Here is a 69,983-nt window from a genome sequence, read left to right as displayed (position 1 = left end):
GCCCAGTCTGGTCCTCCTGACTTGGTGCAACCTAAACTGGTTCGACTCAAAACGTGGTTCGACTCAACTTGATACAAACTGACCCAACTTGGGTTCAGCCCTTTGGCACGCAGGCCATGTACGTGAGGTATAGCGCTGCAACATGGTGTTGGTGTGCCTGGTGTTACTCGACGTGGGGATCCTCCTCCTTGACGTTTGCGCCTGACTGCCTCTCCTCCCTCGCGCCCTCTTGCTTGTACTCCACGTCATGCTCCTCTTGCTGCAACTCCTCGCTCCCTCGTGCTATGCCTTCTTCTCCCATGCACCTGAGTATGCAAACACACAAAGACTTAGGCAGTAGAAAGCTCTCATTAAAATAAATAGCATATTCAACTAAGAGAGAATTCACCTGTTGTGCTATTATCTTTGCACGAGCTCTTGTGATAGGTCCAATTCTGATTTCATCATTGGACGTCTTCTTTGCAGCCACTTGGTGATCATCATCATAGGTTGGAGATGGGTCAAGTGTAGGGATGTCCTCATCATCCTACGTTCGGAATGGGGTCCTGTTGATCGGGAGGGGTCTGGCATACCGCAAAACGGAGAAAACGGACCTCCTACGGTCGAAACGGGGGTCCTGTTGATCGGGAGGGGTGTGGCATACCGCAAAACGGAGGAAACGGACTTGTGTTGGAGCGCTACGGTCAAAACGGGGGTCCTGTTCATCAGGATGGGTGTGGCGTACCGCAAAACGGGACTCCACGGGATACTGTTCATCTCCACCGTCGACCTCCTCCAGCCTCCACGGGCTCCTGTTCATCCAGCCTCCACCGCGCGCTACTCCACCGGCTACTGTTCAACCACCCCTCTACCGTCTACTGTTCATCCAGCCCTCCACACCACGGGGTCCTGTTCAACCACCCCTCCACCATCTACTATTCATCCAGCCCTCCACACCACGGAGTCCTGTTCAACCACCCCTCCACGAGCACCCCTCCATCGTCTACTGTTCATCCAGCCATCCACACCACGGGGTCCTGTTCAACCACCCCTCCACGGGCACCCCTCCACCGTCTACTGTTCATCCAGCCCTCCACCACACCACGGGGTCCTGTTCATCCACCCCTCTATGGGCACCCCTCCACCGTCTACTGTTCATCCAGCCCTCCACCACACCACGGGGTCCTGTTCATCCAGAGGCAACGCCACCACTCACTGTTAATCCAGCCCCCCCCCCCCCCCCCCCCCCCCCGCAACACTCACTATTCATCCCAGAGGCAGCATCGGTCGGCTTCAGTTAGCAGCAGTAGCGAAGGAATCGCTCGATCGGGTTCAGTTAACAGCCATCGATCGATCGCTCAGGTTCAGTAACGCGTAGCCTGCAGTGCAATCGCTTGGGTTCAGTTAGAGCCCAACGCCTCGCTCGGGTTCAGTTAGAGCCAATGCCTCGCACACACGCGCGTACGTGTACGAGAGAAACGCGCATCGCTCGGCCCCCGACCTCCCACCGTAACTGGGAACTCCCCGAAATTTTCCTCGCCCTTGCTTCTACCACGGTTTTTTCCATCATGGACGGCCCAAAGAATGTCATGCAGCTGCGTCACCGGCCCGCCCAGGACGAAAAGCCCATTTTCTGTCATGATTTTTTGTCATAGAGCTAGGAGCCCACCACATCTATGATGATACCGGGTTTTGTCACAATTATCGTCATAGAAGTGTCATATGTATGACAGAAAAAAAATTCGTTCGGCCCAAAATGTCACGGATGTGTCTTTTTTTTTGTAGTGAACGCAAGGAAATAAAACAAGAGGAATACGCGATGGTAGATACTTGTCGGTGATCTCCAAACCTTCAGTCAACCTTCGCGAACCACAATCACTCTTGGTTGTTGAAGATCTACCTCAGTGAAGACAACAACTCTTCAACACTTGAGTCGAAACCTATCCGTCTAGAGAGTGCATAGCTCTCAAGAGTAATAGGTACAAGAACTCTAACTCAGAACTACTGTGATGCTAAACCACTATCTAAGTTTGGGCTCTTGATTTTTCTCTCGATGGATCTTAAACTCAAATCACTCAGAGAGGGTTTGCTCAAATCAATCTTCTCATAAATCTCAAGCAGAGCAGCCAACGAATAACGTTGGAGCGGGGTGGCTATTTATAGTCGCAGCCTTCCTTGATGGGAAATGACCATTTTGGACACGTGATCTAGCCAATGTCCAATGCTAAAATTACTTGAGGGAGAAGTAATGCTAACTCCTGAGTCTAAGACAAATCTCTTGCAGTGAAGAAGATCGATGTCTCTTGTTGGCAAGTATTTTCTCGGAACACAAAGAATTTCTGTCACAACTTTCATAGGATTTGGCTATGCATCACAACGGATCTAAGCTTCGAGAACCTATACCCCTCTTAATACTACGGAGGTCCTATGACTCAAATAAATGAAATAAGAACAACGAAATGAATACTACATCTTCACTTTGTCATCGACTTCCATTCGCTGCAGTCAATTCCTTCGGACGACGATACCGAAACATATGCTTCGCTTCAGTAGTAAACTTCCATGGGGTTAATTCCTTCACATTAATCTTCTCGTCTATGTGACTTCAGCAAATACAACTCGTTCTTCTCTGCAACGCAGATATACTTTGGCAAAATTCCTTGAACTTGACACCGGAGACAGCATTCTCTTCGGATCTGTATGGACTATTTCTCTCTGTATGCACTAGCAAACAAATCAGTCCATACCTGTTTCTGTCAACAAGTTTCAAAACATAGGTAAGCAGATATTGCACCAACAGTTCAACTGATAAGATCTTTGTTGAATATTTGACAATCAATATAGGCATCTAGGTCCCGCTATTGGTTATTGACCAGAGAGGAGTCTCAGTCATGTCTGCATGTTTCGAACCCGTAGGGTCGCACGCTTAATGTTTGGTAGCGCTAGGGTGCGGTATTGAGATATTAATAGCAGAAATTCCAAAGGTTGTTCAGAGTCCTGGATGGGATCCGGGATATCACGAGGAGCTCCTAAATAGTATGGAGGTAAATATTTATATATGTGAAGTCATGTTTTGGCTACCAGAAAATTTGGGGGCACGCCGGCAAGTGTATCGGAGGCACCAAAGTGTTTCGGTGGTCCACCAGCCCCGGGGACCCACGTGGGCTATAGGTGGGCGCCCTGGCGTATTTGGGCCAGGCGCACCAGCCCCCACTAGGCCCATGTGCCAAAGGATGGGAAACCCTAGGGGTGGGAAGCACCCCCCTTGCCTTGGGGGGCAAACCACCCCCCTAGGGTCGCCGCCCCTCCTTGGGGGAGGGGCTAGGGCCGCCGCCCCCTTCCCCTTGCCCCCATATATAATTGGGGTTGGAGGGCAGTCGCATGCCTCCACCCTTGCCCTCTGCCGCTCCCAACTCCTCCCACCTTTCCTCCGACACACACTTTGGCGAAGCCCTGCCGGAATTCCGTTGCTGCTGCCACCACCACCACACTGTCATGCTGGTTCTGATATCATCTACCTCCTATCCCTCGCTTGCTAGATCAAGAAGGAGAGGACGTCATCGAGCTGAACGTGTGCTAATCTTGGAGGTGTCGTCTGTTCGGCACTAGATCGGACTGGATCGCGATTAGATCGTGAAGAGTACGACTACATCAACCGCGTTCGATGCTAACGCTTTTGGTCTACAAGGGTATGTAGACACACTCCTTTCTCATTGCTTTGCATCTCCTAGATTATTTCTTGGGTGTTCGTAGGATTTTTTTATTTTCATGCTTTGTTCCCATTAGTGGCATCATGACCTAGGTCTATGCGTAGATGTATATGCACGAGTAGAACCCAAAGAAGTTGTGGGTGTTGATGTTCAAATAGCTTACTTCCTTTATCTTAGTTGAATTCGGCGGTATTGTGAGATGAAGTGGCTCGGACTAACCTTACTTGTCCTCGCACGAGAGACCGGTTCCACTAACTGACATGCAACTTGTATTGCATAAAAGTGGCTTCGCGGGTGTCTGTCTCTCCTACTTTAATTGAATCTGATTTGACAAAGGTTGTTTGTGTAGAAGGCTAAAAGGAAACTTGTATATCACCATTGTGGTTTTGTGTAGATAAGAATGGTTCTTAGTTTGCCCTAGCAGCAACATAAAATTGCAACAACAAAGTAGATGGCGTCTAACTTGTTTTTGCAGGGCATGTTGTGATGTGGTATGGCCAAAAGATGATGTGATATATGTTGATGTATGAGATGATCATGTTTTGTAATAGGTTCACAACTACATGTTGATGAGTACTGCAACGGGCAGGAGCCATAGGGTTGTCTTTAATTTATTGTATGACCTACATGTCTTAAACGCCATATAATTGCTCTACTTTATCGCTATGATTTAGCAATAGTCATAGAAGTAATAGTTGACAGAGACAACCACATGACGACACGATGATGGGGATCATGATGATGGATCCATAGATCATGGTGCCATGCCGGTGAAGATGGAGATGACGGTGCTTTGGAGATGGAGATCAAAAGCACAAGATGATAATGGCCATATCATGTCACATACTAATTGCATGTGATGTTTATCTTTTTATGCATCTTATTTTGCTTAGGACGACGGTAGCATTATAAGATTATCCTTTCACTTAATTTCAAGATAAAAAGTGTTCTCCATAAGTATGCACCATTGCGAAAGTTCTTCGTTTCGAGGCACCTCGTGATGATCGGGTGTGGTAGACTCTATGTACCTCGTGATGATCGGCTGTGACAGACTCTATGTTCGCATACAGCGGGTGTAAGCCAGTTTTACACATGCAGAATATTGGGTTAAACTTGACGAGCCTAGCATGTATATACATGGCCTCGGAACACGGAGGGCCAAAAGGTCGAACATGAGTCATATAGTAGATATGATCAACATGGAGATGTTCACCATTGATGACTACACAATCTCACGTGAACATGGTTTGGTTGATTTGGATCATGTAACACTTAGACAACTTGAGGGATGTTGATTTAAGTGCGAGTTCACTAGTAATTTGATTATCTGAACCCGTTATTATGAACATAGTATAAAGTGTTTGCAAATTTATGTTGTAGATCAATGGCTCACACTATAGCTCCCCTGAATTTTAATGTGCTCCTAGAGAAAGCTAAGTTGAAAGTTGATGGAAGCAACTATGCGGATTGGGTCCATAATTTGAGGATTATCCTCACTGTTGCACAAAAAGTTTATGCCCTTGATGCACCGCAATGTGAATCACCCACTCCCGCAAACCTAGATGTTGTGAATGTCTGGCACACAAGTAATGATGACTACTCGATAATTTAGTGAGCCATGCTTTACGGCTTAGAACCGGGGCTCCAATGACTTTTTGAGAACCATGGAGCATATGAGATGTTCCAGGAGCTGAAATTGGTATTTCAGGCTCATGCTCGGGTTGAGAGGTATGACACCTACGACAAGTTCTTTAGTTGTAGGATGGAGGAGAACATCCCCGTTAGTGAGCATGTACTCAGAATGTCTGAGTACTACAACCACTTGAATCAGTTGGGAGTTAATCTTCCTGATGAAGTAGCGATAGAAAGAGTTCTTCAGTCACTGCCACCAAGCTACAAGGGCCCTGTGATGAACTATAACATGCAAGGGATGGAGAAGATGATCCCTGAGCTCTTCGCAATGCTTAAGGCCGCAGAGGTAGAAATCAAGAAAGAGCATCTAGTGTTGATAGTCAATAAGACCACTAGTTTCAAGAAAGGCAAGGGAAAGAAAGAGAACTTCAAGAAGAATGACAAGCAAGTTGCCGCTCCCGTGAAGAAACCCAAGGCTAGACCCAAACCTGAGACTGAGTGCTTCTATTGCAAGGGGAATGGTCAAGATGGAAATTTTACCCATGGGTAGGATACCCGCGGGTACCATACTCGCATGGGCAGGGTATGGGCACACTTTTATACCCATGGGTAGTACCCATACCCTACTGGTTAAGTCATGGGTAGGGTACGGGTATGGCCTTGTACCCACGGGTATACCCATATCCTGCCCACTTGTGAACTAATGTTAAGTTGTCATTAATTGATCATTAATTTGTCATGTGACTCGTCTACTCCTATTGACTTATGAGTATGTTGATTTTTAAATTTTGATAGTGGTCATCTACCTGTTGTTGAGCTGAGATAATTGATTTTTTTGTCAAATGTGCTATCAATGAGTGTAAATTGTGAACAACTTGTGTACTATTTGTTCTACTCGTTGGGTACCCAATGGGTATGGGTACCCGTCGGGTATGGGTATGGGTAAAGTTTCATACCCGTGGGTACGGGTACGGGTAGAATTTTGTACCCATCGACTATACGGGTATGGGTATGGTATTGCTCTACCCTACCCATACCCTGCCCATTGCCATCCTAGATGGTCACTAGAAGCGGAACTGCCCCAAGTACTTGGCACATAAGAAGGCTGGCAACGTCAAGAAAGGTATATTTGATATACATGTCATTAATGTGTACCATACTAGTGCTCGTAGTAGCGCCTGGGTATTTGATACTGGTTCGGTTGCTAATACTTGTAACTTGAAGCAGGAGTTGCGAAACAAATGGAGACTAGCTAAGGACTAGGTGACGATGCTCGTTGGAAATGACTCCAAGGTTGATGTGATCACCATCAGCATGCTCCCTCTACATTTACCTTCGGGATTAGTTATGAACTTGAATAATTGTTATTTAGTGCCTGCATAAGCATGAACATTATATCTGGATCTTGTTTATTGCGAGACAGTTATTCCTTTAAGTCACAGAATAATGGTTGTTCTATTTATATGAATAATATATTTTATGGTCATGCACCCCTTGTATGGTTTATTCTTATAGAATCTCGATCGTAGTGATACACGTGTTCATAATATTGATTCCAAAAGATTCAAAGTTAATTATGATAGTACCACATACTTGTGGCACTACTGCTTAGGTCATATTGGTGTAAAACGCATGAAGAAACTCCATGCTGATGGACTTTTGGAATCACTTGATTATGAATCATTTGAAACATGTGAACCATGCCTCGTGGGCAAGATGGCTGAAACCCCGTTTTCTAGAACAATGGAGCGGACAAGTGACTTATTCGAAATAATACATTCTGTTGTATGCGGTCCGATGAATGTTGAAGCACGCAGTGGATATTGTTATTTTCTTACCTTCATGGATGATTTCAGTAGATACGTTTATATTTACTTAATGAAACACAAGTCTGAAACATTTGAAAAGTTCAAGGAATTTCATAATGAAGTGAAGAATCCTCGTAACAAGCAAATAAAGTTTCTACATCATCCGATCGTGGAGGTGAATATTTGAGTTACGAGTTTGGCACATTTAAGACAATGTGGAATTGTTTCACAACTCACGCCACCAGGAACACCACAGCATAATGGTGTGTCCAAACATCAGAATCGTACTTTACTGGATATGGTGCACTCTACTATGTCTCTTACCGACTTGCCACTATTGTTTTGGGGTTATGCATTAGAGACAACCGCATTCACTTTAAATAGGGAACTGTCTAAATTCGTTGAGACGACACCGTATGAGTTATGGTTTAGCAAGAAACCTAAGTTGTCAAGGTCCCATGGACCAACTTGCTCATCTCAGAGGTTATCTCATAACTTCCATCTGTATCAATCCTTTTTACCACTGTGATCATCACATGATCACATCAAGATCAATCAACTTCTCCATGTGCAACATCGGGGTTCTTTAGTGTGTAGATTAATTATTTATGTTAACCCATAGTGTGACCTGCTATGAACCGTGTCCATAACCGAGGACGCGGCTATCCAAATAGAATGTACACTATGCAGAGGTTACCACATTGTACCCACACAATGAAACTCATGGCATCATAATTTAGTACATATTCCCATTCGGGTGGACCAACGATGTTCCAACAAAACCAATCTACTGCATGACACTCTTCCGGCCACTCTGACGCACACCCTTCTTGGGTGATTCCATGGGTGTCCCCGTGTCACCGTGTGACACCCTGCCACTGTCGTGGCCAAACTAAACTTTGACACCCTGCCACCGTCGTGGCCAAACTGAACTTTGATGTCCCAAACGGGGACCTTGGTACCATAAAACTCGGGCTCACGAGATTATTGCCGCCTGCCGAGCCAGGGTAGCACGTGCACGTAACCTTCCCTCGTTGGAGGCACTAGCAAGAGGCATCACAATAAACCAAATTAGGGCCCCCATATAGGCAAATGTGGCTGCAGTAGTGAGCACGATTCGATGGCACTATGACTCGATCAATAGTTTTGTTCAAGTTCGATTAATGTCAGGTTTGACTTGAATGAGAATGATTAGAGTCATAGAAATATATAACATGATGAAATGCATATGAGCATAATATCAACATTAGCATGGATAGTGGATACAGTGGCTTCTACAAGTAAATCTTAACCTTGACATACAATAAATTACTCTACTGCATGAATATGAACATGACATGGTGATGAGCATGGAGCAACAAACAATATCATGATGTTAATAATTAATTAGTGGAGCAACTATTTAACCAACTATTCAAGTAAACCATTGCCATTGCGATGACCACTCGGGTCCCCTTTTGATCTTGTACACCCACTTCAGTCCAATCGGCTGGTGTCCACTTGGCAAGTCAACTAGTTCCCAAGTTCTGTTCTCCTCAACCGATGTCAGCTCTTCTTTTATTGCCTTCTACCAACATGACTCTCTTATCGCCTCAATGTGGTTTGTGGGCTCCTCCAACCCGAACAGGCACAAACCAGCCTCGACCTCCTTGATCTCCACGGTTTCTTCGTAGATCTCTTCGAGTAGGCGCTTCCCTTGTGGTCCCTGCAATGGCTCCCTGTATGGTGTGTCAGGTGCTGCAGAACTTGGACCAGGTGTTGCCAGAGAGTCCTCTAGGTCACATGGGACGACCTCCCCATCATTTGTGCGTCGGGTTATGCCGCCTTGCCGAGTTGCTGCCATGGCAGCGGAATTTGATACCCTGACAGTCAATTTTTTTGCCATGGTAGGTGTTTTGCTGGGTGTGTTCTCTGACATGGCAGTGTTTCTTCCTGTCCATTTTTCTACTATGGCAGCGGAATCCCGGTCCTTGGGAGCGCTTTTAGTTGTGCTTTTTGTTTCCACCCGACCTTGCTGCTTTGGATAGAACACTATAAAGGGACCTCGATGATCATCTCCTACTAATCCCGTGGAGTTCCAATCCCAAGGTCTATTTTCTTCAAACACAACAACGCGAGACACCACCAGTTTTTTGTTCTCTGGATCATAGAAGCGGTACACCTTTGATCCTGACTCGTAGCCGATGAAATCCATCTGAGTACTCCTATCCATCTGAGTACTCCTATCAAAGAGCTTTGAAATACCTGTCCCAACTTTCTTCACATGTGCCACACAACCAACCGAGGGCTTCCTCCTATGCCAAGCTTGATATGGGGTCATCCCTTTTATGCTCTTGGTTGGTGATCTGTTGAGCAGGTATACGGCTGTCGTAACTGTCTCACCCTAAAAATGAGCAGGGACTCCAGCGCTCTTCAGCAGGCTCCTCGCCATGCCCACTACAGTTTGTGCCCTCTACCATGCCATCAGCAGCCAATGACCGAAGCGAGCGAAAATTCACATGGTCGTAGCGCATGTGCCACAGTCAGGCATCCTCCTTCGCATGTAACAGCGGGCTAATTGGCTCTGTTTCGTGGATGTTCAAAATGTACATCCTGTTGTGAGTGCGCTGCACCCTGGCCAACACATTCCTTTGGCGATCCCAGATTGTCATCACGCCATTCTCGCTGGCGTACTTACACCCATTTTCATCTAGCTGACCAAGGCTGATTATATTGTCCTTGAGTCAAGGGATGAAGTACACATCAGACGGAATTCTGTGTTCTTTAAAATGACACTGCATCAGTACTGATCCACGGCCACAAATCTCCACAGCTGAGCCGTCACTGAAATGAACCTTTCCCTTCACTGATTCATCTAGTTCTACAAAATTCTCATGGTTGCCTGTCATATGATTGCTTGCCCGTGTATGTAGATACCAAGATATGTCTCGGCTACTTGACAGTTTTGGCACAACTTTCTCTTCATTCAGAAACACTTGCTCAGTTGAGCCTATTTCTTGTGGCGCCAACTCACTTGCTTCCATCATCAGAAGGCCAGGCTCATCATCTCCATCTTGCTGTGCTAAATTTGCATTTTTTTTCCTTCGTGGCTCTGGATAATCTGATCTGAAGTGTCCCATCTCATTACAATTGAAGCACTTTACCTGGGTGATGTCAAATTTTCGATGCTTCTTCTACTTGCCGCGGTCGTTGTTCTCGCCGCGTCCAGCTTGTACGCGGTCGGCACGGTCACCGCGCCCTCGGCCACGGCCCCGGCCGCCACCGCGCCCTTGGCCTCCACCGTTGTTGTTGCTGTTGGCACCTGGAGAGCCTTTCTTGCCTTTCATTTGTTGTTCCAGAGCTTGGGTCATTAGCATTAGCTGGTCCTCCTTGCCGCCTGACTGACGACGACGCCCACGCTGGCTCTCCTCGAACGACGACAAGGGTCCAACAGCCTCGGCCACGGACATCGTCGTCAGGTTGCCCCATTGCTCGATCGTGTTAACGATATCACCGAACCGTGCAGGAACGGTGTTGAACAGGGCCTCGACCACTGTCTAATCGGAGATCTTCTCTCGAGGGAGCGAATTTCGCCTACGAGCATCATCATCTTCTCTGCAAACACTGACACAGACTCGTTGTCTGCCATCTCCATTCGATCGAGCAACCTCTTGAGCTGCTTGATCCGTGCCTTCATGACATGGCCCTCGGCCACGGCCCCGGCCGCCACCGCGCCCTTGGCCTCCACCGTTGTTGTTGCTGTTGGCACCTGGAGAGCCTTTCTTGCCTTTCATTTGTTGTTCCAGAGCTTGGGTCATTAGCATTAGCTGGTCCTCCTTGCCGCCTGACTGACGACGACGCCCACGCTGGCTCTCCTCGAACGACGACAAGGGTCCAACAGCCTCGGCCACGGACATCGTCGTCAGGTTGCCCCATTGCTCGATCGTGTTAACGATATCACCGAACCGTGCAGGAACGGTGTTGAACAGGGCCTCGACCACTGTCTAATCGGAGATCTTCTCTCGAGGGAGCGAATTTCGCCTACGAGCATCATCATCTTCTCTGCAAACACTGACACAGACTCGTTGTCTGCCATCTCCATTCGATCGAGCAACCTCTTGAGCTGCTTGATCCGTGCCTTCATGACATGATCCTTCCCAACACGCATCCGGCGGATCGCCTCCCAGGCTTCGTGTATAGTCGCGCAATCTGCGATCGCCATCATCACAGAATCGGGCACAGACTAGGAGAGCGCGGCGAATGCGCTGTCATCCTTGTCCTGATCAAACTTTGCGCTTCCCTCGAGGGCCGACCACACACCAAGTGGCCGGAGCAGCACCCTCATCTTCACGGCCCACGGGCCGTAGTTGGAGTCGCTCAACATCGGGTACTGAATCGGGACGCCGCTGGCCCTTGCCGGCATGCGCGGCACGACCAGCCCTGCTGCGTCCGTACCTCCATCCTCGATCCTCTTAGGCGGCGGCATGTACATTTCGCCACTGCCGCCGATCTGATCTTTCTTCGGCGACGTATCTCCCATCGCCGATCACCGCCGTCATAGCCCCTCCTTTCTCCGCCGCCGTGCACCGCCTCCAAGACCTGACTCTGATACCAAATGTTAGATCAAACACAGGAACACACACGTGAGGCGGACACGGACAGTAGAGTTTCAGCGAGCGAACGCGAACACAGAGACAAGAGATTTTGCGACGCATGAAGTGTGCTCTTTTCTGTTTCTTCCTTTTATTCCTTCAGATCCTAACAAGCCGGCCTTGATCCGTTTTACCCGCACCATCCCACGGACGACATCGCGGCCAACGACTACACGATTGACAGGAAAAGTAAACGCTATCCCTACTCAGCCGCAGCACGAACACAGCGTGCCTCTGGCATTATTTTTCAGAAAGTTCAGAAATGAAACACCAGCGTGACGGGTTCAGGTTCAGTAAGATTAACACAACAGAGAAGACGGTGGACGAGGACAAAATCCACACCAAAGCTGTCGCCCCCGCCACTCCAGCCATGCACGGCACCTACACCCGCAGATCTCCCACCGCCGCTGACAACGACGTCGAATGAGAGCAGAGATCACGAGACCTTTATTCTACAACACGCCGCCGTCGCTCCCACCACCACGCCGACATCACGGAGGACCAAACCACACCCTATATACAGCCCGAGCGCACAAAACCGGGGTCCCCCCGTTCTCCCGCCGCTGGAGCGGCCGGCGGAGGAGAAGAGAACCCGCGGCGGCGCCGGGGAGGGCATTGCCGCCGGACAGGTCACCGTTGTTACAAAACACTGGATGGACGGCGAACCCCACGGACACGCACCCTGCACCTCCCGCCGTTTCCCCGCACACGGCATCGTCCGTTCCAGCCGGTCGCCATGGCCGCCATCGTGCGCGTGGCCCCGAGGAGCTGGGCAGCGAGGAGGACGGAACAAAGAGAACGAGGAGGACGAAACGGAGCGGGAGGATGGGCGGCGCTCTCCGGTGGCCGGCGGGAGGTAGGTGCGCAGCGCCGGGCCGCCACGACTGTGAGCACGCATGAGCTCGAGACGGCTCAGGGCGTCGCGAGGGAGGCCGGGAAGGAGCGGGAGGAGGTGTGCAGGTACGTTGGGGCGGCTCCCTCCGGTGGCTCGCCGGAAGCCGGCGGGATGCGGGTGCGCTGGCCGGTGCGCCACGGCCGTGAGCATGCATGAGCTCGAGGCGGCTCAGGGCGTCGCGAGGGGGGACGGGAAGGAACGGGAGGAGGTGCGGATGTACGGCGGAGCAGCGCTCTCTGGTGGCGTCCCTGGAGGCCGGCGGGAGGCGGGTGCGCGGCGCCGTCGAGCGCGCATGCGACTCCTGCTGGTTGCGCGATCCGGTCAGGAGAGAGGAGCGGCGTGGAATAGATGGTTGACGGTCAACAAACGGAGTTGACCGTTTTATGCCATGTCAGATCTTACAGGTGGGCCTTTTCTGTCAAAAAAAGGGTTTAAATCTCTGCAAATCTGTCATAGCAGTTTATTAAGAAAAAAGTAATGATCTAAACACGCTTATATTTCTTTACGGGGGGAGTAGATGTTCGTGGCGAACAAGGAATGTGATAGCAAATCCGGAACTGAACATAAAATGTGGTGCTTTTTGTAATTCACACCACTTTTGTTGGTTTGACAAGTGACTTTGTATATTTGTTTAGTTAAGAGTGTGTTAACACTTGATGCTATTTTCAGGAGTTAAACCAAGTCATTCTAAGGATGCTTCATCCGGAGAAGTCGATGATTCAATGATGAGGCTAAACAACGATGTGATTAAATCCTCGACCATATAATGGAAGAGATATACGGCTATACTTGCAAAAGCCTACATGGATTTTCTCATTTTTTGTTGCCATGCAACATTTTTGTCTATTAGTTTATATTCATCGCAAACGTTTCAAAATTCACAGTGTTGCACAAATGAAGAGTGTAATGTGTTTTGAGCTAGATGCATCACTAATGTGGCGGCAAACGTAGATTCAGCATTGGAAGGAAGAGTGGATTAGTTGTACACAAGTCAACGACCTTTAATAAAGAAATGTCGCCTAACGTGCGTGCGGATTTATGTTTGACACAATTGATGTTGTGTTACTAAAATATTTATGCCTCGTTGCAACGAACAGACTCTTTTGCTAGTATCATCAACATAATAATCAACATAGAAGAACAAGATGGTGAAGAATGAATAAGGAAGATCACATTTAGAAGCAAGAAATCCAAGTGTCCATAAAATGTTTAAACAAAAGAAACCATGTGTGTGGTGCTTGTTTAAGACCATAAAGATACTTGTCATACGGCAAACAAAATCTGGATGAGGAATCAGTAAAACCAGAAGGTTGCGCACAATAGATTGCCAGGACAAGAGTCCCGCAGAGAAACGCAAATTGATAAATGAGCCAAGAGAGCGACGTAGCAAGACTAGTGGCCGGCTTGGCAACCGGACCGGAGATCTCTTACCACAATCAACATCATCACGTTGTGTGAAGCCGCGAACAACCCATGAGCCTTGTAGCGAGCCAAAGGGCCATCATTATGAATTTTATTTTTATGCCTGGAAATGGCGAAAAATCCATTTACCCGTGACCACATCCCTGCTGACGGACAAGTCTCTACTCAGTAGCCTCAGTTACTTGAATATGCGCCTAATCGCCAAGATCTATTAAGAGTTGAGCCACGCGCTGTCAGCAGGTATTTGGCATGGATCAGCGTCAGCCTCATCACTTAAGTTACCAACCTGACGGCTACTGTCATTGCTGTCCTCGGTTTAGAAGTCTATATTTTGTAGAGGAAACATTAGTAGGCGTCCATTATTTAGTTTTAGCATCCTTGTACTGCTTAATCCAGTCCTGTTGTAGCACGGTCCGTTCAACACCCAAACAAAAAAGGCGGGCTACAAAACTACAGCGTACATTACCAGCTCGTACTCCACTCAATATATATACTGCATTCAATACGACCACTTCTGTTGCGTTGCACAACCCTGAAAAGTTGATTCATACGTAGAGAACGATCCTCTGTCGTCGTTTGACTTTACTGTGATCCTGTCACCTCCGGAAGGCAGGGTATAATGAAAATTTAGACAGTTAGGGATCATTTCTGTCCTGAGCCTGCCCTATATATCTGAAAAGAAATATTCAAAATTTAAGAACATAACTTGTTCAGTGGCTTCGCTTCCTTGTTTGCGGACCTGCTTCCGGCCTACAACAGCTTCAACATAGATTAAACCTCTACAGGTAAGTCACAGCAGGTACTGCAAAATTTAAGAACATAATACTAGTTGCCTGCAGAAATGTTGTAACATCACCACCGAAACCACAAGACGTTGATATCAGTTAACATCCAGGTGGTGCAAAATGCATTGTGGGTGGGTTAGAACTGTAACAAAATTAGGTTCGATGAACCTTTGCAGAAATGTTGTAACATAACGCTCAGGATTTCCCTCATTCTTGGGGTTATCAAGACACCATTAGTCTCGTCCATGCTATTGCAATGATCATTGCAAGGTTCTTGCTACCTTTTTGGCTTCGGCTTTGGCTTCTTCTTGCACTTCCCTTTTTGAGATGCCACCTGAGGTTCAACGGTACTCTCATCAGAATCGTATTCTGCCTTCTTCCTGTTACCAGGACTGTTGGTCCTTCTGTTGCCAGGAGAATTCAACCTCTTCCTGTTGCCAGGAGAATTTAACTTCTTTTGCTTCCCCTTTTCGGATGGCACATGAGCTTTATCAGGACTCAGAGCAGAATCATATTCCTCGAAGTTCCCACCATGCTTGTGCCTTCTATTGCCACGAGAATTCCACTTCTTGTTTTGCTTCCCCTTTTCAGATGGCGCATGAGCTTCATCAGGACTCAGAGCAGAATCATGTACCTCCTTGCTGTTACCACGACGCCTGTGCCTTCTATTGCCAGGAGAATTTGACTTGTTTTGCTTCCAGTTTTCAGATGGCACATGAGCTTCAATAGGACTCAAAGCAGAACCATCTTCCCCCTTCTTGCTGTTACCTCTGCGCCTGTGCCTCCTGTTGCCAGGAGAATTCGAGGATGGCCGGGATGCTCCATGTTGCTTCAGCTCTTGATCGCCTTCTTCAGGTGGCAACTGCACTGCAACAGGACAAGAATTCTCTTCTTCCTTGTTCTTCCTTTGTTTGCTGACAGAATCATCACAGAACGATGCACTTCCAACATTCTTAGGCTGCTGTGTCACCAGGGCTTCAACATATGGACTATCAGCATCATTATCCTTACCCTCAATCTTCCCTTGACGCCCATTTCTTTTGCCAGAAGAACCTCCAGTCTTCTCCTGCTTCCCTTCTCCATAAGACACCACAGCTCCAACATCCTCTACCTGGGTACAAACAGATGGACTCCCAGAAGCACCTTCTTCCCCCCTGTTCTTACTGTGATCCCACATTCGTTCATCAGCAGCACCTCCTGTCTTCTCCTCCTTCCCTTCTCCAGAAAGCCCCTCAGCTCCAGCATATGGGCAAATATCAGCATCTTCTTCCTGAGAGTCAGCAGATGAACCAACTTCATTGGCATCGTACTCCGCTGCATCACATAGTCCGAGCCGCTTTCTCTCCTTCTTCTTCTTTTTCTCTTTCTTCTTTAGCATTCTGTATTCTTCAGATCTCTGAACTTGAGGCATCCGCTTCGCTGCAGCCCTGGCAGCAGCCCGGGCCTGATCTTCAGCCTTAGCCTTTGCTGCCTTCTTCTTGTTTGTCTCAGGCTTGTCAGTACCATTTGCTTCACTCTCGTCCATTTCTCCATCTTGAGGAAGAGGAGGCAGTACACTCTCCGTCATTTCTCCATCTTGAGGAGGAGGCAGTACACTCTCCGTCATTTCTCCATCTTGAGGAGGAGGAGGCAGTACACTCTCCGTCATTTCTCCATCTTGAGGAGGAGCAGGCAGTACAGCCACTTTGCATTGCCTTTCTTCACCTTCCTCAAGCCAAAGATAACTTTCATCTGATTGTTTTTTATTGTGTAGTTTCCCTGTGTAACCATCAATCCTCATTAGGATGTCAAGACACAATGAGATGTCAGAATTAAGCAACAGAATTTCACCACCACAGAGATTGGTATAATTGAGCTTGCACTCAACTTTGGCTGTTTCCACTGCCATCTCAGTGATCATTCCATCAATACTTCTGTAAGGGTTGGTATCATCTTCAGCTCCCTCATCATCACTTAGATTGTTGGCAGCAGCAAAAGCATCATATAATGGCTTCTCAAGCTCAGCAAGATGGTATTTGAAGCATATGCGACATAATTTGGCCCACCTCCGGAACTGATCACAAATGTAGGGATCCAGTTCCCTCACTATCTCACTTCCACTGTAAGTGATAAAGAACTGTTGTAGTTGGGCAAATCTTGGACCCTCACCTAGCAACAGAAAAAGGGTGACAAGCAGTCTCTTGCCTTCATCTGTTTCATCTTGCCCGGGATCATTCTGTAGACTTTCCAGTAGATCAAATATTTGATCGAGGGTAAACACAGATATTTTGATATTGTCACTACAATAACATAAAATTAGGATAGTCAGCAGCAGAAAAAAAGATGGCATGCATCACTACTTTTACTACAGTAAGAATGCCAATGGAATCATGCCATGTAACAGTAAAGTACAAGTTCAACGTGTAGTTGCATAATAACTAAACAAAACTACTTTGCAGGTCAGAAAGCCAGATATGCACACATTTTATTTGTTTTTGTCCCCTGCTTCCCTAACCACTTAAACAGACCACGCAGACATGACGGTCTGCCAAAATGCCATCTCAAACATTTAGTGTGTGATTAGTTGTTCAGTGGAAGTTGATTTTCCAGTACTGTCATTATACCTAAACCATGCTGCAAATATTGCACGAAGAAAGCACAACATAAAAAACATAGAGAGAAAAACTAAACATTGTTTTGACCAATTTCAAAGCAATCTTGAGGAGGAACCATTTTCAATTAAAGAACATGCAAGTCAAAAATGAGAATACATGAGAATAGGGTATTACAAGGCATAAAAGTATAACTACATAATCTATTATGTATAAATCAAAACATCAATATGACAAAATTTGTGAATAGCAAGGAAGCTTACAGCTTGTCATGTGTGGAGGTATACTTCATCGGGCGCTGTGTTCCAAAGGAAGCAGGGATTTTGCAATCACCACATACACACCACGGGGTCATGTCTCTTTGACACTTCTTTAAGTACATGCGAGAGGCCACGACATAATTGTCGGGAAAATTTTGTTTTTGCCACTCTAGATTTTGCCAATTTTCCTTATGCCACTCTAGATTTTGACATTTCACTTTTGCCACTCTTAGTTTTTGACAATTATCTAAATTGCCATTCCGGTGGCAAAAGCAAGATTTTCGGAGTGGTAATTGTGATACATTTCAAAAGCTAAGAGTGGCAAAAATGAAATAAAATTATTTTGCTTTTGCCACGGAGTGGCAATTGTGATAATTGTCAAAAGCTAAGAGTGGCAAAAGTGAAATGTCAAAATCTAGAATGGTATAAGGAAAATTGGCAAAATCTAGAGTGGCAAAAACAAAATTTTCCCATAATTGTCTGCTTGTCTAACAAGGAGCTCAAAAATAGCACCATCCCCTGATCGGGTGAATTCCACACAATAGTAGCTGTGGTCCTCGGACTGGGAAATAAAGAAAGTCTAGTCAAGAACAGAACATGGATAATATTGAAACTTTAAATCAAAAAAGGAACGTGACACCAAAAAATACCTTAGATGGGTAGTCTATAGTTATAGGAACTTGCACCGGGTTGCCATTGCGGTCTTTCCCAGGTAGAGACAGCACACCAATGTCCAGATACAGATTTCTTATCCAGTCAAACAGCTCTCTAAGCTCAGCTGGCGAGGGTCTTGTTGACAATCGAAATGTCTCAAGGGGGCGCTTCTTAGCACTTAGCACGTTTGCAACAATACGCTGATGATCAGCTTTTCTTAAAGCATAGTACTGCCTCAGTTCTTCTACATCTTGCAAGGCGTTGTTAGACAGTGCTCTCTCCAGTTCCTTCACAGCATCTTGGGGACGGACCGACATCCTGGCTGTGAAGAAAATGCAGGAATTTTGTAACCAAACAACCTATACAGGTCATGGTGAATATGTATGCCCACTGGTAAAACTCAGTGATATAACAAATGATAAGAGTAACAACAACCTTAACAGCAAAATATTACAGCATAAAGTACGAGATTGACAATAGGCAGGTTAAATCAACAAATTTTCCTTTAACCAGAATTCAGCATCACATTATTTTCTCACATTGTGAGTAATTGCAACAATAACAGGGGGAACACATCACTAAACCCCCAATAAATAACTGCAACGGAAGCTACCAACAGCCTCACAATAAGTACAACGACAGTAGCATCAAGAATTACAGCGAGCAATAAAGACAAGACACGCAGGTGATAGCTACGACTAGGGTTTGAGTAGCAGAGCCGTTTGTTAGGGAGGAGGGAGATGGGGTTCGTTCGAGGAATTACCGATAAGGTTACAGGTTCCACAGACGCGGGTGACTCCGACGAACCGTCTTCCTCCCTCTCCCTCTCCTTCTCCCTCTCCCTCTCCCTCTCCCTCTTCTCACTGAGAAACCCGACGAACTCTCCCTCTCCCCCTCCTCCAATGCGGGTGGCTCCCCCTCCCTCCGGCGCGGGTGGCTCCCCTTCCCCCCGGCGCGGTTGGCTCCCCCTCCCTCTGGCGCGGGTGGCTCCCCCCTCCCTCTCCCTCTCCGGCGCGGATGGCCTCCCTCTCCTTCCTCCCTCCCGCGTGGGTGAGAATCCCGCCTCCCTCCTCCGGAAAGGCTGGCTGGCTCGCCCCTTGGCCAGCCGGAGGAAGTCGCGTAGGGTTTTTCAGAACCCAGCGACGGGGAACCTGTGAAGAAATGGGGTAAAGGGCCGTCAAGTTCCATGAGCGACGAAATTGGGCTAAGAAACTCGTACCTTGCGAAACTGGGCTGCACAGCTGGAATGAGGCCCAAAATCCATCCGCGCCATGAGGTTGCGCTGCAGGCCCAGCAGCAGCGCCAGTGGATAAGATAGCCGACCGGCCTCGCTCCGCAGCCTCTGCCCCGGTAGCACCAGGTCCGTCGGATCTAGATCGGAGATCCAACGACCATGAGGCAGCGGCGGAGGGCCAATCCATCCTTGGCCTATGCACGACCGACCGGCCGGGGGCGCCGCACCGACGAGCGATTCCTTAACCTGATGACCAGCAAGCTCTCGCCGGTACAAGGTCATCAGGTTAAGGAAGCCCTGGCCGATGCGATTTGTGCCGAGGGAGGCCGTGGATGTGCAGATGCACTTGCACTTGGGTGGAGCAAGCGGGGCGGCTGACTAGAGGGGAGGAGAGGGCGCAGAAGCTTGGATGTTAGGTTTAGGTGGATACTTATAGCCCGGTGGAGGGAAGATGCCTCCCACGTCTGTCCACCGTGACAATTTAAGTGCGTGGGCCCCACCACTCCAATAATGCCGCACCGACCGAGAAGAAAGAGCCAAGGAAAAAAGAACGAACGGTGCTCCTGAATCGACCCGGGAAGCACGCGTCGACTTGTGCCTCCCCCGGATAACTCTCCACCCGAATAGTTTATTACCGAGAAAGGGCTAGCTGTATCATTAGTCTCCTCCTTCGTGATGTCTTTTTTTCTTTCTGAAATTCAACTTTAACACTTTTTTTTGCGGGGAATTCAATTTTAATACTTAAACTAAGAGAGTACAGGAATCTCATCTGAAACAATGGCCACGACTTTCTGAAACATTATTAGAACGCTCAACCCATGTGTTACTTTAAACTCCTGTCTTGTCCAACGTAAAACGTCTCCTCGTTCGTTGCCGAGAAAGGTACAGCGACTATGTGTGCGTAGCAGGTGCAACATTACATTCCCCTTTGAAGCCTTCTTGTTGTGTTGGAAATACTAGTACTTTGGTTTACAAGAATTTCATAGAAACTCTAAAGGATAGAAATTTTGTAGGAAAAAATCTTTTGAAACCCTTTGGTTAGGAATTGATTTATTTCTCCATACAATGGGGACCAATCCTTCCTACTTTAAAGAAAAATATTACTCAATAGAAAAGTTTATATACATGATTCAAATGACAAATCTTTTCCTAAAGGAATTGAGATAAGAGAAGCGCATGCGCGTCTTGCCGCGCCATTTTCTTCCTCGTGTGCGTGTGACTCCCGCATGGTGTATGGCGAAACATACAACTATTACATTTCGACTTCTCGAGGTTTAGTAGGGAATGAGTTATCACTCGTCTTCAAGAAGGAACGCCACCACCAAAGAATGTAGCAGCCACAACTACACATTGAGCTGAGAGGTTGTAGACTTGTAGGGATATGTATTGTCTAAACAAATTTCACAAAAAAAAAGGTATTATCTAAACAAAAGCTGGATACTTATGGAGAATCTAAAAAAATAGTTCAAAGTAAAAAATACCTTCCATGGCCATAACACATCCACATAAGAGTTGAGGTGCCTGCACATATTTAACAGGATAAAAGAGGTAACACCATTAACATATTGGAAAAGGGCGCGATAGTCTATATTTCTGTTTTCGCTGGCTTCATAAAGAACAGAGTTTTCTTCTGAACTGCCATTGTTAAAAGTGTGAGTGATTAGCGATACGGTGTGGTGTCATACAAGGATCTCAGTGGCAGCATAATACCAATTAAAGCGTTCTCCTAAACTCAGATTTCTCTCATGCGAAAACAACACATGATGCGCCTAGTTACAATCCCATATGACTATGCCACGAATTCTGCTTCCCTCGGCGATCCTACTTACTCGAACCTCTCCATCTGTCAGATGAAACCGAAGTTAGCAAAATATCATACTCCCTCCGTTTCTAAATATAAGTCTTTTCAGAGATTCTAATATGGACTACATACCGAGCAAAATGAGTGAATTTACACTCTAAAGTACGTCTCTCTACAAAGACTTATATTTAGAAACAAAGGGAGTATGTGTTATGCTTCAACTGTATCTCTGCTCAGTATAACAAAGAAAAGAAACCGTATCTCTGCTCCCCAGAGGCAAAGACAAATTGCAAGGGTGAAAAGGACTGTGAATCACCATCTGGTACTAATTGTCCCAAGGCTACAGGCACAATCGAGCAAAGCCACTTGCTATGCGCTTTTAATTACGTCAACTAAACGCAGTGATACAATCATTGCTAATTCATAATGTGAATCATGACATGCAGCCGTAGGGAAAAAGCAGACTCCAATTCCATCATTGGTGGTGCTTCAGCAAAAGTTCAGAATTTTGGGAGCAGCATTACCTGCAGCCAAATGCAAGACATGATACTAAGTACTAACTACGAATGTATGGGATGTAATATTCAGGACGGCATAAGGTTCTGCTATGTTGAGATCTAATCTGCAGGTGGCTAGGCGCTACTAAATAAAAAAATACAAGGTACCGAATACCAAGGAGACCACCACAAATGTATGATATTTTTTTTCTGAACAAATATTATATCATTTGGAGACATTAGGATGGAACCTGACTGAAATGTCATAACCCATAGAAGCAAGCATGCAAGCTTCAAAGTATAATTTAGAGTTGGGAGCACCATTAGTGATTAATAGTTCTGAAAGGAGCTTACATGTCTTTTGCTGACACCTTTGTAAATCCGTGCATGACGGCGTAATTAATCCCTCAATGATCTGCATGAGCTGATAAAAATTAACATCAAAATAAATATTTCCCAAACGGATCGCTACGTATCAGACTGATTATTGAACATGGAGAGAAGATCTGCAGCACAACACGGTATCTGCTGCTCGTTCCTTTCAATAAAAATTGAATTAGATCATCTCCCTTATGTTCGAATGCAGAGTATGAATCTTTGAACATAAGCACTATGCTAGTACATGAATAATGCTGAAATAAACATGTATTCTTTCTACGATCTATCCTCCATGACAACATTTGATGTGTGGAAGAGTGTGTAGATCTGAAACTGACACACCTTCTTTGCACCAATAAATAAATAAAATAGAAGATATTATGATGTATTACTATAAGCCTTGCAAGCAATGCAACTAATGAGTTAGTTGCGGGATGATATATTACGGAACGACTAAAGAGACTTGCCGATAAAGAGATTGAACTAGGTATTGAGATACCGACGATCGAATCTCGGGCAAGTAACATACCGATGACAAAGGAAACAATGTATGTTGTTATACGGTTTGACCGATAAAGATTTTCGTAGAATATGTGGGAGCCAATATGAGCATCCAGGTTCCGCTATTGGTTATTGACCGGAGATGAGTCTTGGTCATGTCTACATAGTTCTCGAACCCGTAGGGTCCGCACGCTTAACATTCGGTGATGATCGGTATTATGAGTTTATGTGTTTTGATGTACCGAAGGTAGTTCGGAGTCCCGGACATGATAACGAACATGACGAGGAGTCTCGAAATGCTTGAGACATAAAGATCGATATATTGAAAGCCTGTATTTGGATATCCGAATAGTTCCGGATGAATTCGGGAATTTACCGAAGTATCGGGAGGTTACCGGAACCCCTCGGTAAATGTATGGGCCTTATTGGGCCATAGTGGAGAGAGAGAGAGGAGACTAGGGCAGGCCACACGCCCCTCTCCCTCTGGTCCGAATTGGACTAGGAGGGGGGCGCCCCCCTTTCCTTCCTCCCTCTCTCCCCCTTCCTTCTCTCCTAGTCCAACCAGGGAAGGGGGGAATCCTACTCCCGATGGGAGTAGGACTCCTCCAGGGCGCGCCATAGAGGGCCGGCCCTCCCCTTCCTCCACTCCTTTATATACGGGGGAGGGGGGCACCCCATAGACACACAAGTTGATCATTGATCTCTTAGCCGTGTGCAGTGCCTCCCTCCACCATAATCCATCTCGGTCATATCGAAGCGGTGCTTAGGCGAAGCCCTACGTCGGTAGCTTCATCATCACCGTCATCACGCCGTCGTGCTGACGAAGCTCTCCCTCGAAGCTCTATTGGATCGTGATTTCGTGGGACATCACCGAGCTGAACGTGTGCAGATCACGGAGGTGACGTACGTTCGGTACTAGGATCGGTCGATCGTGAAGACGTGCTACTACATCAACCGCGTTGTCATAACGCTTCTGCTTTCGGTCTACGAGGGTACGTGGACAACACTCTTCCCTCTCGTTGCTATGCATCACCATGATCTTGCGTGTGCGTAGATTTTTTTTTGAAATTACTACGTTCTCCAACAAAGTATTGCGGTCCAAACACTGCCACCACTGCCCTGCAAAACTTATAGAAACACTCAATGGTCGTGGACTCGACCATGCGCCCATAGTCGTCGAGTGAATCACCAGGAGCTCCGTATGCAAGCATTCTCATCGCTGTCGTGCACTTCTGGATTGAGGTGAATCCAAGTGTGCCGGTGCAATCCTTCTTGCACTTGAAGTAGTTGTCGAACTCCCGGATGGAATTCACAATCTTGAGGAAAAGCTTTCGGCTCATCCGATAACGACGCTGAAATGCTTTGTCGCCGTGCAGTGGAGCGTCGGCGTAGTAGTCGGAGTAGAGCATGCAATAGCCTTCCAGACGATGCCGATCCTTTGCTTTCAGCCACCCCGGCGCCGAGCCACCTCGCCGTGGCTTTTCATTGCTCGCGAGCAGGCCGGCGAGGGCGGCGAGAACCATGAGATGCTCCTCGTCCTAGACGTCGGCATCGGCTTCCTCCTCCAGCAGCGCCGCGAGCGCCTCCTCGTCATCCGAGTCCATCGCTGAGTGCACAAATCGCCGAACACCTGGCGGGCGTGGTGGGCGCACAGCCGCCGGTATTCCGCCATGCGCGGCCGAAGCGCCGGAAAACTCGCCCGAAAGGTGGAGGAGAGGTTGCCGCGACGAAACCTTCTCTCTTTTCCGGCGGGGAATGGCCTATCTAGCGGTGTTGTGCGGTGGGCGGCGTCGGGATCGGCAGGGTGGTGGCCGAGCGCGCGGGGGTGTTCGGCGAATCTGGACGATTGCCTTGACTTTTTGTCTAACGGTGTGGGCCAGACGTGTTTCCCCTTCCGCGGAGCCCCCAAGTGCCTCCCAGTGCGCTGGGTTCGGCCTGGGATCGCGGTCCCAAAAACAGACCGAGCCAGCGGATTTCGGCGACTTGGAGGCGCGACTGGGTTTTTTTTCGGCGCCGGCACGTAAAAAGTCGCCCTGAGGGGCTATGGGGGATGCGGCTGGAGATAGATGCTCTTACACGTGAGGTCACGAGAGCACTTTCGAGCCCAGACGAGCGATACACAGTCTAGCCCAGCAAGAAAAATACCTTGCTACTCGTAGTTGTTTTCAAAAATATGGACATGGAAAAGGCGAAGATGATGTGCAAGATGGCGCTGTGGTGCGTGAAGTACCGGTCTGAGCTAAGGTCGACCATGACCAAGACAATGAGGATGCTCGAGGACAAGGAGGAAACCGTGGCTCGTGAACCCGTACTCGTAGATGGCGAGCCTCAAAGGTGGTGTTCAGTTTAAGGGCCGGTGAGGGATTGACTAGGGATAGCCCTCACCACGTGGTTGGGGATAACCTAGTTTGAACAGCGACGACGATAGAACCACCTGCAATCAGATGATGCGACACCAGCCCGTAACTCCGAGTCCGGAAGTGTAGCAATACTCTTCGTGAATCATTTTAATTTGCTTGCATTTGAATATCAGAATATTTCCGGCTCACTGATGGTACTCTTCAGTTTTCCTGCGCATCTTTGGGTGCTCAACTGCTCATTCAAGCTTCAGTTTGAGTTTGCGACAAAGGTACATTCTTTTTTTCTAGAATCGTGACAAAAGCTACATGTGTCTCGAACTCTCGACCAAGATAAGTCGGCCCAAACGAGCTATAGGGCCAGTTCTTTTCGGCGATTTTTCCAGAATCGCCCTCCTCCCCAGCTTCTCCCAGAATCGTCACTTCATATTTTTTTTACAATCCTATCTAGTTAAGGTCTAATTAGGTAGAATTGTAAAAAACATATGAAGTGGTGATTCTGAAAGAAACTAGGGAGAGGGGCGATTCTATTCTGGTAGAATCGCCCAAAAAAACTGGCCCATAGACAGTCTAGCCCAGCAAGAAAAATACCTTGCCGCTCGTAGTTGTTTTCGAAAATTCGCAACACGTGATTCGCTGCATACGGCGGCTTGCAGGACAGGCCCGAATGGGGACATTTCCCAGCCGCCACACTCCACCCTTCACCTTTCCCCATCCCCCGAAGAAAAAACATTCGTCCACCCGCCCAAGTACCCAACCCAAGATTCCACCACCCACAGGCCGAAGCCTATCCATCCGCTGCAGTACCCGGCCCCACTTCTCATGCATTTACCCAAACCTACGCACCGTCGCTGTTCCCACACATCGGAATCTGGACGGAGGTTACCAGTTAGCATTACTCACCCGTACACACAACCTCTCGAGCAACCAATACCACCACACCCGTCACAGCCAAGTGGGCCCGAAATGATCGACTGCGCGGCGGGCCCTCCTCCTCATGCGAGGGGTACGACAGCAAATCCACTGTGGATTACGATTAGCAGCAGTTAATGCGCGCTTCACTTTGCGCAGGCCAACAACCAGTAGCCGATAAAGCTTGTCCCATTTACCTCCGCGCGCCGCAACCGGCTCACCCTCGCAGTCCCTGCGGGTGGGCCGGCCGCGCGGGGCGGGCCCGCGCGTCATGGGGGCGGCGCGGCCGCGCGCGGCCCGTTTAAAGCGGTGGCCGTAGCAGTTTCGCCGACGTCGCTTCCAAAAATCGCCTCCTCACGTTTCCGGTTCGGATTCCCCTCGCGTCACACGCTCCCCTACCCCGCGCGCTCTCTCTCTCCCCTCGCCCGCTCCCATGGCGTCCCTCTTCAGGGCTCGCCGGCGGCGATCGCCGGAGGACGAGGGGGACGACGGCGACGGATCCGGATCCGGGCGGGGCAAGCGCCGCCGCCTCTCGCCGGAGGAGGGCGGGCTGGTGCCGGCGGAGGGGGGAAGGAGCCCCGGGTGGCTCTCCACCATCGTGACCGGGGCCAAGCGGGTCATATCCTCCGTGCTCTTCTCCTCGTCCGAGGAGCAGGCCTCCGGGGACGAGGAGGAGGAGGAAGACGGCTCCGAGCAGGACTCCGGTGAGTTGCTTCCCCTTCCCATTTCCCCCATTGTCTCCGCTTCTCGCCCTCCCCATGTAGTGAGCTCCGGCTGTAGTGCGCTCGGTCGTTCACTTAGACCTGCCAGTAGTGGCCGTGGTAACCTATAATGGGCAAGTTGGTGCTGCGCGAGGGCTTCAGTCGCGGGTCGCGACCTAGGGTTTCGGTTTTGACTTCTCAAATTAGAGTACTAGTTTTTGAATCTGGCTGCTCCGCGGCCACTGTTGGCAGTAATGGTGCAGCAGAAGTGCCGAGCGACCGATAGATTGCGGTAGAGTAAGGATTTTGTCTCGCTAGGTGGAATTGGGGATAAAACGATGACGAATTCGAAAACCTTAAAGTTCCCACCGTTTGTTGTGGAATTTGAAAATTGAAGCTAGTAATTATTTTTCTGAACATACCTCAGTCAAGAGCTTTGGTCAGACTTGCTTAATTTTCGAGTAGGAAGCTACTTCGGAGGTATTTGAAATGAATAAGGGAGAGTTAGCTCTGGCAGGTGGAAGATTAATATATATTCCTTCTTTGTAAGCTGGGGCCATTTTACATATACTAGAATGCTGTTCCATCACACCCTCCGTCCAAAATAAGTGTCTTAACTTTAGTCCAAACTTTGTACTAAAGTTAGTACAAAGTTGAGACATTTTGGGACAGAGTGATATTAGTTTGTTTCACATGTAAAACTTTGGCCTCAATTGCATCAAACCATCTCTTCTGTTTGATCTGTCCTCACACTGCCATCTAGTGCAGCTCACAACTTCACATTCAGTTGGATTTTTTTAGATATGTTACAAATGTGTTAATTAGAAGTATCTGCGCAGATGGAAATGAAGATGCCCATGATAATCATGGAACAATAGTTTCTTACAGCGAATCAAAGCTTGCCATTGAGGAAATGGTTATGAAGGAAACATTTTCAAGGTAACTGGAGTATATTATTCTTTTATACACGCGCTAACATGTATAGCTAGTTTCCTTCTTTTTTGGACAGCCACTATGAATTACTCCCTCTGTCCTGTAATATAAAAGTGTTTTTCACACTAATGTAGTGTAAAAATCGCTCTTATATTATGACAGAGGGAGTAGAATTCAGTGGTAAAGAATTTAGCTTGTGTTCCTTCAGTAAAAACTGCTGTTTGTCTTGTAAACTTCTATAATGATATACTTATATTAGTAGTAAAAGAATCTAGTTTTTGTTTTGTCTATCGGAACTGATGTAGGTCTCGTGAGCTTCTTAATTTGAATCTAGTTTATGTTTTGTCAATTGAAACTGATGTCAACAAGAGCTTTCTATAATGAACTGCAGCGACATATTTCTCTTTAGCAGTGCACGGTTAAGAAAAGAGTGTAGTTCGAAGCACTATGGATCTAATCCTGACTTAAGTAACTGTTATGCATACTATTTGTTTCTGAGACATTTTGATTGTTTATATTTGGTAGATACACAAAGTTTAGGCCTTGATTTCTTGAATAAGCTCTATCGTATCGACTACTTTCCCTCTGAATTATTGCTGTTCATTTTTCAGGGATGAATGTGATAAGATGGTAAAGCTATTACAGTCACGTGTTACAGATTCAGCATTTCCTGAAGCCTATGAGCATGGGACACCAAAAGAAACCCCAAGCAGGAATGGCCATGATTTTACTGGAGCTTGGCGTTCCTTGAATCGCAATAGAAATGGCCCTGGGTCAGGTCCATTTTTGAGTACCGGACCTGGTAACTTTTCTCCTGGCTCTCCTCTCCAAGCATCACCTGAGCTATGTAGTGCAGCAGTTATGGAAGCAAAGAAATGGTTGGAAGAGAAAAGGCAGGGATTAGGCTCAAAGCCTGAAGATCATGGACCTTGCACATTAAACACTGATGTGCTTAATGCTGTGAGTGCTGATGTATTTTCTTTTCTAACGGTTATAGCCTTGAACTCTTAGGTGATTGCATAACTGAATGTTTATCTTGGTTGCTTCTGTTGTTTACCTAAATGGCTTGGCATCTCATGCAGGACCTCAAATCTGACAAGGGTTCTCCTGTCGATTTAGCAAAATCATACATGCAGTCATTGCCACCATGGCAGTCCCCTTTATTAGGCAGTCGGAGATTTAAATCACCACCCTCCGGTGGAGTACATATTAATGATGAAGAAGGATCCAAATACTTCTCATCATCAAAGGTAATTCAAAATATAGGAACACCAGTTTTCTGCCAGGTCACAATGGAATTGCTGGAATTTTCAATTATGCTCAGCCTAGTTTTGAGGGATAATTTGGATTAGTAGGAACTCTGTAACATCTGCTACATTATTTTTGGTGATCAGTATTCTGTAGTCTTGAATGAGGTACATATGAACTCTGTATTGCTGCTTAACTGTTTGTGCATGGGCTTTCTTTGAACACATTGTTTCATTTGCTATTGGCTGTAGACATTCATTAAATTTCAGAATATAACATTGTGACCGTATTTGATATAAGCATGTTAATATGGCATGAAAATTGTGCAGTCACATGTTGGCATGTTGCATGCTTTATTTCTATTATTTCACCAGAACTTGTTATATACCGTCAACTATTCTTGCATTTTCACTTATAAGTGTTTTTCTTTCTGAAGGTCGACACCAAGGAAGACTTCCTTTCCAGTTCCAACTTCTGGGAAAACTTTGATTTGCGAAGAGATCACATTAAATTTTCTGAAACTGCAGAAGCTTCTAAGTCGAGGCACCATGGTTCTACTTCCAGATTGTTTGATAATGGTGTCTCTATATTATCGCCGGGTACTCGTGATGAAGTTGGACAGAATGTACAGGGTTATGAAGGTGAGATTTCTTCTTTACCCACCTGAGCTTTTTATGACGCCGAATCACTCATGTTGCATCCTCCGATTATGAAGAACATGTCTTTTGGCTGTCAACGACTAATTTGTTTCATGTAATTTAGGTTCTGATAAAGTTGCTGCAGCAGAACCAGCCAATGAGTGCTCCTTACCTGTTTCACCAACTAAAGATGGAAACCATGTGAGTCGTGAGTTTTCCTGTATCCATGGCAGTAATTTAGATACACCGGCGAAGTGTTGAATCTTTATTTGTTTGTATAAGCATGGCCCTGCAAAACATTATCTACAGTGCCTTTTGCAACTATAAATAATTCCTCTTATTTATCAGTTCATTTCTCTTATTTTAGGGTGCTGTTGATTCTGTGGATGCTGCACCGAAGGAAAGTGGAAATCTTGTCCAAGAATGCCATGTTGCATCTGATGTTCATCCTGGTAGACCCTTTGCCATTTTTTTTTAGCTTTGATGAAATTCTGCTCAGTTTGCTATAACCATGTTTGAATTAATGTAATTGTTGAACTACATGAATAATTGAGTATCCTGGTCTAATGTATTCTTGAATGGTTTTTGTGGTGCAGATGAGGTACCACAGGGGAATGCAGATGAGGTGCCACGTGGGAATCCTGTGCCTCTCACAAGGTTGGCTTTTGTATTAAAGAAGGGTGCACTGTTTAACGCAGATTTGCTGCATTTGCTACATACTGCTCTGTCGCTAACAATATTGAACTGTCTCAGTGCAACGGAAGAGGCTGTCAACCACAGTGGAGATAAATCTGTGCCTGCAGAACCAGAAATTCACGAAGAATTGCATATGAACTCAACTTCAGGTTTGTAGAGACATCCAGCAACTTAGTTTGTGCATATGCATTTTTTTCATTGTTCAATCAAATTTATTTTGTTTGGACCTGGATTTGCCTTAGAGTGATAACATCTTCTGGCCTGGCTGTCAACCCTCTTTTAGTCATCTTGTAGGCAAGCATGTTTTTGCGTAACGGCCATGGTGAGCTATTTATTATCAGCAAACCCATCATAATCAGCAAAGCTATTTATTACGAATACGAAAAGGACAACAAATGAGAAGGAAGGGGGGGGGGGGCTAACGTAGGAGCCAGGATGCGACTCAAGGCACATCATCCATTCGTTGGGTCCTGTGAGAAGCTCTCCAAGGCCTGGGCGAGTGGGCGACCCATGCCACACTCAAAATTTCGAATTCCATAGGATTTTTAATTTGCATAGAAGGTGCCCCCACTCAAATGTTTTTCTGGGTCTGCTGCACCTGCTTTCTTCCAAAGGGCGGCCTTGCCCCCTTGATAATGGCGGTGACTCCCAACTGTGGCACCGACTTATGTAGACAAACATGTGACTTTTTATTTCAAGCATTGGCCAAGAATCATGATACTCCTACTAGTTTTGCTTGTCAGGCACAGTGAAGTCAGTTACTGTAGCCAACCAGTAGTAGCCGATTCCTGTGACCTAGTAAATTTGTTAAGGTTGGATGCAGTTATGGCTGCTTAAATTGACTGAAAATGAACTGTTCTAACTGGTGGTTTGGATTTTTTTTTTGTAAAAATAAGATCGTTTCCAGTCTTCTAGCTGATTTAAACTTTGGAATTGGTTGCAAACTGATTCCTTGGTTAGGCTCTTCTGGAGCTCGAAGTGTGCTGGAACTTGTGAATAATTGGTAGAAATCATGAAGGGCATCTCCAATGCTAGAGATGGTTATAGGTAGATGCTTAAGGGAGATAGAGAGAGAAGCATATGAGAGTCACAACCTCCAGTTGAAGCAAATATATTGACAGGCGCTTACATAGTTTACGACCTACAGAAGGATTCCATGCACGTAAACAGCGCACTGTCTACCGCATGAAGTAGCAACACTGATGTTGTCCATGGTTAATAATTTTCCCCAAACTACTGTCTCATATTACACATGGCTTGAGTTGTCCTTTCGGGCCATATATGGTAAACTTATTTTCAGCATGATGAATTTTGTTAAGCATCCCCTCAACAGATCAACCATATCCGGCAGGGCTTATTTTTGTTAGAATGTTAGTTGAATAGTCTTGTCTGAAATGGCTGGAGTAGAGCTAAACCAGAAACCTTTTTACAGTAGCATCCCTTGCCTAACTTAATTTCTTTGTTTGTGATTCATTTCTATTGTTGTAAATTGATAGCTCCCACTATTCATGCTTATGTTGGCTTTGCTGATTATGGAACTGTTCCAGAATCGAGAGCAAAGGATGCAGCCCCCCATTTCCGGATGAGTTTGCGTTCCCTAAAGAAAAAGGTCCACACGAGTTTAAATGGGCCTACCAAGAAAATCTCTGCCAACGGGTAATGTGATATGTGCAAACCATTTTATATTCCGTCATGCTAATTTGTAGAGTAGTTTGCACTTAGATGTGTGGCATTAATTGTGCCTTTGTGCCGCAGTCTTCTGGATCGATCAGATGGCAACTCAGGGATAGAATCCTCGTGCAATGATAATCCCAGCTGCACTAACTCGAGCAGTGCTGTACCTCCCAACAATAATGAGTTCATCAACTCTGCAGCTGATGCTTCAGCTGATAACACCGTCGATGACGGCGTGAGAACGGTTTCAGAGAAACCGGCGGATGGTAAGTCTGTCGAAAACGGCGCTGGGACGGATTCAGTTGAACCCGCAAAGGAAGACGCTAAACCAACTTACGTCAGACGTGGCCGGAAAAGGGCTGCTCGTAGGGCGTTATGAAGAGGAGTTTAGGAGCAAGCACTTGTTATACCAGGTCGCAGTGTACTAATATTAACTGGTCCCAAGAAGGGGCGGTATGATACCTAGGTTTAACCAGAGCTAGTATTCATTTGATGGGATATCTCAGGTAACACATCATGTACCCACGCCCGTATCCATGTTGTATCACTGTAGGCTAGATGTGATTACTAGGTTCAGTAGCTGCTCATTCAGTCTCATCTAGATGTGGTCTGTATTATTATTGTTATTTGGGTAGTTTGTGAAAGACGGAAGCACAACTTCATCACTACTATTTGATTGTATTGTATTGTATCATTGATGATTGACAGTGCATGTTATGCTTGCATTTACCACACAAGCATTGCCACCAGCCATCGCATATCTGTGTCTGTTTTGGCATTCTATGATGGTCCTGTATCTATCTATCCATCCATCCATCAACTCGAATGGCTGACATATGCCATGTTCAAGCTGCTGTCACATCCACGCGGCCGCTTTGTTCCGTAGCGGGCGACTCGTATGGGTCAAACTCTTGTTCTTCTCCCCTGATTTTGCTTAGCCACGGAGTAACTGAACCTCCCGGAAATTTCGTCCTTGACGTCCTGCGATCTATCTATCCATCCATCTTGACTGCTCAAGATGGAATGGCGAGGACAGTTCGATCGGCCATAACATGGAGATGCGTCCGATCTATCGGCCATGCAAGCGTCACATCAGTCCACTGAGAAAAGGTCTGCACTGTGCCGCTCGTACCGGGAATATCTTGCGCAGTTTCCAGAGCAAAGATTATACAACGAGAGAAAAAGAGAGGAGGCTACGACGGCCAGATGCACGCTGCTACGCGACAGAGCGGGACACAGTTTTCACATCATGACCCAAATCGAGCCCCCTTATCCTGAAAGATCCCCGGTCCCCTTCCCGTTGCAGGCAGACGCAGCAGAGCACGATCCTAGGGAAAGGGTCCCCGGCCGGTTATTGCAATGCCGACGACGACGACGACAAGGCCATTGCCTGATGCGATGATGCTCCTCCGTTTTCTCCGGCTAATGGAGTGTGTACATGACATGTGCCGATGATGAGCCACGGCGGCTAATGGATGGATATGGGGTGTATATTAGTACTGGTTTACTGCTACATGTTTTTTTTACCTAACAAAACCCAGTCGGGAGAGACGAAGGGGATGTTCTGATGGACATGGAGATGGACATGGCCTGGCTAGCTAGCTAGGGGAGCGGTCGGTCTGGCTGGACGACGGTCGGCGGGCTATCCTAGCTAGACGACGGAGCTGGAGCAGGCGGAGGGGGCGACGATCTCCACGGAGCCGTAGTGGGTGAGCTCCCTGATCATCTCCTCGATGCACTCCTCCTCCTCGTCCACGCGCTTGACCACGTCCTCGACCCTGTTTCGGCGAGCGGCGTCGCGCCCGGCCCTCGCCGCCTGCTTGGTCGCCTCGACGTTTTGCACCGGCGGCGGCGTCGCCATGCAGCATTTCTCCAGCTTGGCGCGCAGGGTCGCGGAGAGGCCGCCGGCGCCGGCGGGAGCGACACCGTTGGTGGAGGAGGGGAAGTTGGTGCGCGCCGCGGGCCCGCTCATGAGCCTCGCCGCCTCGTCGTACGCCCGCGCCGCGTCCTCCGCCGTCTCGTACGTGCCCAGCCAGATCCTCGTCTTCCTGCACCCACCACCACATCCCAAAGCGCAAACACAACATCAGAACATGTCCATCGTACGTAACTGCACATAAAACTGCACCGACAGAGGTGGAATCGCACAGGAATACAGTACAGTTTGCGGACGTACATGAGCGGGTGGCGGATCTCGGAGACCCAGGAGCCCCAGTGCCTCTGCCTGACGCCCCTGTACCGCTGCAGCTTCGGCATCCCGGCCGGTCGATCGATCGCACGGTGCACTGGCTAGTGGCTACCCTACCCGGCCGGCCTCACTCTCGCCTGATGGCAGATACGTCAGGTGCCGGGCCTGCACACCGGCTTATATACCGCCGCTCGGGGCCAGGGCCAGGGTCAGGGGGGAAGACGCGGGCGGCAAAAGATGGACGGATGCTCAGTCAGGCGCGATCTTTCTCGGGATATACGACAATCAGCATGCGATATCGTGACATTGATCGGAGTGGATCGATCAGTGTCTCAGTGAGGCCAAATGTAATAGTGCAGATTGATGATGGTTCATTAACGCAGCGCGCTGATCGCAGCCTGTGGATGGATACGCCGCATTAGTGTAGCGTACGCCCTGCAGATAGATAGATAGATGGATGGATACAGGTACGCTACGTACGTACGTACAGCAAAGGTCAACAGCAGTACCACGGCGCGGTGGGGCCTACGTACGGTGCGACCTTGGTGCATGCGACGTAGTTAAGGTCGCATGGCAGTTTCTGTGGCCACTGCCGCTGTCGGGTTTGGAACATCTGGCCGTCCGGTCGAGCTCCGGGCCTGCACAGCGGAGATGTTTTTTTTTTTAGTTGTACAGCGGATATGTTTTTTTTTTTGAGTTGTACAGCAGTGATGTTTGAGGCCGGCACGTAGGCCAGTTACTTGATGTGGTGTGGACTGGGAGCGGGAACGAGTCCTTTGCAAGTTTGCACGCCCGAGTACCCGACTGACAATTATGTTTCACTATCGCGTAGGGGTAACCGGGAGTTAGGTTTAGGGCCGACGGTGCGCCATGCTTGGAGCACGGACAAAGGGCCTTTGTCGGCCACAAGGGCCATCCATGTTTCAGCCAAAAGAGGAATTTTCTCTTTTGACGTGCGATGTTTAATATTTGCTAAACTATCACTGAAGTGAAATTTCCTACAAATGACTCGGATTTCGAATAGAGTGATTTGTTTCTAGATTGACGGTGCCTCTCCTCCTTTTTTTTTGCGGCAACTACCCCCCTATCTCCAAGCGGCGAAGAAAATATATACGATCGGCGTCATTGATATTGTTGCATTGATTAGATTAGATCGGTGCAGCAAAATGCACATTAACACTAATTAAGGATGGATTCGCACTGGGTGCAGCGTATGCCGATACACATTGGCGAAGCCAGAGGGTGGCCAGGGTGGTCATGGACCACCCCCGGATTTTGCCAATGCAACCCACTACTTTAGCCTAATAAACATTAGCTAGGGCAACAAAGCTCAAGGAAATCTGATCATGGACAGCCCGGCCCGGCCACCTAGCTAAAATAACAGGACATGTCAGGCTTACCATTCGGTCTAGGCTCATGCTTCATTTTGTATCCTGAAACATAATTTGGGCTGGCTTTGGGCTTCCCTTTGATCCTTTTCAGGCCAGGCTTTTGGGCTTCGACGTGCACATACTAAAAAACTGCGTTCGAGCCGAGCTTTTTGGCTTGTGTATGAGCCATACCTAGACTTGAGAAAATAAACACATTCAGGCTTCGGGCCACGATCAAGCTTTTTCAAGCCCGTTCCAAAACCCAGCCCGACCCAACACATGACCAGGGTTAGGCCCAAACCGGCAAGCCCACAAGATGCCCGATCATTTCTTCCTCCTAGAGTCATCAATTGAATCCTTACAAGAAGCGGCGCGGGCTACCGGCAGCAAGAGGAGGGCAAGGGTGTTGGCGGAGGCCGGGGACGCAATGCGCCCGGGTGCGTGTGGCACAAGCGTTAAGGTGCATAGTGGCAAGCTAAGATAGTGATGCTTTTCAATCTTCAATATGTTTTTTTTGCAGGTTTCAATTTCCAATCTTCATTTGTTTGTTTTTTGCGGCTCATGAACTAGCTAGTAGTGCCAGGGTTGAACCACCATGTGTGTGGATGGAGAACCCTCCCTCTTTCGTCCGTAGTTTTATTGTGGACGATGTATCTATTTTTGAGTTGAAATAAAGCAAGGCACGATGCCATTCCTTAAAAAAAACTCCTTTTGAGGTTTTTTCTTTTTCTTTGGATGCTTGAACTAATTTAGTGCGTTTGTTAAAATTCAAATACACATACTGGTTGATGAATGTAACATTTGTATATGTGCCCGAAAAAAAATGTCGATTGGACCACCCTGACCCAGATGACCACACGCTAACCACACAAAGCATCAGGTTGTTTGGTTCTAGGCTTAGGAGTGCCATACTTTGCCATACAATGTTTGCCACACTTGCCTAAGGTTAGTTCTTTAAAATAAGAGCCACAAGTTGGCAAGCCTAATGGAATCTTGCCACACTTTTTGTGTGTATGTGATGTGGGACCATAGTGTGGCTTGCCTAAGATGTGGCTTGAACCAAACACACACCTAAGTTGGTCAAACTTGCCCAACCTTAGGTGTGGCAAGCTTTGGCAAACTTAGTCTCAAACCAAACAGCCCCGGTGTACGTACAGCTTGGTCAACAGCAGTACCACGGCCCAGTGGGTCCCATGGTGTGATCTTGGTGCATGCACACAGCACAACACAGAGTCTGCCTGCCAGCTGCTGTGATTGCTACCAGATGCGGGTTTTGGATCATCTGAGCGGCTGGTCAAGATCCGGGCTCTGTTTGGCAGGGCCAAACGATCTAGCGGAGACGTCCGTTGGCGCTACCGCACGTGTCGACGAGATGAAGAGGCCACGTGGGCATGTGGTTCGTGTGCTCTGGAAATGGAATGCCCGGGTTGACAGTTCAACCGGGAATCAGTGATAAAGTTTACGTGGCGTTATCTACATACTGTAGTAGAGAAAACTAGACCAGAAGGGAGAGAAGCCTTTACTAATTTTTTAATTAAGAGGAGAATGTGAGACAACAGCGTCCTCGAACCTCACACAGCCGCTTGCTCGCCACTAATAAGCTTCTTTTCTTTTTGAGAAAAGCTTGCTAGGCCTTTATTTATTAGCTAAAATGTTCAGGCCGCCACAAGTCACCCATGTTTCTGCCAAAAGAAGATTCCTTTTTTAAGCTCCCGCGTGCAAAATATGAGACCCCTTCCTACTCTCTCTCTCTCTCTCTCTCTCACACACACACACACACTTCGAAATCCATCGAAATTTTAGTAGTTTGACTTGTTTCTTTAATCGTGGCGCCTCTCTTCCCTCCTCGTTCGCACATAGTAGCCAAAAATGCGGCGAGTCAGAGAGGAGCACTCTGAGGAAGTTAGTTAGCATCGCGATGCGATCGAGCTGTAGCAATACCGACGGTGTAAAATCACCGCTTGCAAATGGCCTAGATACATCACCATGATCTCATTATAGCATCCAATGTACACTAAATTTAAGGGTGCCTCACTGTCCGACCATTCCCTTTGTGTGCTACCAGTAACTCTTTCTCACTGGTTCTATCCTTGTCTCCGCTGAGTTGCTGCCACGATCTCTCTCTAGTCATTAGTACCTCATCGTCGACAATGCCATCCTCATCTCCGTCCAGGTAGCTGGACCGCCTTAGCGCGTCGCCTTTGAATATCGCCGGCCACCGTTCTTCCTCACCCGTGTCTGACACCGTTGCGTGCAACCCCATTGTCTTGTGTACGTTGCCCTGTCAGCAGCACCGTTGGTTCATCCACCTGCATCAAACCATCCTTCTAGGTCCGAGAGGCAGCGGTTCTTGTCTGGCGCTATTGCCTCCATGCCCCAACCATGACATGACCCTCATCTGTGCCGTAAAAATAATAATGAAATAAGGAAGAGAAACAAAATTAACCAGAATTCAACTATAAACAAATATCACAATACGTGCCAAGGTCTATTAACCAAAATAAATAATGAATTAGATAGCAAAACCACCCACTAGAAAACCTATACCAAGATATAAAAATATACAAATCTGAAAGACTGCCAGATGCAGAAATAGAAGAAGTGGAGAGCCAAAATATCAAATTAAAGCAGGAAAAAATCATTCAAATGAGAAATAGCTATTCTAAAAAAAGCAAGTTGTGTTTATTCTAAGAAAATCATTCGAATGAGAAGTACCTTTGTGATTATAACCTTCATTTTTCTAAGAAAAAATCTAGACGACCGCGTGACACATGTGGTAAGCAATCCAAACAATTCAAAAACAAAATATCCGGACGTTAGGTAACACAATTCGGAATTAACATGACAGGGACGCCTTTTAGTTTTTTTTTTTTGCAGCACATCCGACAAGTCGGCCCGGTAAGCCACATCTTTTAACTCACGCTGAATCTAGGAACCTGGATATCTCTGATCCTGTCCGCAATAAACGACACAGCGCATCTCGCTCATGTGCTGCTCACAGCACATCGTTATCGACGTCCAATCGATCGATAGATCGGACGGTCGCGATCCGCGGACAGTACTCCTTTGTCCAGGTGCAGTGGCCGTTTGATTTGAGACACCTCTCACCCCAGGAGAAGCCCCGCCTTTGCCGGAGCTCGATCGGCAGCGGCAGCGGAACGTGTCGCGGCTCCGGCGCAACGGGCGGGCGTGGCTCGCCGTGGGGTGTTCCGCGGCCAGGGGAAGCGTGGGGTCGCCGTCACGGCCGGGCGCGTGAACGTCGATCTCGCCATCTCGGCCACTGCATGACAACTGACAATGCGTTCCCTGGCTTGTTTTTACCCGATCGGCTGAGATCTTTTGTGCGCTGGGTCCGGACAAAAACTCGAGTCGGTTTGGCGTCTCCCGGCGTGCACAGATGCACTGCTCTGCTCTGGTTCCGACTGGTCGATGTTTGTTGCGCTCCATCGAAGGCACGGGACTGCGTGCCGTCGGAAATGATAATGCATATTAAGTTTTGGGGTTGGAAACCATGGGCGGAGATCACCGGCTGGCTTCCTGTGCCATCGTCCAACACATGCTTACACGTATCAATCTTACGCATCAGTCTTGCTAAGTCTCAGTCGGTCGAGACTTCGTTATGTCTTGATCGACGCTATATTTCTTTGATCTTGCATAATTTTTTTTATTATACTATATCACTTGATTGAGATTTGGATTTAAGTTCCAGTCCACTGAGAGCTAGCCACACCTTACATGCACGGATGCGTGCACCGAAGCTGGCCAGGCGCATGTCATGTAGGTGTGGAACTTCACAAGATGGATCGGTCATTGGTGCGTAGGAGAGTCACGAGAGCGAGCATGAAGGCCGGGAAGCCATATCAGACCACGGGCAGCAACTCCATCCATGTTACGGGTTGACTTTAAGGTCTGGGACCGCAGCAGGAGCATGATGGAGGCTCCGGTCGGCGAACCCAGACGCATACGCCGCTGTCACGCTGGTGTCTCCCTACCCTCGCGGCCTCGCCGACATTTGTCCACGGATAGTCCTAGACGTACGGGCTCATCACGGGACTTTTACGGGAGAGAGAGCTGTCCTTCCCGATCGAGCCTGATCTGACCAGTCATTTCTCCATCGCATCATCTACCTCAGGTCACTCACCCCGGCCACATGTTGTGGCAAGACGAACAGTTTGGAGATATATACCAACCTCCAGGTGGCTCGATGCCTCGATCATTCAGTTCACCCGGCCTTTATCTGCAGGCGTCGATGACGGACCGGTCCGGCAGCCATGTGGGACTTCGCCGGCCGGCAGGCATTGCGCGCGATCAGGCCGTGCATTCGCCGTCAACATCTTATCCGCGGGCGCGGGCGCTCACCTGACTGACCCAGACGGAAGCTGATGGTGCCTGCTTTCGTGATCGGAAGCAGTTTCTTTTTCTCTATGCAGAAACGGATGGTGAACACTTGTCCCTGGGATTCTTTGGGAGCCTCACCGGATTAACGTGATTACGTGAGGCTGCTGGTGCTGGCAGTTTATCACCCAATTATGAAACTGATGGCGCGTGATTTGGTGATCGTAAGCAGTTTCTTTTTCTCTATACAAAAACAGATGCCCAACAGTCAGTTTATCACCCAATTACGAGGCAGCTAGCATGGCACGGACTGTGTTATGTTATCAAATTTCATGTCCAACTTTGGGCCGACATTTCATTTCATTTGCCCTTATTCGAAATGACACGTCCGCGTCCAAATTGACGGCAAATTCAGAAAAATAGAACTGACAAGTCGATGTACGAAGCGACCAGACATGAGACATCAAGGTTTGTAAAAGGATAGGAGAAATTTTCAAATTCAAAACAATAAAAAAAAACAGTTTGCCTTAGAGAGGATTGCTCCGAACACACATGAAGTACCGCGCATTGATGAGACAACCTGCTATGCATATGCCTAAAATTGAATTTCAAACAAAAATACAAACTGGTGTTGCATCTTATTTTTATTTCCATTAGAACTGGTGCGTTGATGTTCAAAATGACAAGACTGCACGATGTTTATGTAGGACTAAATCTGAAATTTAAACAAGAACAAAAAACTATATTGGGTTGACAGAGTTTTGCCCCGACACTTCATATTGTTTGAAATTGCCAAGACACGGCAATGTATATGGGACTAAAATTGAATTTTAAACAAAAAAAAACAAACTATGAAGGTATCTCATTTCTTATCACCATTAGAACTGGCACATTGATAGAACTGGCCCATGGCGGATCGCTGGAAGATTCTAGAAGACTTTGTGTGCAAGACAAGAAGATGGGATCATGGAGGATTCTATCTCTCTATATGTAGCCGACTAAGTTTTGTAGCCCTAGGGCCCTCGATGTGTTATATAAGCAGGGGTCCGGGCTCGTAATAAACACATTGAAATATCGGGGGTACTTTGTACTTTGTAATACACTCCAACACGATAAAAACAAAGAGCAAAACATAGGGTATTATCTCCTCCATAAGAGTCTGAACCTAGATAAAATCCTTGTCCTTGTTACCATCGTGCCGGGTCGTTTAGCTAGGATACCCTACCAAGGGATCCGTAGGATTTAGCTCCCACACTCATCTGTACTGTCACCGGCTTTCGACGTACCTTTTCCATATTGATCTCCGGGATCTGGGGTACCTGCGGGGACTAAGAACGAGAAAGAGATAAGAGAAAATTACGTTGCAATGCACATAATACGCTGCAAATACACATAACACATTTGGCATTAAAATCAATACCAACAACCCCGTGCGCAAGTACATAGCGCTACAAGGCAACGCATAAGCCCATAGCTAAGTAGTCATGCATTACAAAAAGAACCCCTGATTCTCTCGCATATACAACTCTCATAACCTTTTCTTCATATGTACACGTAGTCGCATTCAAGTAACGTCAAAAGACAAAACAGTCTCTCCAACGCATAAATGATTGTGAGTTTATGTTTTCATCATCTTTGGTAAAATCAAGTCCACCGCACATACACTCGTAACACGCTCTACCACAATTTTTGCGAATAGTCCCAAATTTAATTCACTAGTACATGCTAATAAGGACGAACACACTGGATAAACTTTTGTATTTCCAATGGTGCAGTCAGCCCAGGCTGGTTGGGGCTGCGACCCGGGTCATGGCATTGTGTTTCTTTGCTGACTGTAGCACACATGACACTGTTGGACACTGTAGCAGGTGTTCGGCCTAGGGCTCGCTTGGGGCCTGATCTGATTTGGTATACAACTCTCTCTTTCAACTTCGATACCATGAGATGGGCCTTGGAAAGCTATTGAATAAGTAGGGTATTTGATTGACCAACTGAAGTGGTTGTCTGCCCAAGGAGACTAAAATAATCAAGGAAAGAGGTATTCAGGCAAGTCCACACAAAAAAGCACAAAAAGATGATAATAGACACTGGAGTGCTCACGTATGGGAACCTCGTGCGCCGCAGCCCACTAGCGCGAACCATTCACCCACTGCTTCGCTCAATTTTGCTATTGTACTCTGCTGGTTCACCTTAAATCCATGTTACAACGCATAAGCCCACTCATGTTGCTCCTTCACCTTCGCCGACCGCCGACCGCCCTCGTCCCCTTCCCCACCGCCTCCTTCGCCGACCGCCGACCGCCGACCGCCCCCTTCCGCTTCTCCGACCCCCGCCCCCGCCCCCGCGCCAACGGACGTCTAGGGTTTCTCAGGAAAAGAAAGGCGCGGGGAAATGGTGGTGGGCAGAGCAGCGGGCGGAGCAACGGGGGGCGGGAAGAAGAAGGACAAGTTCGCTGGTGGCGGTGCGTCCTCTTCTCTAACCCGGGAGGAGCGAGAAGACATGCTAGATGCTTTAATTGAGAAGGAAGTTCAGAAGAGGATGAACAAATTTAAGGGGAAGAGGCGGGACAAGTTTGAGCTCTCGGTAGAAGATGCAGGGCTGCGATTGAAGATTGCCAAAGAGGAGCAGACATCACTTTCGGTGAGTTGATGCCCTTTGTTTCATAGCTTATGACCTGTGGTTGACGTGCTAATTTAATATTGATTTGTTAGTTTTATAGATTCTTGTCTGCTACTTGTTTAGTTGTATAGGCTTTTCTGAATTTCATCAAGATTGGATTGACCATTACCATGCAATATGGCTTCCCATTACCACATGAATTCTCTTTGTATACTGTACTCCTTATTTATGAATAACCTTCAGATTACTAATATGGTACTGTAATAGAAACAAAAACCATAATATTGATAAATTTTTAGGCCTCACATATTCTTGCATGGCCCCTTACAGTGTCTATCTGTTCATTTATTGGCACGTGGCCTTAAATATGATATCCATGACATCATGAATCACATATAAGCCCAAATAACATAAAGCACTATGAATTTTTGATTTCCAGTTCATTTTTCCTGTGAATATGTAGGGCCATAACCTGCTCTGTTTCAGTTTCACTCAGTGTAACAGGTTTCTGGAGCTGATACCTAAGCAATTGGATTTTTAATTTCTGCCTGCATGAATTTTTTTTAAATGCGTGCCTTTGTTGTTTTTTGTACAGACCTTACCCAGATTTGAGCTTGACATCGACTGTGATATTTTGGAGTACATTAATCTTCTGAAAGATAGAATGTTTCATCACCGAACACGTGGGTCGTATTACTTTGGCGGTGGAGTCGTGGCCACCCCACCAATGGGCGATGATGTAAGTTCACACTTTTCAGTCATTCCATGCATACAATCTTTCTGCCTAGAGCTGTAATGATTAGATGTTTCCGTATCTATACATGTTTCCCTAGAGCTATAAGACTAGTCATAGTGGTGAGTAACTTAGAGTAGTAACATGCATATGTTAGTCTACGTTACTACCTTCATAGTGGGTAGTTCATAAGTGTGATAATATAGAGACCCTCACTCATTATTTTGTACAGTCATTTTGCATTGGGAAGTGCTATGTGAAGATTCTAATGATTTACTTATCTGGCAGGAGACATTCAACATGATTGAATTCATGGAGACAACCCAACGAGGCTCTAAGCGTTCTGTTATGCAGTGCATTTTTTGTGATAATGATCTTTACTATCAATTGTTTAGAGCAACTCCTGAGAAGGACGAAGACAGGTATACTAAGGGGAACTTTTACAGACTTGGTGGTGCTAAAAGGGTATTCCCGGAGAGCTTATTTGGAGAGCTTAAAGATCTTGAAGGAGCCCCTGAGTCCTATCATGATGTGTAAGTAATTACTTTCACAAACTCACTTAGTATGCAATGAATTCCTTAGTTTACATCCAGTAGGTGCTGCTAGATCCCACCTTCCTCACCTGCGTTTTTGAGTTAAGCTCCATACCAGATTTTTTTTGTTATCTGCTGTATGTAGCATCCAGCTACTGCCTTTTTATCCCCCCACCCCTCTCCCGAGTTGTTGAGTGGTAGCTGTTGTATAATGATATTCATTCTTCTTCTTTTTAAATACAGTGAGCAGATTGCGGTGTACGCAAATGTATTCAGGAAGATGGTTGAGAAAGTCAAGAAGCTCAAAAAAGAAACGGCTAAGAAGTTTGATCCTGATCGTTTGCCCCTTGTGCAGCTTCCAATCGTTGCTGTATGCGAGTCTGAAAGGTTTCCAGCAGTACTAAGGTTCACGACTGGTAACTTTTACAGCTCAACACCGCAGCACGTAACTAGCACGCTTCGGGAACTTGTACATAACTGGGGGAGGTTGTCCAAGTTGGCTTTCTTGATGATTCTGGCTGTCATTGAGTTTGACATGGGATACTACGATTGCAGAAAGAGCTTCAACGAAGCTAGAGCTAATTTGCACAACACCGTGAGGGCGGTATCTACACTTGAACTTGACTTCAGAGGTCCTGATGGGCATTTCGGCCTGAAAAAGCTGCTGGGCGTGGGCGGCTGTGTTCATGTCCTCAAGTTTGAGTTTGATGATGTGATCTGTATTATCATGAGGGCCAGACATGATGCACGAGGTGCAATCAGAGAGATTCGAGCAAAACTGGATATCTCTACGGCTGGAGCTGATGTGGAGCTTGCTGGAGCTGATGCCAAGAAGGTGATATCTTCACATGAGCGAAAAGAAGCTCAGACCAGGGAGCTTGCTGGAGTTCGTGCTGAAGCTGATGATGCTGCTAGAGCTGATGTGAAGAAGACGCAAGCGAAGGTGTCAGTCTTGACCAGGGAGCTTGCTGGAGTTCGTGCTGAAGCTGATGATGCTGCTAGAGCTGATGTGAAGAAGACGCAAGCGAAGGTGTCAGTCTTGACACCTTCAGATGGAGCTGATGTGAATGAGTTGCAAACGAAGGTGCCAGTCCCGACAACATCGCGATCTTTGGTTGAGCTTGCTGGAGCTGATGCCAAGAAGGTGATATCTTCGCATGAGCGAAAAGAAGCTCAGACCAGGGCGGTGCCACCTGATGAAGTTGAGTGGGCAAGGTGGCAGAAGTGTAGGCGTGCAGGTCTAAAGGTCATGGACCTACTCATGGAATGAAGATGTCTGTTCTTCATGAACCTGTCCGCTAAGATGCTGTTTTTGCGTTGGTGATTTCAGAACTTCTCCACTGAAGGTGATGGATGTAAAGTTGTGCAATGGCCGATGGCTGATATGTGTAATTGTCCATTCTCTCGGGTTTAGAATAGTCAATTGACTTGAGTATGTGGTGTGCAGTTCTTGATGCTGCTTGATGTTAATGCATACCGGTGATTTTCCACTTGCACACTGAAATTTTCAGCTATGATTCACCAACCTTTGTACATGTATATGCAGCTGAGAAACTTAATTTGAGAATGTATCCTTGATGCTTACTTCAGACTCTCCTTGTTAATGGGTAGCGCACTATTTGATCCTTGTGTCATCTCCTGAATGCAACTGGGTGCCTAGAGCTGATTGGATTGTAAAGAATTATTATTATGTAATAACTTGCTCCAGCAAGGCCAATGCCTTGAAGCAGCCAGCTCTGTGTGTCACTTGTCCTGGAGGGCTCAAGCTCCTTGTTATATACCACAAGAAGATGGTACAGATAGGTTCTTGTTCTTGAGTTGATGAAGCCATATTAAAAGCTCCAGAGATGATGAAGAGAGCGTCTCACCTCTTCTTTGTGTCTCAGGTACCATTGCAAGATCTTGATTTTCTTTTTTGCCCTTAGGTTCCTTCATTTGCTGCATTATTTGGAAATCACATACAGCCATATTAAATCAGAACTGGCAGTTTATCACACGTCCGATGGATAACATGGGTTTAACTCAACTTATTTGAGAGTTCTTCATCGAAGGCATGTAGTTTAGTGCATACATTTTTCTTCAAAAAGTTAGCATGTGGCGGTATCCAGTAACCTCTTAGAGTGGCGCTTGTGTCAACTTCAGGAATTCGGACTGGGGAAAAACCCCAGAAATCTTTGTAATTGAATAAACATGGACGGAATTATAACTGTAACTGTAATGCCTGTGAAATGGAGAATTTCCACCATCAGGGGCAGGCCTGTGTTTAACTCAATAGTGAGATGATGTATACGTCATCTCACTACCGAGCTTGCAAGCAAAAGGCTAAATGCTCTTGTAGCTTTGGTTAGATCCTGCAGGCTATCTGAAGCAGCATAGACTGAGTTTGCAAGCAAAAGGATCACATAACCTGAAAGTATAGGGAGCAGTCTTTTGTTCCAAACAATAGCATTGATGCCTGTCAGTTTGCGGGTAAGTTACATTTGTGCGATGGAGAGGTCAAGCAGCAGTTTGTTGATCTCTGATTCTCTGAAACCTGATCCTTATATAACTGGATATTGGTCAATATTGTTCAGATCACAAATTCTTGATTGAACTTTTGGTCTTTCAAATATAAGTACACGATAATATTCAGGTCCAAAGATAAATAGTAACCTATTTGAGCAAGTTGGAAACACATCCGTATCAGTAGTAGAAAAATTCCTACGTGCATTGGGATACTGACCTGCAGGTACCGTAGTGTGTGCTGTTTTTCGACTCAACCCTGCTCCTGATTGTTTGTTGACTATTGAAAGACAGTATATGCCTACTCATAGGCTCAAGACATTCTCTCTATGTAATATAATGTGTACTTGTTGTCATATAGGTTACTGTGTCAGTGATTATTTGGTTAATAAATATTGACTGTGTCAAGGAGCTCTTTGCGGCTGAAAGAATATGGAGTTGGCAACCATGTGTTGTTCATCTAATATAGAGTGCTATAGATTTTATAATCTTCTTACTAAGTACTAGTAAGTCAGAGGTTTTGATCTTATTTAACATAGACAATTAGTTTACCTCACTTGTCTAGAGCAGAAATCATTGTATTTTTCAGAGATTTTTTAGCTAGTCTTGCTTGCCTGGCCGGTTTCTGGTTGGAACTGTCCAGCAACCAAGACTTGTGAACGTACTCCATATCGGGTCTGGATTACACACTAGCCCAGTCCACATGTATGCCTATTTTTCAGAAGATGACCATGATCAGTACAGTTGAACTAGATTGATGGTGCAACCTCAACTCCAAACTGATATAAGTACCAAGCATGGATGCATTCTAACTGTAACTAAATAAAATCTTGTTACGACAGTAAAGCGTTAAGCTGTACCATGTTCTCAATTGTTGACTGTTTACTGAACAAAGCAGTGAAGATGATAGATCTAAATCCATTTGTTATGGACCACAAGCATGCACATGAGGCATGGTCTTTTGTGTAATGTAGAAAACTGGCAAGTAAAATTTTGGTTACTTTAAGGACTATATTTTAGTACCTTACATTCTGTTAGGTTACAAGCAGCCATATCAAAGGCCACACCAAAAATCGTTGTGCATTTAACCTTAGTGGGTTGTCTCTATATATTGTTCAATACCTAGTGCACATGGATAAGTCATTAATATAATGCATATGGCATTAATTATTTTCTCTTGGTGTAGAAAAACAGCTTGCCAGATTTTTTTTAACAAGAGCCTCATGCCTCTGTTGAAAAACCCACTGAATGCAACTTTAGTTGGATAAGATGGCATCGAGACAGATGAAATGAAGAGCAGGCTGCCTGTATTTCTTATTCTGGCGGTATGTAGTGAGGAGAATGGATCAGTTTGTTTATTGTGCCCCAAATTGCTATGTTGTTTGAGTAGTATCTGAGACGCATAGTGATCTGTTATGTCCTATTAAAAACGTTAGTTGTATATAAAGATTGAAGAAACAAGCTTATCAATCAGCTAATGGTGTTATTGTTGCAAGGATAATAATTTTAAATTATTCCTAGAGTGAGTATTCTCTCCATAGATGTTATTTTTTCCTCTCACTATTGTACATGATCATTTGTCAAGGTATATGAAAGCTCATCTGTTCAACATGCTTTAATTCAAACTTTATACAAGGTGCAGATTCAGAAAGTCCGAGGAACAAATCTGTTAATTTGTAGTATGCCGTGGTGCACTAACAGTTACTCAGTAACTTCGTGTTCTTGTGATGTGGGTGCCATGAACAGCTCTCCGTCCCTTGGCCGGCTTCACTGGATCACATTGGAGAACTTCCATGGATTCATGGTATGTCCCCAGAGCAGCTGCTGCATCACACTATCTGCATCCTACCAGTGCTAATGTGTTAATTAGTAGAGCTGCAGTGCTAGCAGGATAGAAGGTCATAACAATTGCAGGAAGATTATGCAACATATAGCAGGGTAATTAGCTTATCTACAAACCAGGTCAGTGTAAAGCCAAAACCTTGAGAAAGCAAAGGATACTGGTTTAGGATTACATACAGATTTTTTTTCTATAAAAGAACAATTGTCCAGTATAGAGAGGATGAGATGATAAATGATTTTTTGTAAAAAACAAACAGACACTGAATTCATGCAAAAAATACCTTTAGAACTTGAAGCACAGTCAGCTTGTTTCCCTGGATTGGGTCAACAGCGGCCGGAACCACACTTTGCCCAGCAGGCACCTGTAAAGCTTCAGAGAGCAGGGAGTATTGTCCAGGTGGTAATTTGCACGTTCTTCGTCATAGACAGCCTGGTAGAAGCTTTCCAAAGCCATCTACTACTCCAATCAATCAATTTGCTAATCTAAACTTGTCTAGTGATTACAAGGTGAACTGCGCTGTCAGTTCACTGCCTTATGTTGGCCAGGTTTCCAAAAGTAGTCCTTGATGTTCCAAATTTCTACCTTGTTAGTATGCATGCTAAACTTATAAACTTGTAAACACATGTTGCTGTTCTGCTGCATAAATAGGTAATAAACTTGGATCTGTGTGGAATCATTATCAAGTGTTCCATATGTGCAATGAGGCAATAAAAGCAGTTTTAGTTTTCATATGGGTACCTGAATAACCTTAAAAGAAATGTACTTGTACCTTTTTCTAGTTTGTTGTTTTTGTCAATCTTATGTGGCCGACTTTGAATTTTTTTTTCTCGGTTTCTATGGATCATATCATGCGTTAGATCCCTACGCGACATGTTATCTACTCATGTGCTACATCTCTTATTCTTAGCGTAGCTAGCCGTTCTAACTTCTAACAAGACCGATATATTATCACTTCATCTGTGATTGTACATACTTCTTATCTTTTAGTGTGCCTCTCTCCGGATGAGTACTCAGTAGTCTTTATATATTTTTCTATGTTTTGATATTTCTCTTTTGCTTTTGTGTGTCGCCATCTGTTCTGTACTTGCAAAATCATTGGTTTGCATGTTTTATGTTGCAGAAGTTCTCCTTGCGCTTGAATATCTTCACATGCAGGGAGTCATATACCGTAATAAGCCAGAGAATATCGAGTACGTGATAATGGTCACGTCATGCTATCAGACTTTGATCTCTTGCTAAGGTCTTCCTTTATGAGCTTCTGTATGGTAGCCAAAGGCAGGGGGTGCACATATACATTCTTGTATGTTCAGTTGCTATTATGTTCCTCTTAATAGATCACGCAATTCAAAGGAACAGTCCGAGCCCTTGACATCATTGTTTTTGCATAAGGGCTACTTCCTGTTGGAAGATCCGCTAGATTTCATGATCTGCTTCTGTTATTGTGCAGTCAAACATTGATGAAGCATGTAGATCCTCTGTTTTGTTCTTTGTGCTAAAGAAAAAAAATGTATTACCACTCTTTTTTTTTGCGGGTGCACTACTTTTCTTCTTCAAAGGCTGCAGTTTCATCTAGTACAAGATAAAAGGTCAGGAAACCAAGCTGAAAACTGTAAAAACTTCGGTTTCCAGACACAGCTTACTTTGTTAAAAGATCTCGTAAAAAGGATCTCAGGTTCCTTTGTGCAAGAAACTGGTTTTCCAATCAAGAGAAAAACGTTAACATTGATCACGAATATTTTTTTCTTTTCAAAATGAAGGCATAAGATTTGCCCCGTCTATTAATTATGGAGAGAACAGAGTTTTACAAATGACCCTCAAACAACACATGAATGATTACTCTCACAATATAATCGTTGCTAGCTTCTTGCCTCCCGAGTTGATCCAAAGCTTTGTGTTGTTCATGATGATGTTGAGCAAGATTGGTGGCGGGTTGCTTTTGTGGCGACTCGAGCATTTCTTTCATTTTAAATGGTCCAAATGACCAACCTGGTGAGGGATGCCATTGCCTTCCTATTGCGAGTGTTCGTGCCGGTCCTATTAGCCCACCAATCCTCAACGGTCTCCTCCAAATGCCAAAATGAAGTATCCATATGCTCTAGGTGAAGCTTCTCGATGACCAAGTTCCATAGCATAAGTGTGTGATGACACTTGAAGAAGAGATGTGTCTCGGACTCTTGTTCTTGCTTGCAAAGGGGAAACAACCCATAATTTGGCCACCCATGCTTGGCCAACCTATCCCGCGGTCCATATTCTATCTTGAATCGCCAACCAAGCAACAAACTTGACCCTTGGTGGCGCCTAAGCTTTGCAAACCATTTGCTCCATGTGGGAGAGAATCATGCCCAAGAACCGTGCCTTGTAAGCAGAGGTTGTCGAGTAGTGTCCATTGGACGTGTGCTTCCAAATGATGTCATCCTGGGTTCGCTCATCTAGTTGGAAATCATGCACAAGCATCCATAGGGTGTAAAATTATCGAATGTGTTCAACGGAGACCACGATAGAGGGGTTGATCTTGAAAATCCAAGTGTTTTCCTTTAGTGCCTCCCGCAACTTCCAACTTTTCCTTGAGGATACCTCAAAGATGAGGGGTGCAATCTCAATAGGCTTGCGACCGAGGAGCCATGGGGGATCTTCTCCCCATTACGCATGGTGATGGTGCTGGGGGCATAGAAGAAATTTAAGTCCTCATCGCATGGGTTTCCCATACCTTTATTTGGCTCTTTGATACCATAGCCAACACAATCTCAAAGGCCCATGCAAATTTGTCGGTGTTGAGCACCACAAGGTCATCTTAACCTTTTGGCTGACAAACAATGAGACTGGCCATCAGACCAACCGAAACCGGTGGTGATGCACCAAAGCCTCTTAAATTATTTGTTAAAAGGTTGTGACGAGGCAATGTTACAACAGAACTACATTGTCGATAACAACCCTAAACCTTCATCTATGCTAGTGAACCGATGAAAGCAAATGTATCTATTATAAAGACTTCAAATGTGGCTGCCTTCTCTTGTGAAGACTTCGCTGTATAAATCTTTTGGATACAATTCAAAATGTTTCATCCGGGAAAATATCAGGTGCTACCGTGATACGGGCATCCGGGAGCCGTTGGATCTCTGATTCAACGACATCTGAGAAGCTATTGTACCTGCGCACAATTTTCAGGCTCTAGGATGACATTTTCGTAAAATATTTAAGAGCTCTCGGGAACCATCTGATCTGAGATCCAACGGCCCAGAAGTCCATATCACGGTAGCACCTAATGGCCAGTAACACTTGATACTTTCTCTGTTTCATCATACCGAAATTTGCTAGTCTTTATAAAATATAATCCGAGCATTTTGTTGATTGCATGACAACTTTGTTCTCCAATATGAATATGAAGACCTAAGGATAAAAAGGCAACCAAGACCAATAAAGAAGTTGCATACCCAACTCCATGTCCAGCTGCTCCTCCTGAACTGTCTCCACGCTCCTTAGGCCCTTCCTAGTGCTCCAGGTGGACAGGTGCTAAGCATGCCAGATAAGCAAAAAAATGACATGGCGCAGTAATTAAGGAGAAGAGAGAGAGAGAGAGAGAGAGAGAGAGAGAGAGAGAGAGAGAGAGCACTTTGGTGATTCCAGAAAGAATCAATGCCAAGCACATGAACCTAGACAAACCATTTAAATGAAGGAAGTTTGACCAATGGATGAAAGAGTTTAGGTGCTAAATCATTAAAAATAAAGTGAGCTTAGCAACAACAAGTTAAGCACCTATGCATTGGAGAGTTGAGTTAAGCTATTTAATGCACTTAACATCTCATCTAAGCACCTTTGCATTGAAGAAGGTCTTAGAGGAGGAAATACCCTTTGGCTCCCGCATGTATATACACCCTATATGGGATATTTTTTTAAATAATTAAACAAAAAGTCAAAGTACTTCAAAAGTATTTTTAGATTAAACTTGACTTACTTGCACACTAGTATATAAATTTTCACAAAAAAACCTACGTTGACTTCACAGCGAAAAAGACAAAATTTATTTGCTATTATAGGTCACTATTCATACTATTTTGACCGAATATTTGTCTTTTTTGAAAAGAAGTCAAAGAGGGATTTTCTTTTTGTGGAACTTTTCTCACTAGTACAATGAAAGGTCAAGTTTATTTCAAAAATATTTTCAGAATTTTTTGACTTTTTGTTGAATTGCAATTTTTCCCCCATATAGGGTACATATGTATCCAGGAACCAAAAGTTCCCCTCCATCTTAGAGGCTGCTACACGCCACGTCAGCCCACCTTCTGATCCAGACTCTTAAATTATAATTTGTTCAGCTTTCGGGAATTACATAGCCCAATAGTTATGTTTTGCTCTGTGTCCAAAACCTTATTTACAAACTCCCTCTCCGTCCGGAAATACTTCTGGGGAGTATGTAAATACTGCTTCCAATGTTGACACTGTTGAGTGTTGGTACTTGTCTTTGAGTGAATTATTGTGGCACTACATTCTTTATTTCTATCAATTCCCAGAGAGGCAAAGATACTTCAACTTCCTTCTGTTCTATATATATAAGTTGGTCATTGCAATCCTAAATCATTTAAGTACTCTCTCCGTCCCATTATAAAAACGTTAAAACGGAGGGAGTATTTTATTAAAAAAATATACTTTTCGGTCCTAACTCTTAACCAGTGGTCCCTCAACTTCAAAGCTGGATAATTTGCATCCTCAATCCAACCAAAGCTGTTTTTGCGTTGACTCCGCGCTGTTTTGACTGGTTCTTATCCGTATGGCATCTATTTCTCCCGTCCCCGCCACACGACGTTCATCACCACCAGTCCACCACCGGCAGAAACTCGCGCGGCTTGCGTCGGGCGTGCTGGTGCCCGCGTCGGACTCTCCGCCCTCGCTTGGCTCAGTGCACGGCTTGCCCTTTGCGTTCAAGTCTTGCGAAGTGGACGGGCCGCCGGGCTCGTCGGGGGAGCAGCTCGACGTCATCTAAGCTGCTGCTGTCCACTGTCCTCACTGACAGAGTGCTCGCTGCGGCAACCTGGCAATAGTGCAGTGTTTAGCCGTGTCATCCCCTTGGCCGCGGTGGCTCTGCGCATCGGCGCTCTGCGTCGGGGATGCCGAAGTTTGCAGCGCTCCGTGTCCGGGTTCAGATGCGCCTGCCCTGGAAGACGCGGATGATGTGCCGCAGGAGGAAGTGTTTCGTGTCTTAGCTAGTTTAGCTGTATGTTTATTTTCATTGTGCATGTGCATGCCGTGGGCATGATACATAGCTGCATGCGTGTGTGTGTAGTGTACAGGTCCGGGTCGTGCGCTAGGCCACCACCACCTGGCTATCGCCGCGCACCCTCCTGCACGGCCTCCGCGCATAGCTTCTTCTTGTTGATTGAGCATGCTCACCGTTTGCTTCTGTCGCTGCCAACGACGGCGCTATTGATGCCCCTACGTCCACCCGAGCCTACACCACTAAGGCATTGTCCCCCGCTCCAGGAGCGCGCGCAGGCAGAGGAACTTGTTGATTGAGCATGCTCAGCCTAGAGCCCCAGACGCGCACTGCACCGTCCGTGTTTTGCGGCGAGCATGGTGCGGGTTTCAACGCGCTTCGACGCCGGCCGGCGACCTGCACCGCTGCGTCGCCTCGTCCTCTGGCTTTAGTACGAGCGCCGCGAGGACGCGTTTGACCGCCGCCGCTCCTCGAATGTGCCTGCTCCGTGGTCTTTCCCATGAAGTCCTCCGGCGATGAATCTGGTACGGCGGTGATGGCGTCACTGGTCAACGTGGCCATGGACGGCAGCATCGACTCGCTCCTGATCCTGTTCCTCCAAGAGCTCACCATCGCAGCAGCTCGAGACCTTGCACGCCAAGTGCTTGATAGAATGCCTAGATTAGAGATAAATTAAATGGGAGAAATAGATTGCTACATGAACTAGAACCAGTCCCGAGTCAGCGCAAAAACAGCTTTGGTTGGACCGAGGGACGAAACTTGTCCGTTTCAAGAATGCAAGTTGTCCGGTTTTGAAGTTGACGGACCCAATCTAGACTTTGCTAAAAGTTGAGAGATGATAAGTATATATTTTTCTCTGTTTTATTTGCCTGCCGTTGGTTTCATGCATTTCCCTTTTGGCTTCTACTATGCCAAGCGCAAGTGAGTTTCGATAGAGAGGGAAAAGAATTTGAGTATGTGAGGTTGTTCGAGTGCACATTGGCTCCCTTGTTTGTTGCGTGTGAGGTCTGTTCGGTCGCTTTGCCATGATATCTGAAGAGGCCCGTAGCAAGAATCTACTTCCCTAACTAATATAAGATGTTTTAGTTCACTACTAGTACCTTTCTAGCACGTACCGTGAAGAAACCAAACTTTGAGCTATGCAACAAGTTGAGTGCCTGTGTGTCGGAGTAGAATGCAGCACATCCAGAAGAGAGCTCTGTGAGAAATAAGACGCTGCTAAAATATTTTCCTCAAAAGGAAGCCAAGATCAAAAATTTAAGAATAGGTATGAAGTCAATAATTTTAGACTGTTGCATTGAACTGTCTAAATTCACTAAATCTGCGGCGTATTAGCTATGTGAGAAACAGCTCATAATTTAGTATGTAACTGTATCTCTGAAGTTTACAATCGTGCTATTCCCCAGGAATTTGGAAAAAGAAAATAACAAATCTCAGTTGGGCTTGGGCGGCTACAATCAGTTTATTTTCTTGAAACATCCTTCCCTGTGGTTTGTGGTTGCCTATTGTAGCTCGGTTCTTCTAAAAATCTTAGCTACAAACGACTTCATCTGCTGGAGACATATTTTTTAGGGAAACAACTCACTTCTTAAAGAAGAATCAACAGCAACCGCACAGCATCGTCAGAGAGCAGCACACGAACAGAGAAAAAAAATTGTGGGTAGGAGGAAACCACCGCAGGTGGATGCGGCTGCTCGGGGAAGGCCGGCGGCTGGGACACAACTGGAACTGGACGGCGGTGCGGTCTTGGTAGGGTGCGGCTGGTCAGGGGAGGCGGCGTTGTGACGGGATGCCGCTGCAGCCGACCAGGGGAGGCGACACTGTGACGGGGAGGCGGCGTGGTCAAGGCCGGCGGTTGCAGCTGGTTAGACTTTGACAGCGAACGGCAGTGTCAGGCCGGTAAGGTGCCCGCGGGGGAAACCCTTCCTGGATGCGTTCATCGCGGGACGAGAGGCAGAACGAGGGGAGAAAGAAGAACGGGTGAGGGAGCGCGCCGGGGTGGTCGCGGGAGAGGTGCCGTGGTGGTTGGGTTGTGCGAGAGGAGAGGTCCGGCGACGATAGGCACGCAGCCCCATCGACGGCGAGCGAGCGAGCAGGCAGGCAGGCAGGCAGGGGTTGCGGCTTCCGCGCACTGGCGAAGGGGAGCAAGCGGCACCAGCAGCAGGAGTGACCGGGCGACATGAGAGAGCGTGCAGGAGTGCAGGTGCAGGGCGGCGGAAACAGAGCGTGGAGGAAATAAAAACACAGCAAAGGAGAGGGGTGGAGGAAGGATTCGGCCGGCGTACATTGCGATTTGAACTGAGATTGGCAAAACAGCGGGCGACCAAGGCCCACCTGCGGTTGCTCCGCCGCTGCGAAACTGCGCCGCCCGAACGGAGGCGAGCTGCCCCGCCGCCCAGCTGCGGCTGCTCCTCCAAGGCGACCACCTCGACCAGGCGGATCTTCCCCGGCGGCGAGACGACCACGCGGACCTGCTGCTGCAGCTGCTGCTGTTGGCGACTGCTGATTGCCTCTGCTGCTGCTGTTGGCTGCAGGTCCACTACTCTGAACCTGTGTCAATTGCAGTATCAGTTGCAGTGTCAATGAAGTACTCCATCAGCGTCAATTGCAGTGTAGTAGTTTCAGTAAACAATAAACAAGTCATAGTGCAGAATAGTTGGAAACAAGTCAAATTGCATCTCTGGAGTAGTTTCGGTTTCCAGTCTCAGTAACAACAAACAAGATAAACATGTAGTGGTTTCTCGCTTCAGTCACAGTTTCCAGTTTCAGTTTCAGGAGTAACAACAAACAAGATAAACATGTAGTGGTTTCTAGCTGCACCATATGAGTATAAGCTGTAATATTCAAGCACCTGTGACTTTTCTAACAGATTTTAAACCAACAAATTAGTAGTGCTTATTTCTGAAACTTGGCTTCAGTTATAAATGGTCAGATTTTGCATGCATGATTTTTCAGATTGTAATGGTCCCTATGTAAATGCCAACATTATTTTTGAAACTTGGGTGCATGCTGAAAGTTATTTGGGTGCATGAAAAACTGAATTCAGTAGTACTTGGGTCCAGATTGTATATACAGTTGTCTAGGTTACAGAAATTTTCAGAACAATATGTCATGCTGCCAGTCATGATGATGATCGTTGTAAATTCAGTATAACTGCTGTTGTAGAAATGTTGCTGCCTGTGATGATCATTGTACATTCAGTAGAACTGTTACTGAGAATGGAGTACCAAATTTCTTGTCATCCTGCTAATGAAGATATTATAACCTGAGAATTAGTTTTTGCCTGTCATGTATAGAATCAGAAATTACCATCATTCTTTTGAAAATTCAGTTAGAGCCATAGCCAAGTGTACCTTTCTTTTGAGATGACAGTTAGAGCCATAGTCAACAAGCTACTGAAAGTTTCCATTAGCTGCATATGTTTACTGATGAAAAGCAGTTTCCTCTGTTTCAAGAAAGTGAGTGTTTCATGAAAAGCAATCAGTTTTTGGAGTACTCATGTTACTGAATAGTCCTGAATATTGACCTAGTGTTAACTGAATATGCTAAACTGAAGAAATGTGTACCTTGCTTGCTCTGTAATTGAAACACAGTACTCTGAAGATCAAGTTTATTTTCAGTAAACAATGGCCAAGTTTATTTTTAGTAGATCAAGTTTATTTTTAGTAAATATAGAGCAAATTGCTACAGGAACAACCATTAGAAAGAAGAAAGAAGAAAGAAGAAAGTGCCTCCAGAATCATTTCAGATTTGTGTTTGTCAAATTTCCTGATTCGGGCTACGTCTGAAGTTTTCTGAACCCTGAACTGTTGGCAAGTGCAGTGAAGTTTTCTTAACCCTGAACTGCAGTGCACTCACCAAGGTCAGTTGGGACGGCCCCGGCGCGGGGTCGACACTCAACAAGGTCCAACATTGACGAGCAAGCTCACCATGGCCTGCTCGATGGCAGAAAGGAAGGAGGCAGCAGGCAGGAACTCGCCATGGAGAAAGAAGGATGAGCTCGCCATGGCGACGACGAGGGACTCAAGGAAGGGAAAAAGTCGTTCCTTGAGCTTCTCAAGGGAGCTGAGGCGCGGCGGAAAAGAGGAGGGAAGTGCGCGCGGGAGTTGCATGGCATGGTCAGGGAGGGGGAAAGGGGACGGTACTGCAGGTTATGTCGGGAAAAGACAGTTTTATTTATTTATTTATTTGCAAAATTCACGCTGCGCCGTCCTTTTCCGGACGGAGGGAGTACTACATTGTAGATCAGATTTGCATAGTTTTTTTTTTTGCGGGCAAGATTTGCATAGTTCTACTAAATGCCTTGATTGATCTCTTACTATAGCTGTTCTAAACAATCTAATCTACTGAAATATTTGGTCGCAAGCAGGGACAATACAGATGTAACATGATCAGACCGTAGAACCAATCTGATTTTGATTGATAAACACTTGTTCAGAAAGTAACATGATCGATTGTCAAGCATAACATAGCTTAATACATCCCACTTAATACAGGTTCACATAACTTTCACATAGCTTGACAATACAGTTAAAAATGTTCACATAGTCTGACCATAACTACAGGAAAGGCAGCCGTATGACCATAACTTTCACAATCACCATCTTTTCAACAAGTCCAGCCTCCCATCATCATTCATCAACTAAGCATCTTCGACGGAATGAGGGACCAAGCAACAGTAATCTCCACCTTAGGGCCACCAGCATATAGGCTACATGCAACTTTAGTTATGTTGGATTTTTTTGGTGTGATTAAGATGACTTGAGCACTCTCAGCAGATTGTGTTGTCGAATAGGCCTCTATAAGGACTTTTAACTTTCCATTCAATTCCACAGAAACTACTTCTCTTGACAGCTCAAGATAGCCATGTTCAGCAATTGGCATTCTTCCACCTTCTGAATCAACCAACACAACTTGCCTGGATGAGAGCCCAGCAATATCTTCATTACCATCCTGAGGTTGTGAAGAGCAAACAACTCTGCCACCATGCGGAAAAGGCAATTTTCCATCTACAGATGTAACAAGCACACTCAGGATAGTAGCCTGCACTGACTGCCGAAGTTGCTCCCAGCAAAACTCCACTGTGCAGAAGTCGTTCTTAGCCACATGCCCGCCGGAACTGTCACCATTGTAGAAGAAATAAGTACTGATCAATGCTTTATCTTCAGATTCTGATGCACCCTTTACTTTTAGTTGAATTTCAAAGTACACAGTGCCCATGGACACAATCGCACGAACCGGGCCATCCAGGCACAAAAAGGAATCCTGCGAGCATCATCATTGCTATTAACTAATCAACAACATGAATGCAGGAAACAAACAAAGAATAATAAGAAAATACCACACATACATTTTCTTCCAGTTTTTGGCAGTAGTTACTTCTGCGAAGGAATATAGGGTTGCGATGACGGTCCGCAGTATCTCGGGCTGCTACCACTCCATACACCTCCACTGGCAATGTGAGATTTTTTGTTGCCGAGATTTTAATGGAATAGATCTGCAAGGTACTCCCGGCTACAGCTTCAATTGGGATGCGGCGCGGTGTGCAATGTGTATAGAGCATGGGGCTCAAAAGCGCTGGATGCAAGTTAAGCATGAGTCAAAGACCTATCGTTAAGTAACTATAGTGGCAGAGTACTTATATGATCCATTCATCAAGAAGAATAAAGCAGCAGTTAAGTATTGAGTTAGAGACCTATCATGCTGTAGAGGCCAGATTACTTATATGATACATTTAATAAGAGCACGCAGCAGGTGAACAAGAAACCTAACAATGATCAGATAACTAGCTCGATGCGTGTTTACTCACTCTGGTTTTCGAAGTTCTTGTGGTGCCCCCATATACGGTCCCAGTTCATACGGTAGGCAGCAAACCTCCTCTCCTCCTCCTCCATGGAAGATTTGCATATGTGTTCCCTCTCCACCTCCTCCATAGCTGATAAGAAAGATTCAGATTTCAACTGTATCATCATCAATTTCACCTTGGAATCAAAATCCAGGTCCACCTGCTGCAGCATGCTGATACGTTTAGCAATCCACTGCAACTTGCAGATACGGGGCAGGTACTCATTCTTCAAAACGATCATTGTTCTCATGACATCTTTGTTCTCTGGCGAGAACAAACTCTGCAATTTGCACATCTGTTGCCACAATTCATGGATCTCCTTGGAGAAGAACTGTAGCCTGAAGCCCAAGGTTAGCACTGCCGCTGCCTCCTTGCGGGTCTGTTCGGCTTCAAATACTGAATTGATGTCACCGACAAAACTTCTGAATTTCAGCAGGATCTCCCCAATCGATTCGGGTAGATTGCCTGCCTTGCCAGCGAACAACCCCTTGGTCTCCTTTGCTAACAGATCGAGCAGCTCCTTTCTTTCTGCTTCTTCGGTTGTCCGCATCAGTGATGCCGCATGACGAAGTTCCTCGAGATCCGCAGCATTACTTCCCTTCGACGACCTCCCACCAGTGTCCATCTCACCTTTAGCTTCAATACGAAAGGCGTCGGGCATCACGCGCCTGATCTTTTCCGACAGCTCGAACATCTCCGATCTCAACTCAAACAGAGTTACGCGATGCGCGGCGTCAAGACGACCAATCTCGAACATCATGTCCCCCTTGGCCCCGATCCGGCTGATACTCTTATGCAGAGAGATTGCAGCCTGATAGAGCTCCCCGCCTAAGGACGGATTCTCGCTACTCGGCGCCTTCGAATTCCCTGCCGTCGCCATCTCGCCGCCCGTCCTGCTTTCTTCTCCACGCCGCCGCCATCAACTACCGCCGCCGCTCTATTTAGGAGGGGAAGGGGAAGGCAAAGGTAACAGCAAGGGTTTTCTAGATACGGTGTTTGGATACGGTTCGGACGGCGAGTGCGTGTTATATACTTTCTCTCAGGCTCAGCCCGGCCCAGTAGATCGAGAAAAGCGGCCCAGCATGGAGCCGAAGTGGCGCCGGGGAGAAGTGGCGCCTACAGCGACCAGCAGCGGGCCGTAGCCCATTAAAACAATCGCTCCCTTCGTTCGCTTTCGCTCGCCTCGCTGGCTATTTTTTTTTCGGTTGTGCTGCGTTGCTGGTTCAGGAAAAAGACCGGCCTCTGTTTTTTTAGAATTTTGAATATGTTCATAAAAAAGTTCATAGATTTATTAAATATTTGGAAAAAGGTTCATCATTTTTTTAAAGTTCATCGGATTTGAAAAAGAGTTCATTGGATCTGAAAAAGAGTCCATCGAATTGAAAATAGTTCATCAGATTAAAAATACAGTTCATCGATTTCTAAAAAAAGTTCACCAAAAATGCTAAAGAAGTTGATTGATTTCGGAAAAAGTTAACCAATTTGAAATAATTTCATCTATTTTAAAAGGTTCACGCATTTTTAAAAAACCTGGAAAAGGATGAGAAAAAAAGAAAAAGAAAAATGATAAAGAATAAACTGAACTGAAGAACAAACTAAAAGAGAAAAACAAAGCACCCGTACACCGGCGGGGTGATGGCCTGGTGGTTGGAGTTGACACATATTGAAAAAAATGTTTAATGCAGATTAAAAATAGTTCAAAAACATTTATTTGAAAGAGTCACTCATGTATTTAAAAAAAATTAAACATGTGTACAAAAATGTTCCTAAGATATACAGAAGATTGTACAACATGTATGAAAAGACTAGACTTCAAACACATATATTTGAATTTTTTAACAATTTATTTTTAAAATGTTAACTGTGTATCTATACATACTATAACTTATTAAATACTATTAAAGGGAAAATAGGTATTCTTGGCCCGTCATGATATTTTACGAACAAATCCTTGACTGTTTTAGTATAAACCTGCAATAAAAAGCGTTCGTCACCGAATTTTGTATGTACGTTCCGCATGGGCCACACGCAGTTCATGGGCCTAGCTGGTATTTTCTATGTACGTTCCGCGTGTGCCGCGCAGTTCATGGACCTAGCTAGGCCTCCTTTGATTTTTTTTGTCCAAGGGGGAAAAATGAAAAATATAGATGCATATAGGGCGAAATCACTAGTTGTGGAGCGCTCCCCGCAACGATTAGTCGGGGAGCGCTCCCCGTGCGCCAAGTGTCACGCGCGGAGCGCTCGTGAGACTTTTCCGGGGCGCTCCGCGCGCGACACTTGGCGCGCTGACGGCCTCTCCTGTGATTTCCGGTTTCTGATTTTCATTTCTGGTTTTTCCCTTTTTCACTTTAGTCCTTGTACTTTTAATGTTTTGTAATACACTTTTGATCTGTTTTGAGATCTGTTTCTGTCTGGTGTGGTCAAACCGTCGCCGCGGCTGTTCTTTCGTTGCCGTCGTCGCCGCCCGTCGCGGCCACCGCTCTTGTCGCCTGCTTACGGCGGCCCCCGTCGTGCCCGCCGTGCTTGTCACCTGCTTACGGCTCCTTTTTTTAGCGTCGACCGCGCTTCCCCGTCCGCGAGATCGTCATTTCCTACCGGTTGCATTCGTGGGTTCCCTGTTTCCTTTTGTTTCTCTTTTTGTTCCCATTATATTTCCGGGATATGGAGATTTATGGGGTAGTTACGGGTGGGGGCTTCCAATACTATCAGATGTCAAGTTTCCAATCGGTTTGTGGAATTAGTTCTTGATAATCATTGTGTTCTTTGCAGGTATGGCTTGTCCTTTTTGCGGTATGGTGGGTGGCCCGTGTCTGTCTGTTGATTCTTCTGTAGATGTGTTCACTGTGGTTCTGGATCGACGTTGTTCGACTCGTGTTGTAAGAATAACATTTTATATTTGATCATTTTTTGGCACACATACTTATTTCTTTTGGTTCTGCTGTTGCTGTTTTGAATGGAAATTATTCTAGGTCTTCTTTTTTTGATTGTGATCATTGGTTTTGCAGTATGTTCCGTGCAGTGTTAGAGCTCATCTTGCTCGTTACATCGAGGAGTGTAAAGCTTTAGCCATAAGGAGGGTGACAGACATACTGATCTTGCTCTTCACTCTAGTGAGGGTTATTTGTATTGTGTTCCCTTTAGTCATGGTCGAGTGAGGAGCAAATTCCATGGTCCTTTCTGGGAAGATTTGGTCATTGATTATGGTCTTCGTGATCATGATAGAATGACCATTAGGCTTGAACGCTATGGAATGTTGATTGGTGTTGACTTTTATCGGGGTGGAGTTATGTTGTCTCCTTTACCTTCTATTGGTAAGGTTTATTTTTAAGGAAGTTTTTAGCTTGTTTTATTTTACATGATGATTTTTCTGTTCCCTTGAACTTGTGTAATTATATTTTGTAGCTCTTGATGGTTTGAGCGACTCCAAGAAGGAACTTGTTGGGAGTTGTTATTACATCCATGGTCTTTTTCTTAATTATCAGCAGATGTATTTCACGACGTGTCAACTCTTTGATGATGAGTACATACCCTGTTGTCCTTTTGTTCACAGGATTGATTCCATGAATGTTAATGGTCATCATATGGTCAGATTTATTTTCCACTGTTTTTCTTTGTTTCTGTTTATTTATTTATTAGTATTTCTTCTATTTTATAGTTTTTAATTTTTGTTCCATTTCTAATAGCTTGATGTTTTTGTCATGTTATTACTGGTATTGTTGCGAGGAGTTTGAAGGAGTCCGTGTCAATTCCTAGGATTGGAGTTTTAACTCTTGAAGTTACTTTGGAAACTTGTGATGATGATGATATATATGTGAGCACTCTTGCTCCTACTTCATTGGCTTGGGTAATAGATTGGTGTTCAAAGAGGAAGGGTTCAGTGATTTTCTTCGGGCATCGTCTATTGAAGTAAACAGCTTGGTGCTCATAACTTTCAAAGTGCATGATGGGAGGCTTGTTGTTATCTTCAATCTTCTGCCGCAGTGATGTTAGTTATAGCCTTTGAACATAATGAATTTTGTTTAAAATTCCATGATATAGTGTAATGTTATTTAGATATATGAAACGATATGAACCTAACTGTTCATTGATGTTCTTCATTTGTAGAAGAGGCATGGCTGTGCATCTGTTTTAAAGATGTTTTTTAGACCGATGTTAGTTAATTGGAGGCATAGTTATACATACATTAGAGGCACGTATGTTGTTTCCTCTGACATGGGTTGTAGAGACAGGAACGTCTGTGCAGCAGCAACGAGGCACGGACGATCACGCGTGAAATAGCTTGTAGAGTCACGACGCGTGTTACGCGAGGCACGGGTGTGTGGGCACGAGAGACATGTGAGTGAAGCCTCTATAGGGAGGAGGCACATGTATAGGTTGGTGCATCCGACAGCATAGGGTTGTACTGAGAGGAACATGTGTGCAGCACCAAAGTTGCACGAGCGATTACGCGTGCGGAGCATGTAGAATTAATGTGGGTTTTATGTGAGGCACGTGGATTGAGCAAATGGAGGCACGGAAGTGAAGTCAGTACAGGCACAGTTGTGTGGAGGTACGGGTATGAATTCTCTTGCTGCTGTCAAGTTTCTAGAGGCAGGGAAGTATGGCAACAGAGGCATTGGTCCAAATACTTGGTTAGAGAGGCTTTGTTGTGGATGCACAGGTGTGAAGTCTCTAGGGTCACGGGCGTGTGGCACCACAGGTATGGGTTCGAATAGACACTTAGAGAGCCACGGTTGTACATAGGTCAGTTGCATATAGTGTAGTGTAGTTTTGTGGCATCCTGCAGAACTGGTCTACGGAGAGGAACCTGTGTGCAATAGCAAGGATGTTCTGAATGGACAGAGCAGTGTTTAATGTGAAATGGTTGTGTTGTGTGATTTTTTTCCAATGTGGTTAAACTAGCAAAGTTCTTGTCCCTTGTGTCTGTGTACCGAATGTACTTCTGCAATATTTATGAATTGTTCACGCTAATGTTGAATAAGCATTTTACAGAAAGTTAAGAACAATACAATCACATATCCTTGTAAATGTAAGATGCATCTTGTGTTAGGGAACGCAGTAATTTCAAAAAAATTCCTACGCACATGCAAGATCCATCTAGGTGATGCATAGCAACCAGAGGGGAGAGTGTTGTCCACGTACCCTCGTAGACCGTAAGCGGAAGCGTTATGACAACACGGTTGATGTAGTCATACGTCTTCACGATCCGACCGATCCTAGCACCGAAGATAAGGCACCTCCGTGATCTGCACACGTTCAGCTCGGTGAAGTCTCACGAACTCTAGATCCAGCTGAGGTCGAGGGAGAGTTTCGTCAGCACGACGGCGTGGTGACGGTGATGATGAAGCTACCGGCGCAGGGCTTCGCCTAAGCACTACAACGATATGACTGAGGTGGAAATCTATGGAGGGGGCACCACACACGGCTAAACAATCAACTTGTGTGTCTATGGGGTGCCCCCTCCCCCGTATATAAAGGAGTGGAGGAGGGGGAGGGCCGGCCCTCTCATGGCGCGCCCAAGGGGGGAGTCCTACTCCCGATGGGAGTAGGAGTAGGAGAAGAAGGAAGGGGGAGAGAGAGGGAAGGAAGGGGGGGGGGGCGGCCCCCACCCAATTCGGATTGGGCTTGGGGGGGGCCTCCACCTGGCCGCCTCCTCCTCTCTCCCACTAAGGCCCAATAAGGCCCACTGACTCCCCGGGGGGTTCCGGTAACCCCCCGGTACTCCAATAAATGCCCGAACTCACCCGGAACCATTCCGATGTCCAAATATAGCCTTCCAATATATCGATCTTTATATCTCAATCATTTCGAGACTCCTCGTCATGTCCGCGATCATATCCGGGACTCCGAACAACCTTCGGTACATCAAACCACATAAACTCATACCAATCGTCATCGAACGTTAAGCGTGCGGACCCTACGGGTTTGAGAACTATGTAGACATGACCGAGAATAATCTCCGGTGAATAACCAATAGCGGAACCTGGGTGCTCGTATTGGTTCCTACATATTCTACGAAGATCTTTATCGGTCAAACCGCATAACAACATATGCTGTTCCCTTTGTCGTCGATATGCTACTTGCGCGAGATTCGATCGTCGGTATCTCAATACCTAGTTCAATCTCGTTACCGGCAAGTCTCTTTACTCGTTCCGTAATGCATCATCCTGTAACTAACTCATTAGTCACATTACTTGCAAGGCTTATAGTGATGTGCATTACCGAGAGGGCCCAGAGATACCTCTCCGACAATTGGAGTGACAAATCCTAATCTTGATCTATGCCAACTCAACAAACACCTTCGGAGACACGTGTAGAGCATCTTTATAATCACCCACTTACGTTGTGACGTTTGATAGCACACAAGGTGTTCCTACGGTATTCGAGAGTTGCATAATCTCATAGTCAGAGGAACATGTATATGTCATGAAGAAAGCAATAGCAATAAAACTCAACGATCATAATGCTAAGCTAACAGATGGGTCTTGTCCATCACATCATGCTCTAATGATGTGATCCCGTTGATCAAATGACAACACATGTCTATGGTCAGGAAACATAACCATCTTTGATCAACAAGCTAGTCAAGTAGAGGCATACTAGGGACACTCTGTTTAGTCTATGTATTCACACATGTACTAAGTTTCCAGTTAATAGAATTCTAGCATGAATAATAAACATTTATCATGATATAAGGAAATATAAATAACAACTTTATTATTGCCTCTAGGGCATATTTCCTTCATCTTGTACATGTTAAGTATGAAAGTTATAATACAATATCGTTCGACATATTTCTCCTTCTGTAATCATGGATACAAGATATATTTGCTCAATACTGGGAGATAACTTACTAATTGCATTTAGACATGCAAAACGTACTATGCATTTGTACATGAGCACACCACTGTGTTCAAGCATAAAATAGTAATACAGTACACACAACATCTTTGAGCAACAACAATCATATTTACAACATAGGTTCATTCAATCTAAATTATCATAATAGTAGTTACTACTACTTTAATGTAGACATCCATTTTCTCGCAATTTACCAACGACTGTTTCCCTTCCGACGCTTCCAGTCGCTGGAAGATCCCTCGTCTTTGTTCTTACGTGGGCAGAGTCTTTCCTTCATTGGTTGTTGGTGGAGGTGACGTAGCCCGTTCTCGATGATAAGGATTCTACGGTACAACTTGTAGCTAACATACCCGTCTTTTGCTCCGTACTCAAGGTGTAGCGGGGAAAGCGGCTTCCACTCCCAGAACTGGTGCTTCTCCTTTGGCAATGATATCTTCATGTTCTTGTAGGAGGGGTCGGTGATGGCCGCTGCAAGGTCACCCATGGAGTCCCTTTCTCCACCACCCTTGATACAGAATTGCCTCTGGATGTCGATGTGGTGCTCGTCTGGAATTTTAATCCATGCACGGGCAAGCATGGTCTTGTCGCCTCTGTGTCGACGCTAGTGAAAGCTACCGCTTTGCGTTGCAGGAAGTCAAACTAACGTCTGGGAGTGCTGGTGGTACCTCGCAGGCTGCGTTGCATTAGTGTCCCTTATCGCAAGAGGTAAGGGTGTATGCGCAAGTAGTCCATTTTAGGTTCAAGTCTTTACTCCGTTTTTGTGAATGATCCAATATTGGGTATTGCTATTCGCTTATTGTCGCGAGGTGTGCCTTGCGTTTTTGCTTTTTCAGTTGCTACTTTCTCTGCTTTTATTTCTCGTGTGTGGATCTGGCTGAAAATAAGATTGAATACTTTGTGGAATCAAGTGCGATTGAATGGTGGCTTAAGTTGATACAATTTCCCATTATATACTGATTTTGTACGCTTGTTTTAAAGAGCTGATCTTGTAGTTATGTGCTTTGTTGATTCCTTACTTGGCGAAATGAGAGATTCTGATAGAGTTGTCGCGTGAATTTGGTATTTTGTATGTTATGGTTAGAATGTTGCTAGATATACAAGTCATGAATTGGACTTGTTTGCTGATATTAATTGACAGCAGGCAATAAGATTGGAGTTGATTTTTTTATGTTGTGTGCTATTCGTGTGGATTTTTTGTGGATGTGACAACTTTAGAACGTTGGTCGTATAGGGTTTGCCATTGTGCGCTTCGTCAATTTGAATATATGATATAGGGATAGATGGTATTTTGGTTGTGTGTATTGTAAACTATTGTATTCGTAGACTTGAGGATTGTAATATGAGTTCATAGATTAGCAATGTGATTCAATATTGTAGTATGCTTCTGGTTGGTTATCCCAAGCTCGATGAGCGTTTTCAGTGGAAGTTGGGCCGGATTTCTTTGGTACTGATGGTTATGTGTATGGTGATAGGTGAGTGTTACTCAAATTTATCGGCTGGGGGTGCTATTTGCCGTCGTAGCTTAGGTGTATGCAAGTTGCTAAGGACGGATTGTGTATTGAGCGCTTTTTAGCAAGTTGCTAGTGATGTGAAGAGGAAATATGCATGGTGATATAAGCACATTTTTTTCTAAGATTGTGCAACATTAGTACGTGTCGTGTTCCCTGTATAGCTATGGATTCGGAGCGCCGAGATGAGCCCAAATGTTTAAGCATATAGGTTTCCCCGTGCCTGATTTGCAAGAAAGGTTCTCAATCTGAGTAGTGCGCAAAGTGGCGCAAAGACTGTGATATGATTATGACATGATGATTTTAATAAGAGGGTTTGGGACTTGTTCGATAGCTATGATATATGCACCTCATGTACATAATACTATTGAGATTAGAGAGATCAATATATTTGAATGTAATGCTATAGGTGTAGTATATGTATACACCGTCCTAGTGTCATGCGAGTAATTTTTTTTTGACAAATGGTATCCAGCGCAAATTATAAAATCAGATTAGTCGATCTGGATAGATTCCAAGAATCGTGGAAGAATTTGTATTGAGATCAAAGAGAGAGAAGAGCATTAGCTAATATTGGAGAAGGTCTGAGATTAACTACTCAACTCACATCATCTCGAGATGTGGGCCTTGTGTTGCTGTAGAGCTCATGTTCAAGGTCTGAATACCCATCCGGCGGATTACTGTTCGGCCGTTTAATAAGGGTCTGCAAGGATGGCGATCTCTTCTGTCTTTGAATGTTGTAGAGTTTATGAATTCACAAAGAAGGTTCATAAGACTGGTTGAGTTGCGCAAAAGGTGCTTAATAGTTTGATTGAGTGGACGTGTGATTAGAATTTCTTTGATGTTGATTGTTTGTTGAATTAGAGTGTTTCACGCTAGCTAGTATATTAATGCGGGCTCTTAAATTGCTATGAGTAATTTTTCTGTGATTGTAGGTGCAATTGTAGAGTGGGACCATATGGGTTGCGTGCTAAAAAAGATTGTCTATTGTTGAGGCGCGGGCTGTTCTTTGGTTTATGATGAATTAAGGTGGAAGATTCTAGATTAAGTTATTGTAAGTGTGTGCCCATGGATTAATGCTAGTGGGTTTATTCCAGTGTGATCTCTTGAGGTGTGCGCTTGGATGGGCCGATGACGTACACTTTGTCGTTAGGGAGGTGATGGCCAAGGTTCGGGCTTTTTAGTCTTGATGGCAAATTGTTAAAGCGCACAGCTGGGGGGGGTTCGGGGGATAGGGGTGCCGCTTCTGAGGTGAATCCGTGAACTTGTGCGCCTATTTGATCCTTCGTTTTGAGATTTAGGTTGAAATTTCACAATCCCTAAGTTCGCTTGTGGATTGTTCTTTCGTTTAGTGTTTTTCGCAAATTTTTACGTTTGTCGAAGGTGGGTTCCTTATTTGGACTCTAGGTTGGTCTTCGTATTTTTTTTCCTGTTCCTGCGAAACTCACGTGCATATAGTCAAATAAGTACAACCAATATGGTTTGGGACTCCGGTTTTATAGTATTTATGTTTGGTGCTTTGGTGGATTTTAATGAGAATTGATGTGGATGTCTTATATACCTTTTTAAAAATAGTTGTGTATGATAGACTGTAAGGCCATCTATTTAAATGTAAATAAAGCGATTTAGCATAGAATCTACATGGTCTTATTTGTGATTTGATCATGGATCAATAAGAGAAGTTATAGTGTACATGGTGGAGAAGCGTTTGCAGATGTGATTTCACCTCCGCATTAATTCCCTGTCGGTCGATGTATTGGTTTAGTTAACGTGATTTGTGATAGTGATATCAGTAAATTTGATTGTTGGAATGGCTTCTCCTCTAGTGCGGTATAATTTTTAATGTTATTGCTTTCTTGGTCTGTGTGGACGCAATGCGCTTTATGGTCAGTCCAGAGAAGATTCTCAAACGATAAAAGTTAGATAGTTGTATCATTATAATGTTTGACCAATAGGATTTTAATAATACTTTTTCACAGGTGCTATAACGAGCCATCAGATTATATTATGGTCTTTGTATCCTTAAAATACATTAGCCATAGATAGTGCAAGATTTTTCATCCTGATGAATCACTTAGCGTTAGGCATGTTTCACTTTGCTACATACAAATACGTTGGTTCATCTTGGTCTAAGGATGAAAGCGGCATTGTTTTACTTTTGTAAGCGCCTTTAACTTTTTATCACTTACTTCTACTTAATGAGCGCAGTAATGGTATGCATATGGGATGGATAAAGTTTAATATGATTTGTTTGGTTGTTGAGAAGGTCAAAGTAGAATAGTTCTACCAAAGATGTGAACGGGCGGGATGTTTTCAATCTTTATCCCATAAGGATATGTGCTTTGGGGAGAGTGACCAATCATTCCTTTCCGTCGATAGTCCCCAATGAGATGAAGTAGGGATTGCATAGATTGGCTGCACTAGAGCTTATTATTATAGTAGGCTATGCGATTTTAACTCAAGGAGGACTTTATGTGGGTGGCATCACGATATTGGTTAC

General features: G+C 45.6%; 6 protein-coding genes across 9 annotated transcripts; 2 read left to right on the top strand and 4 right to left on the bottom strand.

Annotated features, from left to right (window-relative positions):
* Positions 1–14,887: 14,887 nt before the first annotated feature.
* On the bottom strand, positions 14,888–19,219 carry LOC125539975 (G patch domain-containing protein 8-like). Of its 2 annotated transcripts, none has more exons than XM_048703531.1 (4): positions 19,131–19,219; positions 18,364–18,689; positions 17,717–18,275; positions 14,888–17,141 (listed from the first exon to the last, which is right to left on the bottom strand). In XM_048703531.1, exons 3-4 carry the CDS (start codon positions 17,833–17,835, stop codon positions 15,140–15,142), a joined length of 2,121 nt encoding a protein of 706 aa, XP_048559488.1. In that variant the 5' UTR covers positions 17,836–18,275; positions 18,364–18,689; positions 19,131–19,219; the 3' UTR covers positions 14,888–15,139. The 2 variants fall into 2 exon arrangements, with proteins under 2 accessions (XP_048559488.1, XP_048559489.1); XM_048703532.1 differs by having other exon boundaries at positions 18,364–18,685.
* Positions 19,220–19,227: 8 nt separating this feature from the next.
* LOC125538076 lies at positions 19,228–19,987 on the bottom strand. The gene is made up of 2 exons (XM_048701376.1): positions 19,587–19,987; positions 19,228–19,518 (listed from the first exon to the last, which is right to left on the bottom strand). The coding sequence occupies exons 1-2, from the start codon at positions 19,881–19,883 to the stop codon at positions 19,228–19,230; spliced, it is 588 nt and encodes a 195-aa protein (XP_048557333.1). The 5' UTR covers positions 19,884–19,987.
* Positions 19,988–26,378: 6,391 nt separating this feature from the next.
* Positions 26,379–32,635, top strand: LOC125539973. The gene is made up of 11 exons (XM_048703528.1): positions 26,379–26,751; positions 27,588–27,687; positions 28,293–28,641; positions 28,764–28,931; positions 29,366–29,570; positions 29,692–29,768; positions 29,935–30,019; positions 30,164–30,224; positions 30,321–30,412; positions 31,811–31,919; positions 32,019–32,635. Exons 1-11 carry the CDS (start codon positions 26,481–26,483, stop codon positions 32,314–32,316), a joined length of 1,815 nt encoding a protein of 604 aa, XP_048559485.1. The 5' UTR covers positions 26,379–26,480; the 3' UTR covers positions 32,317–32,635.
* A 116-nt stretch (positions 32,636–32,751) lies between these two features.
* LOC125539974 (ethylene-responsive transcription factor ERF003-like) lies at positions 32,752–34,323 on the bottom strand. The gene is made up of 2 exons (XM_048703530.1): positions 34,114–34,323; positions 32,752–33,985 (listed from the first exon to the last, which is right to left on the bottom strand). Exons 1-2 carry the CDS (start codon positions 34,191–34,193, stop codon positions 33,589–33,591), a joined length of 477 nt encoding a protein of 158 aa, XP_048559487.1. The 5' UTR covers positions 34,194–34,323; the 3' UTR covers positions 32,752–33,588.
* Positions 34,324–41,968: 7,645 nt separating this feature from the next.
* Positions 41,969–45,333, top strand: LOC125539971. 3 transcript variants are annotated; one of them, XM_048703527.1, is made up of 5 exons: positions 41,969–42,470; positions 43,045–43,188; positions 43,471–43,715; positions 43,959–44,588; positions 44,676–45,333. In XM_048703527.1, exons 1-5 carry the CDS (start codon positions 42,222–42,224, stop codon positions 44,983–44,985), a joined length of 1,578 nt encoding a protein of 525 aa, XP_048559484.1. In that variant the 5' UTR covers positions 41,969–42,221; the 3' UTR covers positions 44,986–45,333. The 3 variants fall into 3 exon arrangements, with proteins under 3 accessions (XP_048559484.1, XP_048559483.1, XP_048559482.1); XM_048703526.1 differs by having other exon boundaries at positions 43,959–44,658; positions 44,746–45,333; XM_048703525.1 differs by having other exon boundaries at positions 41,971–42,470; positions 43,959–45,333.
* Positions 45,334–57,648: 12,315 nt separating this feature from the next.
* On the bottom strand, positions 57,649–60,104 carry LOC125539970. Its single transcript, XM_048703524.1, has 3 exons — positions 59,079–60,104; positions 58,620–58,846; positions 57,649–58,534 (listed from the first exon to the last, which is right to left on the bottom strand). Exons 1-3 carry the CDS (start codon positions 59,992–59,994, stop codon positions 57,908–57,910), a joined length of 1,770 nt encoding a protein of 589 aa, XP_048559481.1. The 5' UTR covers positions 59,995–60,104; the 3' UTR covers positions 57,649–57,907.
* Positions 60,105–69,983: the final 9,879 nt, after the last annotated feature.

This window comes from Triticum urartu, chromosome 2 (genome assembly GCF_003073215.2).
Source record: "Triticum urartu cultivar G1812 chromosome 2, Tu2.1, whole genome shotgun sequence".
Classification (NCBI taxonomy): domain Eukaryota; kingdom Viridiplantae; phylum Streptophyta; class Magnoliopsida; order Poales; family Poaceae; genus Triticum; species Triticum urartu.
The sequence above is the reverse complement of the archived record's forward strand: the minus strand, read 5'-3'. Positions and strand labels throughout refer to the sequence as shown.

Bases quoted from the DNA above. Each gene is read 5' to 3' on its own strand.
- LOC125539970 (XM_048703524.1), bottom strand. From the start codon at position 59,994: ATGGCGACGGCAGGGAATTCGAAGGCGCCGAGTAGCGAGAATCCGTCC. The intron at 58,847-59,078 runs GTGAGTAAACAC...ACTTGCATCCAG, and splicing joins CAAGAACTTCGAAAACCAGA to CGCTTTTGAGCCCCATGCTC. The intron at 58,535-58,619 runs GTATGTGTGGTA...TGATGCTCGCAG, and splicing joins GCCAAAAACTGGAAGAAAAT to GATTCCTTTTTGTGCCTGGA.
- LOC125539971 (XM_048703525.1), top strand. From the start codon at position 42,222: ATGGTGGTGGGCAGAGCAGCGGGCGGAGCAACGGGGGGCGGGAAGAAG. The intron at 42,471-43,044 runs GTGAGTTGATGC...TTTTTTGTACAG, and splicing joins AGGAGCAGACATCACTTTCG to ACCTTACCCAGATTTGAGCT. The intron at 43,189-43,470 runs GTAAGTTCACAC...CTTATCTGGCAG, and splicing joins CCCCACCAATGGGCGATGAT to GAGACATTCAACATGATTGA.
- LOC125539974 (XM_048703530.1), bottom strand. From the start codon at position 34,193: ATGCCGAAGCTGCAGCGGTACAGGGGCGTCAGGCAGAGGCACTGGGGC. The intron at 33,986-34,113 runs GTACGTCCGCAA...TGGTGGGTGCAG, and splicing joins GAGATCCGCCACCCGCTCAT to GAAGACGAGGATCTGGCTGG.
- LOC125539975 (XM_048703531.1), bottom strand. From the start codon at position 17,835: ATGTACTTAAAGAAGTGTCAAAGAGACATGACCCCGTGGTGTGTATGT. The intron at 17,142-17,716 runs GTAAGCTTCCTT...ATGTTATTGTAG, and splicing joins ACCTCCACACATGACAAGCT to TGACAATATCAAAATATCTG.
- LOC125539973 (XM_048703528.1), top strand. From the start codon at position 26,481: ATGGCGTCCCTCTTCAGGGCTCGCCGGCGGCGATCGCCGGAGGACGAG. The intron at 30,413-31,810 runs GTTTGTAGAGAC...GAACTGTTCCAG, and splicing joins GCATATGAACTCAACTTCAG to AATCGAGAGCAAAGGATGCA. The intron at 31,920-32,018 runs GTAATGTGATAT...TTTGTGCCGCAG, and splicing joins AAGAAAATCTCTGCCAACGG to TCTTCTGGATCGATCAGATG.
- LOC125538076 (XM_048701376.1), bottom strand. From the start codon at position 19,883: ATGACCTTGTACCGGCGAGAGCTTGCTGGTCATCAGGTTAAGGAATCG. The intron at 19,519-19,586 runs GTACGAGTTTCT...ATTTCTTCACAG, and splicing joins GTGCAGCCCAGTTTCGCAAG to GTTCCCCGTCGCTGGGTTCT.